This window comes from Manacus candei, unplaced genomic scaffold (assembly GCF_025592945.1).
Source record: "Manacus candei isolate 608988 ecotype Guabito, Panama unplaced genomic scaffold, ASM2559294v1 h1tg000013l, whole genome shotgun sequence".
Classification (NCBI taxonomy): domain Eukaryota; kingdom Metazoa; phylum Chordata; class Aves; order Passeriformes; family Pipridae; genus Manacus; species Manacus candei.
The window spans coordinates 5,578,771-5,650,859 of record NW_026138061.1 but is presented as its reverse complement, the minus strand read 5'-3'; the positions used below and the strand labels follow the sequence as shown (position 1 = coordinate 5,650,859).

The window sequence follows — 72,089 nt, the reverse complement described above, 5'->3', positions numbered from 1 at the left end:
ATGGCTGTGACTTTCTCCCCTAGGATCCATCTCAAGCCACCAACTCCTACAAAGAGTTTTGTCCAGGTCCTCTCTAAGTGGAAAAGCCTGCCTCGTTTTTCTTATTCATCTCTTTAAAAAAAGATAATCCACTGCCACTTCCGTATTTACACTTTTACAGTTTCAGAACAAGCCAAGTTTTTTTTATGAGTCAGAAGCTAATAAATATCCTACTTTTTATGTTCACATAAGCCTCCTCATGAGCTCTGCATGGTCAAGCTCACAACGTGCTGGTTCAAGATTGAACTGGGAAGAGAATTAAGCAAATTGGTACCTTCTCTCAAGAACCCAATGCATCAGAAAGGCGCAAATAAATAATTGTAATTTTATCTTTGCTACTAAATACAAAGGAAATTTTTGGTATTTTACATCCTTTTAATGAAGATAAGATTGTCATGGGGAATGCAAATCAGAGCTTTTAGTTCAAGATGCACAGGGTCCAAATTACAGCATAGTACCTGAATTTTTCCCCTGCTCCTTGATCTCAGGTCAAATGTGGATGGTTAGTAAAACTCTGCTTGATGCCTCAGTCTTGAACTCAGAGTAAAATTACGTTGCTTTGCAGCAAAAGTGTTCGGTAGAAGGTAAAATCTGTCTCAGGACCAGAGACTTCATGGCTCTCCTTCATGCTTCCAGGTGTGAAATCCCCTCAACTGGGTCCAAAAGGAATGGGGAAAAGGAAGAGAAGAGAAATTTCCTTTACCTTCCTTCTCATTTTTCAGGGGAACAGCTCATCTTTTGCTTTTCTAACAGCCATTATTCATCTGAAAGAATAGAAAAAGAGAGTGAAACCTTGCCTTTCCCTCACTCTCAACCTACTGCAGTTTTGTTTTCTTCCTCATGCCCAAAGAACATGGAAATATTAATTCTGAAAGTAACATAACGTATCTTCCACTTTTTCCTAAGCATTTTTTTTCTACCTTATTGTTCATTGTTTCAGGATATAAGATCAATCTCAGTAGCTGAATTATCTTGAGTCTGTGACATGTAAGCTTGAAAATTGTGATGCCATGCTGTATTTGACAAATATTTGTGTCACTGACTTTGTTTTCTGCTCTATATGTTTATTTTTTTAGTGCTTTTGTGAAGTGGCAACAGTGATTTGGGCAACTTGACTCAAGTCTCATCTGCTCTACCTTTGTGCCATCGTCTCCCATATGTTTCCTCCATCCTGGTGGTCTAAAATCCTCTGTGAAACTGTCCATCTGACAACAGAGGAAGAATGTGCTGAGAAATAATGTGCATGAATGGAACTGTAATCTGTTGGTCATACACCTCAGTCTTCCTTATTTAGTGCTTATCTTTTCTTTTTCCGAGTCACTTCTTTCATTTTTCTTACATTTCCAATTCCCATTGCTGAGTGGGCTTAAGTCTTTTAGCTTCTCTCCCTGAATAATCTGCCATTCTTATTTCCCTTATATTCTTCACTTGCCAATTCTTTCTGCGGGGGTCCTTGTGCAGAAGGTTGATACCCTCCTTTCAAATTAATTACCACACACACATGCATACATGCTCACAGCATGTATGGCCAAAGCACCTCTTCATACTTCTCTACAGTCTGTCCTCTGTGATATCTCCATTAATCTCTGTCCCTGCAAATTTTGATTCATAGTTACCATTCTATTTCTTTCTCCTCGTCTCAGACGTTTTCTGGAGGTAACTGTGTGATAGAAATGAGGTGCTTTCATTTCACCCTGCATATTTCTTAGTGAGATAGATAGAATTTATCTCTGCCTGAAGAACTCCTATTGTTGTAGCTGGATGAGACACTGTGCCCTCTGCCTCATGAGAACTTCAGACCTGGGATGCAGGAGAGCTGTGAAGAGTCAATCAGGGCTTTCCTTATAGAATCCAAGTCTCCCAGTGTGGCTTTGGCAGCTGCTATAACCTACTTGCTGTTAGGAAGTTATTCCTGCTGGGGACTGGAAGCAGGTTAGGTAGGTAGTGAATTTTCTGTTGACATCAGAGCTCTGCTATCTTTACATAATTTCAGAGCTTTCCTCCAGTGAGGAGATACTCCATGTGGGTCTTGCAATCAATTGACAGCTTCCCAAAGAAGCAGCTCCAGGTGAGAATTTCCCTTTATAATTATTCTATCCCATTTCCCAAATCTGAAATAATTAGGCTAGGTTATTAAAAATGCTTTATGCTGCACATGAGGAAATACCATGCCCCACTTCTCCTCCCCTGAAGGTATTTACCCCACTTCTGCACTCCTCTCTCGCTTTTCCCTTCTTTTTGTTTCATTGAGTCCTGAGAGATAGGAGCCCACTGCTCATTGTGCAGCATCCTGATTTTCTGCCAAAATCCTTGTTTGTGTTTTAGTTTATCCTACTTTGCTGCGGTAAGTTTTTCTTCAGCTGCAGCTTGTGAGCTATGAATCCTTCTTTGCCAAGTGCAGAGTTCATACTTTCTCTTGATTTACTGGCAGTAAAATATTGTCTGATCAGATGTCTTAGCACAATGCTATTTTCATCTAAGGATGACATTTTTACCTTTCAAAGAAAAACAGAGCTTCAATTGAAGATAAAAAGGCAGAGAGCTGAAGAATGTAAACACAGTCTAGATTCTCTTATCGCAGTTAAGGAAGAAAAAAGTACCCCAAACTATTTTAAACAGAGGCCCTATATAAGGAAGTCTGCAAAACCACTTCCCATTTCATAGGACAGGATATGCCAAAGAAATGATAGAGCTTGGCACAAATAACAAAGATAATTTCAACTTTATTTAAATACTACAAGGACATTTAAAGACATCTCAGGATATAAATCCCATTTTGATTACATTCTTCAACTTTGCTTTAATGCTCATCTTTTTTTTTTCTGGGTAGAAGGAGAAGCTAGAAGGATAGTCAAAACTTGTGGTTTGTAAAAATTATGAGCATCCTGTAAGCGAGTCTGGAAATTAAAACCTTAAATTTCTTTCCCCTGCAAGTCTGGAGAAGGAAGCCAGCATGTAATCTTCTCCCCTTTGCTTTACTGGAGTTCTTCTATTGCTCACGGCTGACCTGGAAGATGAGAGGTAATTTAAACTCTAATTGTCTCAAAAAGAGCCACGAAAAGAAAACAAAACTATATTAAAACAAACAGTCCACAGCCACTGAATCTATCCTCTGTCAGACTTATCACCCTGGGGACACTGATGGATGGGTCAGAATTCAAATATTGTAGGCAGGGATCGCTGATGAGAACAGCCCGTACTGGCTGTTGAACAGATGGGCACCCTCAAACCCTCACAGCCACACACATATCCTCAACTGATGGAGAGCAGCACTTCTCTGCAGGAGTCAATAAAGGAATATCAATGTTATACAGCTAGGAGTCTGGCCTATATGATTTTCAGTTTCGGTTAAGCTCAGGATTCACAAGTGTTGAATCCTGAACAAGGCATGAGAGGTCCCTCAGGATTTTGCAAGTAAAGTGCTAGTAAAAACTACACAAGTATCAAGTAAACCTGCATCAATGCAAACTCTCATGTCTTTCATACATGCAAGGTTCACAAGAGAAAAGATAATTTGAGAGAGCTGTAAGAATTTAATTAGGAGTGCAATCCTATAGGCATCTCATTCTTCAAGCACTTACGTTAGGGAGAAGACTGGGAACTTTGCATTGTTGGGGGAAAAAAAACATCTGTTTTCCGTTAGGGAATAGTTCTGCAATGTGCCACAAAGAACTGTTCTTGGTTTAGCTCATCCTTCTATACTGGTTTTAGTTCTACAGTATAACTCCTTAAAAATCATAGTGTTGAGAAAGTAGGAGGAAGGAGCAACAGAAAACTCAAGGGATAAAAAATGTGTACACAAATCATAGGTTCTGCATAAATCTTATGTTCCTGGTCCACACAGTGGGAAGAATAACTCAAGTCAAGGGAAAACCCCAATTAGGTCTACAACATACCCGATGAACTTTGTTTAAATAAACCAACCTTCCTCTTCATTTTTCTTCAATGCCAAAACACAAACTAAAAGTAAAGCAGAGAATCAATCTTTCATGTTCTAGAAGATGATAGCAGAAGTTTTCTTAAGCTTTGCTAGCTTCTGAAAGTCAGAGCAAGCAGCATTTATCAGATACCCAAATCAGGACAAGGGCCCTCATACAGCATGCTGATCAATTAAGTCAATCTTGGAAGTAAGAGTTGGACATTTAAAGTATTATTCCTTGTTAATATACATAGAATATAAATGCAATAAATCTCGTAAATGTCCCAAAATCTTCCAAAGTAGTCCACAGAAATATTTGGAAGGCTCAGACCCAGTGGGAGGCCTTTACTCATGCATCCCTGAAATGGTCCAGTGGCTTTCTCCCAGATGTGCAATGCAATGACTGCAAGGCCCAACACATGCACCATGGCTCAAGCAGTAGATTCTAGTGACATTTTCAAAGGTATCTAACATGTGAGTTGGAGTTGAGAATCCAGATCCTCTGGGTAAATTTGATCATCTCTCTCCAGGTGTGAGATTATTCTGGACTGTGCCCAAGGCCCCAAAGGAAGAAAGGCTCCTTGAAAAATATCTTCTCCAACCTTGTGTGAGGCTGAGCACAGTCCACTTCCAAATTATCTAAGGAAAGCAGTTCTGATCTGAGGAGAGAAAAGGGCATTTGCCAGAGAAATATTTTCAGGACATAGTTATACAATAACAACTAGAAAGGTCATCACAGGGCATCGTCTGGTGTTTGTTCCTGTGTCTTTCATGGAGCGAGCTTAAAATAAGGCTGGTTTCGTATAAATAATGACTCTACCAATTAAAAAAAAAAAAAAAAGGAAATTAAGAAGAGCCCTGTATACTGCCACCTCGTAATGTGAGAGAACTGATGCAGAGATCTTATTGCAGTTTGGCGATAGCATCTTTGCTCCTTATGAAGTGAGCCAGATAGTAGAAACAACTGCCAAAAATAAGTCCTGTCTCTTCAGGCAAGGACACAACAACCCTAAGTGGGACAATGAGGCAGGCTGAAGTGTCTGAAAAGTGAAAGGAAGAGAGAAATAATCAAAACAAGTTTGTTTTGTTCTCACTCTGGGTGTGTCCTCATTTTGGGTGAGGAAGTAACTTTGTTTAACATCCCGATCAGCTGAAAAACCTCAGCTTTACCATAACTCAAGTTCAGTTTTTCACATCCCCTTGCTCTTCCCTTGCACTCTCTTGCATTTTCATAATTGACCAACAGTCTCAATTCAGTGCTGTTCACTCTGGTTCATTTGATGACCAAGGCCACCTTTCTTGTAAAAAAAACTACCACAAAAAAGCTGTTTCTGCACGTGTACCCACATGTGTTCTCTTCCCATTACTCCTCAAACACCAAATGTGGACAAACATGAAATAGAAGCTCTCTGGGAATTCTGAGGGACAAAAGAGTCTTGTAAAGCAAGCCAGGAAAGTGTATTATTACAGAGGATAAGAAAATAAATGGCTGTAGAGTCTCCTCTCCTCATTCCCAGAGCTTTTATATCCAGCCCAAGCACCACTGCACAGGGGCCACCAGCACTTCCACAGGATGGTATGCTGACCTTTCTCCAACTACCCCTCACCTCACAGCCAACCAGCCTTCTGCTTTGAATCTACCAAAGGAGAAAGAAGTTCAGCTCTAGATACACAAGTCTTGATGGAGCCCATGATGGTGATGATTCACCAGAGTCTCTCTGGAGTAATAGGAAGGCTGAAGTACAGTGTCTTTTACGTAATTATTTCTTCTCAAGGATGTTTGGAAACTGAGTACCAGCAGGTAAAAGAAAGAGAGAAAATGTCAGCATGTAGTGGTAGTATGAAGCTTTGCTCTGTCAGTCTCAACTGAAGAACAGGAAGGGTAGACTGGAGGAAGATGTTACTTGGTTGCTATTGTAAAGAAATTATGAGAAATTATCCATGTGGAATTGATAGAGCCTCTTCTTGCCAAATGTATTTGGTATGTGAGACCCTATAGAGCCCGGCCCTTTAATCTGCAGAAAATTTGAATTAAATTAAACTGTCCAAGGGAGACTTCTGGGTATTATTTGATTGTGGGACCCTGGAGAGCTTTGTGACCAGTCAAAAAAAAATCGTTGTTTTCTTGGGGGCAATGGAATGTGTGTGGAAACTGCATCCTGCAGTTGTAGTTTTCCCCTTCTGCAGAGTCCCTTCGGCTTTCAGCTACTGACAGCTGCTAGAAGGAAGGTGGCATATTATGTTGTATGTAAAACTACAAGGCTTTTGTTCCCCTCTGCTCTCCTAGAAGGAAAATAAACCACTGTACTGAGATGTGATCTCTTGTGTGGTCCATGGCCTGAACAGGGGATGTGGAAAATGCTACTCCTGAAAACAGGACAACACCGTGCAACAGGTGTACGTGCCACACCAAGGGCTGTACCAAACCCAGAAAACCCACAGATCTGAAGCACCTGACACATAGTCACTTGAAGCTTTGCTCACTGCTAGATGCTTTTTCAGGCAATCACCAAGGTAATGCAGGTGGCAGAAATAATGGCAGGAATAGGTTAATCAGAGCTAGCTGGTTAAAAATAAAATCACTTATTTTGAGCAGGTGCTCTATCTTGAAACAGGATGTGGGGTAAGGTGCTATCATCATCAGAAAAGGCTCTTTTTTGGGTGGAGCCAAGAATATCAACACTTTAGCGACTTGTCTATTTAACCTGTGCGGTTTCCTGAACACTGTGCTTTTCTGTGACTTCTGAGAATAGTGTGCAGGTCATAGTGTGCAGGATAGTTTTGTCGATGAGCATGGGATTTTCTTCTGTTTGAACTGCACAGATAACAATCAGGGGCCAAACCACACCAAGACAGAGTCCTTCTCCGACTGCTATTTCCAGGACTCAGTAGCTTATTTTACTTGACAGTGGTGTTGATCTGAATGTTGGATATATTTCCAAATCTAGTCATCTTTTCTCTCTCAGTTAGGGTTTCAAAACTTTAGTTTCCTATTTTTTCACTGTGAATTGTGTATTAAATATAATCCTCCCCCTCCCCACAACTCAGGCACTGCAACATCTCTAATAAGATTGCAGTAATAACATAAACAAAAATCCATAACTCCCTTTATATTCACAGGATCATTTGCATTTACCAGGAATGAGCAACTCCTTAATGACAAAGTTTATTATTTTAGTTAACCAGTGGTTTTTGTTTAAAATGATTTTACTATTGTGCAGCAATCACTGCCATAAAAACACAAACCACTGAGCTTTTCATGCTTTTTGAGAGAATGAAGCCAAACATATCACCCTTGAGCTGCCTACTTTTCTGTTCTTAAACCGAGCTCAGTGGAGCAATGAAGTCCCCTCTAGAATATCTGAGCTATTCTGTCTCTGACCTGAAAGGAATACTTAATAATGATACCAACCATTATATTGTTTTTACTGAGAACAGATAGATAAGTGCGTATAAGAGGTTGTGAAAATTCATCCTTTGTCCTTTCATCCTCTCCACCTCCTTTTATACTTTCTAGATGATAGAATGAACATAACTGATACCTTAAATGTTTATCAGAATGTATCATGTGATCTTTTTCCCATTCATGTTGGCTAGACATCTCCATTTCATTGCATGCACAGATACAGGAGATACCTATTAAAGATTGTACTATTATTTCTTATCTTGTCAATGTTTTACTCTAATCCCTAGTGTGAACACACCACATAGCAAAATATGTATTTTTGGTAGCTGGATTCTCAGGTCTCTATAATTTCATAATTTTGAAGAACCGGATAACAACATGGGTTGCAAGACAAGCAGGTTTCTGCCCACGTGTGGAAAGGGTGTCGTGCTCAGCAGCTTCTGGGCCACCGATGCAGAAAAAATGCATGTCTCATTTTTGATCATCACAACCCTGTAATAATACCCACACGCAAAACCAGGAGTTTGTAAACTACTTTATAAACAACCTGGTGTTTGTAACAGCCAAGTGGGTCCCAGAGAATTGTTTCTCTTCTTGTTTGCCCTCGAGGTAAACAGTATTGCTAATAACAATGCTATGAAAATTCGATACATTGACAGAACAATTTTCACTGTGAAGTACTTTATGACCTAGAAATTTGGCTGTGGAGAGTCTGATATGTCATTATCCAGGTTTTTGCAAGGAGTGTGGGATGTGGCTGGTCAAAAGGGAAAAGTTTCTATTGGCAACTAATAAGGAGACTTCAGAGCAGCAAATTCCACATTTTGCCCGGAGACTTTCCCAGACAGCAGAAATGCCATATTCTTCTTGTAAACGTTGTTGAGGTACTATTAATGATCACAGCTGTGAAGGCCCTAGGGTTCTGTTTCACAGAAGTCATGACACCTTCAAACCAGCCCCTCTCTGTGTCCAGATGAGGCCCTGGGTCTGAGGAAGGAAGAGATGTGTTTCACTACTGACATTGCTTCCAGTGACACTTGCAAACCCTCAGCTCCCTGCTGTCACCCAGAAATGACCTCTGTCTTCTGAGTTCAAATGTAGAGCAACGTCCTGTAGCAGGGCACCAATTCAAGGAAGGGAGTGCATGATTTTCTGAATGTTTGCATGAGGAATACTTAAAGGCTGACTCACAACTTGCAGAAATTGTCTTGAAATGTTGCAAGAAATGTTGTCTGACTTCAGCAAGGCTTTTGGTGCTGTCTCCCATAACAACCTTGTAGATAAGCTCAGGAAATGCAGGTTACATGAATGGACAGTGAGATGGATCAAGAACTGTCTGAATGGCAAGGCTTAGAGGGTCATGATCAGCAAAGTAGAATCCAGCTGGAGGCCCGTAGTCAGTGACATTTTCCAGGGATCAATACTGGGTCCAACCTTATTCAACTCATGTATCAGCAAGTTTGCTGATGATATGAAGCTGGGGGCGGTGGCTGATACACCTGAAGGCTGTGCTGCCATTCAGCAGGACCTTGATAGGCTGGAGAGCTGGGCAGAGGGAAACCTAACAAGGTTCAGCAAAGGCAAATGTAAGGTCCTGCACCTGGGGAGGAATACCCCAAGTACCAGCACAGGCTGGGGGATGATCTACCAGAGAGCAAGTCTGCAGAGAAGGACCTGAGAGTCTTGGTGGATAAGTTGACCATGAGCTGGCAGTGTGCCCTTGCAGCCAGGAGAGCCAATGGTATCCTGGGGTGCATTGGGAAGAGTGTGGCCAGCAGGTCAAGGGGGTGATCCTCCCCCTCTACTCAGCCCCAGTGAGGCCACATCTGGAGTCTAATTCTTGGCTCTTCAGTACAAGAAAGACAAGGAGCTACTGGAGGGGTGTGGAGCATCTCTCTTATGAGGAGAGACTGCAGGAGCTGGGCCTTTTTAGTCTGGAGAAGAGAAGACTGAGAGGGGATCTCATTTATGCATATAAATGTCTCAAAAACAGAGGCCAAGAAGATGCTGCCAGACAGTGTTCAGTGGTGCCCAGCAACAGGACAAGGAGAAATGGCCATAGACTAAAACACAAAAAAGTTCCACCCCAGCATAAGGAAGAACCTCCTTACATTGAAGGTGGCAGAGCATTTGAACAGGCTGCTCAGGGAGGGTGTGGAATCTCTCTGGAGACACTCTAAACACACCTGGACACGTTCCTGTGTCGCCTGCTCTAGGTGACCCTGCTTTGGCAGTGGGGTTGGACTGGAGGATCTCCAGAGGTCCCTTCCAACCCTAACAATTCTGTGATTCTGTGAAATCAATGGAGATCTCTGTGAGACTGACCTGAGCCATAAGCAAGGAGAGGCCCTTCGTATTGCAGACTTTTCTTGATTCTTATTGGGTAGCACTCATTAGTTTTTGAAAGACAACACCTCTCAACACTTGACTATTTACATAGCTCTTGTATCAACAAATATTTTCCCCAAAGTGTTGCAGTAATTAACATATAAATAAACTATGTCTTTTCAAAGCTGGTGACATATGTTAACAAGTGTTTGCCAACAAAAAGCTTAGCACAGCAAATACAGAGATTCCATTTCTTCATCTTTTCAGGCAGGCTGTTGCTAAGATAGGTCATTAACAAGTTGTAGAACCTCCAATTGTGATCCATATGGCAGGAACTAACAGCTATCAGCCACATCCGTCTCACCAGCCTAACCAGGGCATTTGCAAGAATTTTCAGGAACACAACGCAGGTTAACAAAGTACAGGAAAGCAGTATAGAGATACATCCACAGCTGATGTAATTTCTCATGGTTAGAATCATAAAATCACAGAATCATAGGATAATTTAGGCTGGAAAAGACGTGTAGTATTGACAAGTCAAACTATTAATCCAGCACTGCCAAGCCCATCACTAAACCACATCCCTCAGTGCCACATCTATGTGTCTTTTAAATATCTTCAGTGATGGTGAGTCCACCACTTCCCTGGGCAGCCTGTTACAACACTTGACAACCCTTTCCACAAAGAATTTTTCTCTAATATCCAATATAAACTTCCCCTGATGCAACTTGAGACCATTTCTTCTTGTCCTATCACTTGTTCCTTGGGAGAAGAAACTGATCCCCATCTGGCTACACCATCCTTTCAGATAGTTGTAGAAAGTGATAAGGTCTCCCCTCAGCCTTCTTTCCAGATTTGGTTCTTGATATTGATTCTCTCATTCTTTCTGGTTTTACTTCAGAGGATTTAATCCTCTACGTTGTAACTGTAAAGATCTACATCTGTGTCATGCTGGATTAATGCAAATCATGTCACTGAGTCGAGAGCTAGAGGTGTCCTGTATGTCAAACTCCAAATCATTCCTGTAAAGAACTGCTCCATTGTATAAAATATTACAGACTTCAGCCCTTTGCATGTGAAAATATTTGATAAGATAAGCTAAGATAATAAAGTAGCAGCTTACACCAGATGGACAGCTCTCTGCTATCCTTCTATGGTAACAGACAAGGGCAAGCGTGCTTGATTTGCAGATTTTCCTCTGGAGCTGTGGACAAATCTATAGCAGATTTAAATAATTAATTAGTTATTGGTGGATGCCATTTTCATTGGTAGATACCCACAAGGATCATCAAGTCCAACTCTTAGTCCCACACAGGACCATCCCCAAGAGTAACACCATGTACCTCAGGGTATTGTCCAAACTTTTCTTGAACTATCAGGCTTAGTGCTGTGACTACTTCCCTGGGGAAGTGGGTAGCAGTGCCCAACCACCCTCTGGGTGAAGAACCTCTTTCTAATATCCAGCCTAAACCTTCCCTGACCCAATTTCAGGCCATTCTTTTGGGTTCTGTCACTGGTCACCACAGAGAAGAGATCAGTGCCTGCCCGTCCTCTCCCTCTCAAGAGAAAGTTATAACTGCAGTGAGGTCTCCTCTCAGTCTCCTCTTTTTGCAGGCTGAACACCCCAAGTGCCTTCAGACACTCCTAGTACAGCTTCCCCTCAAGGCTCTTCACCATCCTTATTACCCTCCTCTGGACACTCTCCAATGCCTTAACATCTTTTTTATATTGTGGTGTCCAAAACTGCCACTATATTCAAGGCGAGGCCACCCCAGTGCAGAGCAGAGAGGGACAATCCCCTCCGTCACCTGGCTGGTGATATTTTTTCTGATGCCCCTCAGGACATAGTTGGCTTTCCTGGCTGCCAGGGCACTGCTGATTCATATTCAACCTATCATTGACCAGGACCCCCAGGTCCCTTTCCATGGCACTGCTTTCCAGCATTTCATTCCCCAGTCCCTACAAACATCCAGCGTCACCACATCCCAGGTTTAGAATCCAACACTTCCCCTTGTTGAAATTCATGTGGTTGGTGATTGCTCAGTCCTTGAACTTGTTGAGATCTCTCTGCAAGGTCTCCCTGTCTTTGAGGGAGTCAACAGCTCCTCCCACTTTTGTGTCATCTGCAAACTTGCTTAGTATCCCTTCCAGTCCTGCATCCAAGTCATTTATGAAGGTGTTGAGCACAAATTGAAAACCTGGTGTGAGCAAAACACAAGCTTTGATTTTAGAACCATCTATTAAAACAAACAAACAAAAAAACAAACAAAAGCAAAACCAAAACAAAGAAACAAATGTAACCCACTCCTCCCCAGAAATAATAATAAAAAGCATATTTCATGCTTTAGCAGTTAAAAGCCCTTTAAGGAAAGTGAAATAATTCAGCTCTGTTTATAATTGTGTCTAATATCTCTTTCTACACACCATTTGAGTTGTTTTGGCAACACAGTCTGATTTTTGCCCAAGAAACACTCATATCTAAGTCACAGGGCCATCCTCTGTCATTCTCTCTTTTCTTCTGGCCTTTTGAATGTTGCCTTTTTTTTTCTACACACAGGTACTGCCACAAGTATGGTGAGTAGGAATATCCTGGTGCTTAGGACCTGACCCTAAAAATGTCAGGCTGAAGCGAGCTGAATGCTGATCTCCCTGTGCCTGAGCACCGAACAATGAAAGAGGCAGCCATGACCTCCGCCTCCCCCCTACAGAGCAGCTGCTTTTCAAAAGGGGAAAGTGAATCATTTCCTTGGTACTCAGCCTGATAACTTAGTAGTACATGTTTAGGAAACAGCTTTGGACTGTGAATCACAAAGTATCAGAGGTGGAAAGTCTGAGCTGCAGAGGTAACATTTCAGACTCAAGTGTCCTATAGAAACAATTCATTTTGGTGCCCCTGTGCCCTGTGATGGGATTTCTGCCTTTACAAACACAGATACCTCAGACTGCTGCACACAGGATGCAGGCTGGAACCATCTGAGGACCTTCTGGTCATTTTTAAAGTGAAACTGTAATGTCAGTACCAGGCACTGCAGAGGATATACATCTGTTTAGGATTCAGAAAAATGGACTCAGAAGAGCATTGTGGCACAGCCAGCTGTGAGGAGAAATAAGTGCTACTGACTGACAGACTTGTCAGACAGCCAGGTATAATAAGGTTCTAGCTCCATGTGGAAATAATGGTTCGTGAGTGTTTATTTACTTTCCATTACTTTCAATTTTGATATTCTAGGGAATATTTTGGATGACAAAATGCTTTAGAGTACAGTCTTCCCTGAATAATAGAATGGATTCAATTGACAGAACAAATAAACTTGAATACTGAGAGTGAAAGAAAACATAAATAGGCAAGACAGAAAAGTGGTGGGAGGCAGAACAGAGAGACAAGGGAGGGAAATTGCATGCCAAGGTCACAGAGCAAGACAGTAGCTAAGACAGAAATAGAATTCAAAAGACTGGCTTGCTTAGGTATTTTTTTTTTTTTTTTGTGGGGGGCTTAACAAGTTACATCCTGTTTATTAAGCTTAAACAGATTTTTTTTTATTTGTTCAGCTGACTGCAACAGCAATTGTAAATATGAATCAGGTTTCTCTTCAGATCCTAAATATTTCTCTGTGCCAGCTTATATCCTAAATTATCCAGTGGAAGCAATGCTTTTACAGTCAGAAAGTAGACAGCAAGTAGTCCCATTCAGCTGCCTCTGAGCCTCCAAAATCCCCTAGCTGCATGTATGGATCTCCATTGTCTGTACCATACAGCTTGCTGTGGGAGATGGGGCCATTGAGTCTTCCCAAACTAAGTGGGTAAAACTTGTGAAACCTTGGGCTGGGAGCAAGAGCTGCTCCAGTCTGTGTTGATCCAATTCCCTTGGAAGGCCCCAGATTGAGCCAGGGCTCCAGGAGAATTCCGAAGTGCCCTGGTCTGGGCTTCTGTAGGCCCAAGGTAGCAATGCTGGAGCCCAATGAGAAAGCAAAAGACAAACTAGCAATTAACTCAAATATAGTCAGTTTCAAACTTTTTGTTTTCAAATGGTCTGTGAAACACTTTGATCCAGCAGCCAGGTATCACTTTCACTTGAGCAGGGAACCAGAAAAGGAGGAGGAAGCTGCATTCATGCCTACGTCTGCTGAAGAGGAAGATGGAGCTCCTAAAGCCTGTTTCTTCAAAGAACAGGATTAAATCTGCCTTTGAGAAAGTTATGTCTTACACATTTAAGAAAATTTCAACATATACAAAAATAAATAGACAAAAACTGGTCAGCAATTTTCACTGAAGCTTTCAAAAATACTTCTTAGGTATTACAGATGAAGTGAGAGCAGGATCTACCCAGTTAACTTCTTCCATTATGAAATAGGAGTAAAATATGTGACTCAGTTTACTGTGGTCACCAGTGTAATTTTTGATTCTTCTTATAGTAGCTGGTTTGAGTTCATGCTTTGCCTGATAATATCTTCTGGTTCACAGGTTCAGCTTTGCCTCTATTGCTTTGGGTGTTGTATTGCTTTAGGTGTTGTGTTTCTTTTTTAAGTAGCTTCAACTGAAAAAATAAATCCAAATAGCCATGAATCATGAGCATATTTGGGTTTAGACCTGAACTTGATGCTGCAGAGGCAACTGCTGAAGATGGGCATGCAGACTAGCTTTCCTTCATCTAAAAAATCCTTGCAGTTTTCTGAGTATTATGACACCAAGGTCTAAAAGAACAATTTTTTATGTTGTTTCAGTGGAACATAGAGGTTTCTCAGTATATATGAAAAATATCATATTGCTTCCCTTTAATTGCTGAACCATGAATTTTGTGGGTCTGATTTCACATACTCCCACATTAGAAAATGCACCGTATAATCTCTCTTCATCTCAACTTCTCCATCAATCAACTGGGAATAATAGCAACTGATTTAGGAGTACTATGGACTTTAATTAATGTGTGTACAGCATGTTGAGATCTCTGAAGAATAAGAGGCTTTAGAACATCAAAGAATAAACAATGACATTCTTTGTCTTATGTCCTGGAGTCAAGATACTTTAACCTTAAGTTTCAGACCTATAAGGGATACAGAGGGAATCCCTTTGCAACACTAACTAAAATCAAAATGTGCTGCTGCCGACAATTCAGTATAAAATAAATTCACAAGTGCATATTTTCTATATTCTCAGTCTGAGAAAACATTTCTGCACGTTTTCCCACTCCTTGTCCTATCTGTAATCCTACTGTTGCTGAAATGTTTAGCTCTGGACTACAACGGGGTGATCCTTGTTAGCTCTGTGATGTTAAGGAGTGATGTTTGTGGTTCTCACATTAACATCACCAGCACAGGCAATACCCATCTGATAAATCTCAGCTGTTCTGTGGATGACCATGAGGCCTGCCCATAGTCCCTACAGAATACACCCTGACAGCATAGCCAGTGCAACCAGCTTTGGAGCTGAGTAGTCACACCGCAGTGCCTTCCCGAATTGCAAAGCAGTTTCTAGTGTTCACCTTCATTCTCACTCTGCTGGTCCTTCATCCTGCAGTGGGCTCTTTACTAGCAAAGACTAAGTTTGGCTTCTGACCCTGATGAAGGTTTGGGAAGGTATTGGAAGACCCTACGAACTTCTGATGATGGCATCCTTGCTACAAAGTGAGGGAGTAACCCTCTTGAAATGACAGGTAACCTGAACTCACTACTTCCTTCTTCTGCCCACCCATCCCCAACTCCCTAAATAGAAATGTAAGATAAAATGTCATTTAACTCTGGAGAATACTTTTTCTTTGAGAAATCAGAGGCAGGCAGAAAGCCCAAGTGAGAACCCCTATGATTTCTACAATTAAAGTAAACCCAGAGATGGGGTATCATACATACACACACAGAAACAACAACGGAGTGTGTATACATACTTACCACTGCATCCATAGATACAAAGTGCCAGAGTGTTCAAGAGCTGTGCATGTTTCCTGTACAAATTCTCAATTATAAGCAGTTAGTGATCTTTTAAGTTGAATTAAGTTAATTTTAGTCAGGTGCCGAAGACTCAGAACCTCAAAAATTTCCCTTGCATCTGCATCATTTATGAACACCATATAATGATAAATATTGTTCCTTATTCATAAACAAAGCTAAGATGGCTTATAATTTTCAATGCTTCCAGAACTTAATTCAGACCTCTTTACAACTTTTCAAATGCTTAATAGAAATCACATGTTTTATGATCACTAAAAGTGTCATTACCCTTTGAAAACTAAAGCTGAGACAGCAAGTTTCTGAATTTTTTCTTCTTACAAGCATAGGCTTGTTTAGTTTTCCCATTTTTCTGCCTCCTGTATTAAGTGTCTGCAGAGGAAGGGAAAGGCATCCACAAAGCCAAAGAGAACACTAGTGGTCACACAGTATTAGCACAGAGCATTTTTCAGCCTCAAGCTAGATTCTGGGCCGGTGCAAATCAGAAAAGTTTGACTAGCTAAGGATATGCAGTTGGAGTTTGCAAGGTAGTAAAAGTCTCCAAACAGTGCACAAAAAATACACCTGGCACTTACATGATGGTATTCTTCCAGGGAATAAATCTTGCCTGTCTGGAGATGAAATTTCTGAAGAGGGAGGGAAATGCTTTCAGGAGTAAGGCTATGTTGCACTGGGAGGTTCAGTCACTCACAAGAGACTAAAATAATGCAGAAAAACATACAGCAGGTTTGTGTTTTCCAATTTTTCACCCAAAGGAGGAATAATAAGTCTGTACCTTTCCCTTCCCTCCCTTTTTTCACTAGACCATTTCCAGTTCCAAGCTCCAAAGTGAGTCATCACTTTCCCCTGCCTCGGTTGCTGCAGTAAGAGGGGCTCTGCTTCTTCTCCATCCCTAAACTCTCTCTCTTATGGTCTCCATCAGATTTACCTTGATTCTATTGAAACATAGGAAAACATTAGAGGGAGAGGACAGCTTCTCTCTTTTTCCTGTCTATAACAATTTGGAGCGTACTGATTTCTAACACCGAGATTGCAACTAGCTGTGATCTGCACTCTGGTTGTGCCTCTGTGGGGTAAAATCTGTCTCCTGGTGACTATAGCAGAGGCCAAGGACAGGGTTTGACCTTGTGGTGAAGATGGAGGTCACTGGAGCCTGAGGGGGCCTGAGAAAAGTTTGTGGATGAAAACAGTAGTCAGATGTCATGACGGAGGGGAAGAAGGAAGGAGCAACACTCTTCTCTGGGCCACCATATACACAGGACACCAAAAATAAGTCGAGACCAATCTGTGGCTTTTACTAGCTTTAGTTCATACTGTTGTCCAAAACCTCTGAGTGCAACCAATAAGTAATAAAGGGAGCACTTGAAGATACATCCATTGCAGATAATTCTCTTTGCTTTGCTTTGTGTAGAAAAGGTTGTCTCATGTTTGAGTTATTTTGCTGAATGTGAAGCCGAGGGATAGTCTAATATTGAAGCTTTGTTGGAATAATTTTTGGGACAATTGAATAAAATAGAAGAAACCAGACTTTGGATCTTGACAGCATTCATTCACTCATTCATTCATTCATTCATAAGGCTTCAGGAATTCAGTTGTGAAATTGCTGAGCTGAGTTGCAATATGCCTCCTTTTGCATAAATAAACTTTTTTGCAAATTTATGAAAAATAGGAAATGTGACAGTCATCTTTAAAAAGGGTTCAGGGATAAATTTTGACATAATTCATAGGTAAATGGGTAGAAACTACAAGAGGAGTTGAATTAGTAGATGTGGCTAGGACAGAGACATCAAGCATGGGGGAAAGATGCTTCAGTTAAAATAATGAAGTTAATTTTAGAAAAGCTTTTCATGAGGCCCTTCAGTACACTCTTAGAAAAAAATTGTCACAGGACAGAGAAACAAATTAGTTCTGGACCCCTCAGTTCAGGAAGGATATTGAGGTGCTGGAGCAGGTCCAGAGAAGAGCAACAAGGCTGGTGAAGGGACTTGAGCACAAGTCCTATGAGGAGAGGCTGAGGGAGCTGGGGTTGTTTAGTCTGGAGAAGAGGAGGCTCAGGGGAGACCTCTTTACTCTCTACAACTCCCTGAAAGGAGGTTGTAGCCAGGTGAGGGTTGATCTTTTCTCCCAGGCAGCTATCAGCAAGACAAGAGGACATGGTCTTAAGTTCTGCCAGGGGAGGTTTAGGTTAGATACTAGGAAGAATTCTTTACAGAGAGGATAATCAGGCATTGAAATGGGCTGCCCGGGGAGATGGTGGATTCTCCATTCCTGGAGGTTTTTAAGATGAGGCTGGATGTGGCACTTAGTGCCATGGTCTAGTAACCAGGGTGGTAGTGGATCAAGGGTTGGACTTAATGATCTCAGAGGTCCTTTCCAACCTGGCTGATTCTATGATTCTATGATCACAGTCTGAATCAATTTAAAAGATGGAAAGGAAAAGTTAGCAATAATTGTTAAATTTATACAACTGAAGGAAGCTCACAGTGGAAATCCATAGATATCTATGCTCTTAAAGCCCATAAAAGACAGTAGAAAAAGGTTCAAGAGCTATGTGGCAAAGACTGCAAATGAAGGAATGTAATGACATCTGAGAAGTTATAGGAAGATATCATAAGACTGAATGATGAGGGAAAAATGGCAATTCCAATATACATGCCAAATAGTACAGATAGAAATCAAATCTGCATGGTAATGTATTCTACTTAAGGTTTACTCAGTCATGGTAAAGATCCGGGAATCGCTGAGTGCAATCCAAGAAAGCGTCCCTCCAGTGCTCAAGGGCAGTCCGAATTTAAGCAGAGAGGATACAAGCAAACATAAAGCATCTATATGCTCTATATAAATTCACAAGATATGAATTGATGAAAAGCCTTTGAACCTAGTGTCTAATCCCACTGACCCCATTCTTTTCTTATTTACAGTCATTGTGAGCAGTGGGTTATTAAGGTAAATGGACTTTTGCTTTGACCCTGAAGGGTGGCTCTTGTGTTAAGTAATATGACTAACAGCTGTTACATGTTTGTTCCACATCCATATCCCAAGAAAAATTATGGTTAAGAATAAGACAACAATTGGATATTGACAGGCATGTGTGGTGACATAAGTTTTGCAGAATGAATGATTTTTGAGTATTCACAGTAACCTGATGTTCAAAGGGTAGATTTTTCACTGGTATTGTAAATTAGACCCCCTATCAGGTCCCTCAGGCTGGATGAGCACAGACACTGATTATTTCTGAGCATTTCAGCCTCTAGATACATTATTACTGACAATACAATCTTTTAAATTGTTTTCCAGACCCCTTAATTTTAGGATATTCTGTTTTCTTCCCTATTGCTAAAATACATTTCTAATCAATTTCCAGGTTTGTTGAATTCTTTTTTCCCCCTCCCATGCTGATTTACTGGCAGCATTTAGAAAATGCAGCTCTGTTCCTCCAATGATTTACAAGTATATGGACCATTCTTAACATTTTAAAAGAGGCTTACTGGCATTTCTAAAGATGTAAGTAATTTAGTTTCTATTTTATAATAAAGAAAAGATGGTCCCAGACTCAGAGTAAACATGTTCTTGAAGGAATGCTGGATCCCAAGCATCCTGGGCACTTGGAGAGAAGCAATGCACTGCTTGACCACAGGCTGTCCGGGTGGGGAAATCAGGAGTGAGGAGGAGCATGACATGGTTACATGGGCTCTGAAAGCATCTTATCTTCCCTGTGGAGAAGCCACAGGATCCCATACAGACTGAGCTCTGCCTATTCTTAGATCTCTTCCCTCTCTCTGGCAGAAAGGTACCTGGATATAGTGAAATAATAAGTCATGGCTGAGGGCTATGAGAGATGTGATGAAGCCATGTACAGCACAGAGTGGAGCCCAAATCTCCAGGGTTTAGGTGACATGAAGGACAACTGACAGCAGAGGCAGTGCACATGCAGGGCAACAGGCTCATGTCAGAGGCAGAGAGTGCTCAGGGGCACAGACCTGCTCATGTTGTCATGGCTGCTGAACCCAGGGCTGCTCTGCTCACCTTTGGCCAGCACCAGCATAGACTCCTCAGAGGAATCTGCAGGTCACTTCAGTCAGGGAAGTATGTGTGGATGGACAGCAAGCTGAGCCTCTGGGAATCTCCCTTCCTGTTTTTCTCCAGGGGAAGCATGGCCACTGAATGCCTGTTTCATGGGAGGCAGACTAAACTCTTTAGGCTCTGCCCTCAGTTTTTTGAGAATAAAATAGTGCTGCTGTTATGGTGAGGAGAGACAGCTTGGCTTCTGTTTTTACACAGACTGCAAATAGCAATTCTGCTGTGCAGAGCACTCAGCTCAGCGCATCTTCCACTGAACACCTTTCCCCCGGGTCTCATCAGCAGGCGTCAGCTCCCTGCCTCCCCGACTGATACTTAAGACTCCCTGGCACTGTCTGGAGTGCTCTAACTGAAAGGGCAGCTCCTCTTGGCGAGGGCGATCGTGTCAGCCCCAGCCCCCTCACCTCTGGAGCTGAAATTATTTGATAAAAACGCCACTGCAGCAGCTACAGACAGACAGCCCTGCCCCTCCCTTGTCAGTCAAAGCTATCTGCAGGCTGCCTCTGTGCTTTTCATCTCCCTTGCAAGTTGGAGGAAAAGAAATAATACATAGCTCAGCTGTTTCTGTCTGTAGGCATTTAAGCTGGTAAGGCTCAGCTGTATAAATCTTCCCAGCTGTGAGAACCTCAGTGCTTTTATTCCCATGATAAAGCCTTTGGCTCTAAATGTGTTTCAAGGATATTCAAAGTGGAAATCTTTTTCTCCATCTGGGGAATTGCTTGGTGTCGACTGACAAGGAAATGGAAGGTCAGTAGCATTAAAAAAAAAAAAAAAAGAAAGAACCCTGGGTTATAGAATTAACTTTATACTAAACCTCAGTGTGTGTTTTAGGAAGAGAGGAGCAGAAAGGAGGTAGGGGGGATGGGAGGTTTGACTTGCGCAGAGCCTTTCATTGGAAAACTAATGCAGCCATCCCCAAGGCACTGTGCTGCTAAGATCTGGCATTTTCCTGCTCCAATGGAAAAGTAAGACCGATACTTTCCCTTATAGTAACCTTTGCTGATTAATCAGAGTAGTGACATTGAAGTCAGTTCCAGTGGGAAATAATTGCTGTCGCTCTCAGACACGATATGGAAATAAGATGCCATGGTGACAGCAACTGTTTTGAAGGGCTGGCAAGGAAATACAGATCAAAGATCAATGTCTGGCAGGCAAAGTGTTCACTTAAAGTCGAAGAGAAAATAGTTTAGGCATAGAGGTTTCTCTTGAAACTGACAAGGTTTGGACAGAGAATGGACAAACTCTAATAAAAACCTGAATGCGAGGAAATTTTCATGCTGAAGATTGGTTTGAAACCCAGGCTCAGACTTGCAGCTGAGTATGAGCATCTCCTAACCTGAAGGGTATTCCAAAGGTCAGCTGCTCAGATGGGTAAGACAGAATCTTGGATTCCACTCTGGGTTCTGCTTAACCTTTCCTGTTTGTGGCCATGAACATGGTTCCAGTTACTTTTTCTGCCTCAGTTTTTCACATGTAAAAAGAGCAATGGGCTCTTTCCTTTCTCCAAGGCTGCTGTCATCATCATCATGGCTGGGCTTCGTGAACAAAGATTAGGGAAGGGTCTCTACCCACATTTGACACAAGCGTGCTGGTGGCTAAAAAGGCCAATACGAGACAGGCATGTCCGGTTGCAAAAGGCACAGCAGAAAGACTCCTTAGATGGTATATTCTGCAAGACACAATTCTTTCTGTATTGTCTTTTCTCCTCGAGAGTGATCCTGCATGCTTTCTCAAAGGCATCAGCAGTGTTATTGATGGTGTGTCTCCAGACCTCCTGATTGGAGGCCAGAGCTGAGATGTTGTTTCAGGGAGTCCTTGTATCTTCTCTTTGGGGCTCCTCTCTTGCGGCAGCCGGTGGCAAGTTCACCATAAAGCAGGATCTTAGGGAGGCGGTGGTCCTTCATCCTGGAGACGTGCCCTGCCCAGAGCAGTGTTCTCAGCTACATGGTCCCAATACTTGTGACTGCTGCTTGTTCAAGAACAGATGTATTGGTTACATAATCTGACCAGTGGATGTTTAGGATTGTACAGAGGCAGCGTTGATGGAACTGTTCTAGGAGATGCAGGTGGTGGCGGTAGATGACCCATGATTCAGATCCATATAAGAGAGTAGACAGCACAATGGCTCTGTAAACACTGATCTTGGTACTTTTCTTCAAGTGTTTATTTCACCAAACTCTTTTATGAAGCTTTCCGAAAGCACTATATGCCTTTGCTAACCTGTTGTCTATCTCTCCGTCGATCTTACCGTCCGAGATGAGGCTACCTAGGTAATTAAATTGCTGGACTCATTTGAGCACTGAGTCACCAATGGTGATATGGGGATGACAGAAGACTTCCTGAGGTGCCAGTTGATAGAGAACTTCTGTTCCAAGGCTATTGTAATGATATCAAAATTCCCAATGATCAGACACTAAAGTAATGAGCTGAGATGGACTTGAGATGTTTTTTTCTGCTTAAATGTGGGTGATTAAATAAATATGTTTCATTGGTATATAAATCTCATTTTTTAAATTTTTTAAATAAGTCCCAAATGAACTCTATTTGTAGAGCCAATGTATATCAGTTTATACCTGGAAGCAATTCTGGTCCATCCAGCTAGGTTTTATTCTTGGGTTCGTGGAAACACAGTTGGAATTTCTACTTCTTCACCACCCCAGTAAGATCACCACTAAACAAATTGAATATCCTGCTGTGATCCATGTCCTCAGCAGACAGCTTATGGGAAAGCTAAAGGACTCTGTTTCAGAGACAAAAAGTGTTCAATGATATTAACCTACTGACAAATTTAATTTTAAACATGTAAGTAAGAATTTCCCAAGCATATAATATTCCAAAGGACCGGCTTCTTGAATAATAATAAATAAATAAAAAATCGCCTAACTCTAAAGAGTGATAGATTGTCAGCATTAACAATACCTTAATGATATTTCTCATCTGGGAATAAATACATGGATTTGAATAATACACAGGGCTATCAACAATGAAGAAGCATATACAGCACCTACCATTTCCCCTGACTCCCATATTTCTAGGAGGTAAATAAAAGCAAACCAAAGCAAATCACTATGATCATGAAAACATATGACATCAAAAGCAAGGAGCCGCTCCACGTGGCTTACATGGGAAACAGAATCTGACTTCCATCAGCATAATGAGAATTTGTTTCCTTGCTGTTCTGATAAAGCAGACCTCAGCCAGAAAGATAAACATGCTGGTGTCTGGGGATAAATTCAATTATTTTACATTTTCACTGAACTTATATAACCAAGGAATGCAACATCTTGCCTGCCATTAGCAGGACTTAGATGGCTCGTTGCTGCCTGCAGTAAATTAGTCTAGATAAACAAAATCCCACAGGAATCAGCTATCCCACAGGAATCAGCTGAAAGAAGGCAAAGCAAGGGCAACCTGTGGGAATCAGCATACAGTGTGTTGACAATAACAGCCAGCAACGATACCCTTGGTACTTACAAGCCCACAGTTGCACAGATACAGGAAGGATAAACTGTGAAGGGGGATAGATTTGTCTGAGTAGGAAATGGTAATTGATATCTTGACTCAGAGCCTATGCTTCACCACATTTCTAAGACATTTAGAAAGAAAATAGTCTCATGAACTTGAGAGGTGTCCTCTCACAATGTCGGTTTCATGTCACGTGCAGTGCATGGACCTTAAGTCTTGGTATAAAGTCCAGCCAGGAAGATCAGCTGGGAACCCTAAAGAGGGAATTTTACTCACCATAGGGATGACTTGAGAGTTCAGTATGGACAAGAGTGTTTCCCTCTCTCCAAAGGAAAAAATTAAAAAAATATGTAATTCTTTATTATTCTGTAACTCCTGTCTTGGTGAGCTACTGTGTTTGGACAACTTCTGCAACTCCTGTAGTAGAACTTGAAAAGCTCTTGACTCTAGTCCATGAGTTACCTCTATGAGAGACAAATCAGTCCACTTCTCAGTGCTACCCACCCAGACTTTTGCCTGCCTCGATCTTTGAGACTGGATGACCCAAAATGTCGAAGTTATTAGTACACGTTGGACCTACTGATGTGATTTTTGAAAACTGATTTTAGTGGAAAATGGCAGCTAAATTCTGATGATGATGGGAAGCCAAGTTCTTTGAGACAAAATATGACGGTATAGAACATCTGCCACCATGAGACTTTGTCGAGGATGATGTAATACTGAACGATAATCTTTTCAGTATATTTTTAATGCATAATGTCTTTTACTCAACAATTCCTGTAGCATTTCCTATGTCCACCTCTTTTTTCTCACCTGCTATGTCAGATGGAAGGTAACCATCAATCGCTATGAATCATGTGCCAGAGCATGTTTTTGCCAGTGCTGAGAAGGCTGTGCATTAAAATAGGCAGGAATAAAATTATTGACCTACCAGGCACAAATCGCAATTGCAGCATTTCAGAAGTTGTACAGAGAAAACCTAATTAAACTGACTGCCACGCACCCAGGACAAGAAACTGGGAAATATGCCAAAACAGTTCCCAAAATAGCTCCTTTTGAAAATGCAAAACACTTTTTTCTTTTCTTTCCTCACTTCCCTTCCCTTTGTAACCACCCTGACGCTTATTTCTGTATAGAATATCCAGGCAATACCTTTCCTCCATCAACTCTCCAACAAATTCTGTATTATTTCTCTGTGAAATCCATCCCATCTCACAGAAGAGCAGAGTACATCTGATCCTATTGAAGAGACACTCCTCTACCAGCATTCTGGTTGGATGGACGTCAGCTTTGTCCCACTATGGCTATCCTTATGCTCTTGTTAGAGGAATAGGCAGCAAGATGGAGTGGTGTCTGAATCAGATGAAAAAGGTGAAAGAGTAAAAATACATCTAGTGAAAACTGGCTGGAGAGAAATGACACACAAAAGAAATTACCAAGAAGAAGGACTGTCCTTGAGGTCAGGTGCCAGTGTTAGACAGAAGATCTGTGTGCAGTACCTGTCTCTGTCTCACATTACCTTTTTGTGGTACTGGAAGACTCACATGTGCTGTATGTCACTTCACCACTTATAAAATGATGTTTTCTTTTCCAATTAGGCCCTATAGCTCTTCAGTATAAGAAATCTCTCTTACTACCCATATGACTAACATCAATATGTATAGATTTTTTAGCAATATAAATTGTACAATATAAATATAAATTTAGCAATATAAATTTATATAAATATAAATTTCTAGCTATTATTTACTATTTCTTTATTTGCAGTTAGAACTGAAGTACCATGGAGAGAACTATCTTTGAAGCACACTAGACAAACAGATGCATAAACCCTTCTAAATAAGCCATAAGTGCTTTTGGTTAATTACAACTCAGAACTGGAACATGGTTATGCAGTGAATGAGAAATTCAAAAGTTATTCCTATATCCCAGCTGTCAGAGTGTACCTCGTTTCCAAGCTCATGTGGATAAGAATTCCATCTCTAAAAACATTTCAGTCCTCCAATGTGTTTATTTGTTACTCTCTGAGATTAATATGAAGTAGTAGGAAACTGCATTCCTTTGTCTTCAGCAGCCTTATACTGATTTATGCTAAAAAACCCTACAGAGAGGGAGAGATATAAAATGCATGTTAAACTGAAATCAAGATTAAAAGGAATAAAGAGACTGATGATCCTGACACTGGGGAGACACTTCATTCACCAAAGTACACCTTTCTCATAATGACACGGCACAGAATTCCCCCATGCAGGGCAAGAAGTTCCCCAACTATCATCAAACTAAACTGAAAGTGCCAGTTTGGAAGAGAGCAGCAAAGAGATATTGATCACAGAGACAGATTTTCCAATAGTAATTTTAAACCAGTTTTGCCAGAAGGCAGCTGAATTCCAGAAACTGTGACACCAGCTACTCCATCCTTCTGTTTCTTCATAGTCAGTACAAGGCAAAGAAGTACCTGGGTTCCCTGATCCCTCCCTTTTTGTAGCGGCCATGTAACTTGTGCTAGCAGAGTTGGGGGTCTTTTACTTGATGCAAGTTTCTTTATTTACCACTCAGAAGAGATGCAGCTGTTTTTTCTCTTGTTGAATCGATTTGTCAGTTCTTTTGGTTTTTATAGGGGAAAAAAACTAGTTTAAATCTGAAACTCAACTATATCAGGATGTATGTGCAGACTGACAATTAAGGTTAAACTCTGATGCTGTTCATCAGTTGTCGGATAAAATTTTCAGGAGAAACGAAGTGGTTGAAGACCCTTGTTCTCAGTCATAATTAAAATATTTAAGAATTTACCTCTCAGTGGGAGTCTCAGCCAGCCATGAGCCTAGATGACCATTGGAAAGTAATTTGATTTAGGTCTAGGGTCACCTAGGCACTTTTGAAGATACTCCACTTATTTTTTAATTGGATAAGGTCCTGAGAATAGGCTGAGGGAGGATTGAATAGTGCTCCATATATCTATTGTCTGTGCTAAATATTTTATGGTCGGGTCATTTCTCAAAAAACTTACAAATTTGTTAGACCAAGATAAACTCACCAACCACAAAAAAGTTTGCTTATGGGTGAAGAGCAGTAGCAGTTGTGAGGATAAAATCCCTAATCCTTTATGCAACAGATCCAGGGCACAGTGAACTAAACGCCATTTCTTCAGACTTTAAACATATATGCACTTAAATCAGCCTTCTGGGATATAGGAGTGTCTGCGCTGGAAGTTCGCCTGAAGTTTAACGCACTAAAATAGCATTTCAGACATAGCAGAAGTCAACTGATTCTAGAGAAATTGTGACCATAGGATTAACTATTGCTCTCCCAAATTTCCAACAGCACAGTATTCTCCTCTATTTGTCAGAGAGGGGAGTGCTGTCAGGGCCCAGGAGTGGTCAGAACTTTCTGTTCAACACAGCAATGAATCTGAGCTCTGCCCTTTTGCATCCTAGTTTTCCACATTAAAGAATAACTGCATCAGCAGTTGGTATCAGTAGGAGCCAGGGATGAAAAGGTACACCTAGTACACACCATGGCCTGCATGTTTAGAGATCTGGCATATACTTGCACTCTTGCCTCCTAAGCTGACCTCTATTTCCTTACCCTGTCCTCCTTATATGTGCTGGCTGGGGTGGCACTGGGGGAAGCCTCCTTGAAGTACAGATCGCCAGGAAGACACTGGGCTGTTGCTGACTGTGGGCTGCTAATAGCATGAGCCTAGGAAACAGTAATTATTCTGGCATACTTGCATGCTTTAATTTTTCCTCTGTTCCTGGATTGGCCCAAAATCAAGAGAGCTGCAAAGTTGCTTATAGATCAGGTCCATTTCTCTCTTGGCTGAATGTTGCTCGATGCACATACTTGCCTCCTAACTGATTAATCTTGTCAACAAGAAATTAGCAAGTATTTAGCCTCTCATTTCTCTAAATATAATAATAGATTTGTAGACATTAAGTGACTGGGCTAAGGTACTTACAGCTACCTCACATTAGTCCTAAACTGTGGCTAAAGCATCAAATTCTGATTGTGGGACACAGGATTCAGCCTCGTGACTCCAACTGCCATGCCCAACTCAGATATGTACCTCAAGGGATAAAGAAAATTAAAACAAATTCTAGTCCTAATACTGTGAAATCTTATTAGTGCAGAAAGGGCAACTCTGAGCCGATATTTGATAGTGGTGATGATCACATTTAACCCCATTAGTCATTCCTGATTTGCTTAGCATGTGCACCATGCTGGACAGAAAATATTCAAAGAGACCTAATCAATATGTTTCTTTTAACACTGGGTGTGCCCTTGGTTCTTTCAGTTCACAATGACCTCAAATGCTGACATCCATATTTGTTCCAAGTTTTTATTCTACTTTACAGAGATAAGCAGAATGGAGAACTCCTGATTCCAGCACTAAGGCAGGCACACAGTCATCCTGGCAATATAATAAAAGTTATTTTGTGCATCACAGTGTATCCAGTGGCACCATTAATTGTTCATTGATCCTTTGTACCTAAAAGGTTGCAGCAGGGTTGTTTGCCAGCATCAGTTAAGCAGAACAATGGTTGTGATTGGAAAAATATTGAACACTTTTTATGCTGATGTTATGCCTTGTCACATCTCTTTTTCAGCTGGGTTACTCTGCTCTGACCTGTCATGAAACATCTGTTCTTCAAAGAGTGTCTTTACGCGTTTTCTCTGTAAGTATCTTTTTCTCTCTCTTTCCTCCTAGTGAAATTATAGTTGTGACAGTGACTTTGGAAAGCCTCAAAACTGTTTTTCTTATTCTGAAGAAAAGTCACCCCACAGCTCACAAAAGAACCCACTTAGCTTTTCTTTACGACTCTGCCATTGTGCGGGTCCGTAAAACACCCTGCTTCTCAAAGGCTGCACAGCCAGCCACTGTTGTGCTATTTTATATGGCTCTTTGTAATTTTGGTTTTGGGTAAAACTGGATTTTTTTCTCTGGGACAATGATGCAGAGGAAGGAAGGGAGCAAAATTTAAGAACGAGAAAAGCCTTATGGTCAGTAAATAGTGAAAAACATCAATGCTACCACTGATGCAGCCGAAAAGACACCATGAATCAATGAGTCATCTGGACAAAGGCACGTTGTAGAACTAGGAGTCAGGGAAACATTTAGATAGTTGGCAACTCTAATGAGCTCAAATAAGAAATATATTTAGCAGTACTATGCGACATGAAGGATGAATCTTACAGTCAGGTTAACCCTTCAACCATGGCAGGCATAATGCCAGTCATCGAGTCACTGACAGGTACTAGGCAGGAAAAGTCCTGTCTTCTCATGGGGGGAGATTGATGCAGATAGGTGGGTAAATAGTCACTTTTCTATTCCATCCCTGTATTTGTGAGAGTGACATCCACATGAAAAGATGTAGTAAACTACTCAGTACAAGGCTATCCAAGCAGGCTCAGGGAAAAAAAGTATTTGTTCTAAGGATGATGATGTTTTTATGCCTCTCAGCAGAGCAGATGAAAGGGACTCCTTTTCTACTATCAAATGGAAAGCCCAATCCCAGACACACAAGTGTCAGTTTCATGGAAGCAGGCCAGGATCAGCAACTTTCTGTGCCACTCAAAGGTGTAGAAGGGAAAACCAGAATTGTCAAAAACAGGCTTTATCATCTCCACAAATTGCCAAGACAGTGCACTCCCAGGACAAATCTGTCTGGGAGAGTCTTGCAGCGCAGACAAAAGAGTGAACTACAGTGAGCCAGGAGTAAAGAGATTGAAATTAAATCTCCTCATAACACCATAGAGAGGTGGAATATTAAATTCAAGTGTTTTATCTGCTTTAAGAGTCTCATCTGTGCATCTTCCACGGTGAGTAAACCTGCTCTCAGGGGTTAGCTGTCAACAGGGCAGGTTCTACCCACTGACGGTGTTTTTCAGGTTGGCACTTGGTAACTAGCAGTGTCTAGGTTACAACAAGGGGCTTTTTTCAGAATTTAATTTCACTGAATAGCTTTGGTTTCCATACAGTTTCAGAAAGAATTAAGAAAATTAAACATGAGAAATTCCCTCTTTGCTTTTATCTGAAAACATTGCTCTGTTTCACCTTTGAATGATATGGCCAGTATGCCTCAAAGGTTCTCAGGGAGTCACTGAGAAAATATCTAACTAAACACTGGCTCCAGACACTCTGAGGGAGATGGCTCTCTTTCAGAGAGATTAGCACAATGCCATTTCATCACAGAAAAGAGGTTAACTCTGATATTGATACTTCTGCTAACTGCTCAATTATTTTCACCCCAGGATAGGAAAAGTCTATGACAGACACTACAGAAAGGAGAAAATAGAAAGTTTAGGAAATATAAAACTGAATGGCAGCAAAAGCTTGCTCAGTTTCACCAGTATTAATTGAAAGGATATTTCCAATAACCTTTGTTTTAGTTAAAGGAGAACACAGTTTTCCAATATTGAATGAGAATTTAGGATTAAGTCCAGCCCTTATCATGACCTTGTTGTAGTCTTGACCACTCAATCATTGTGCAGTTTGGGTCTTCTTCAGAAAAATGGGGTTCATGCTTTCTTATTGGTAGTATAGTTTCCCACAAGGCAGAAGCCCAATGGAGTTCCCTCTCTCCCCAGAAAGCCCCAAGGTGAAATCACGAAATGTTGCCACCATGTCATCTCTACTCGTGTGTAGTCTGTCATCCTCATAACCAAGATCTTAGGGCTGGTCCAAGAAACTCTGACAGTAACGTTAGTATTGCATTTGAAATATAGATTTGGTTTTGGCCACTGCATTTAGCCATCCTATAACAATCAGAAAAACACCCCACAGGTAGGTTAGTAACAAACCCACCTAAAATTTCAAACTTTTGCAGTGCATTAACTGTGAGCACTCTCTAGACTGAGAATGATGTATTTCATTAGAAAATGCATTTGCAGAGAAATTTGCACCTCACAAAGAATTGATACCTCCTGAAGAAATCATTGCAATGATTTATGCAGTTTAAGTCAAAATTGACTATGAAAGGTTGTTCGTCCCAGAGCTTGTGGAGTAATTTATAGCTGATAAAAATGGTAGCATTCAGGGAGCCAATCTCTATCAAAACCAAACAAATTTATTACAGTGTCTCAAAGCTTAATACTTCCTTCACAGAGCAAAACCACAAAATATGTGTAAGTTATGTTAGTGGCATGTGTCAATGGCTGAAAAAGAGAGGTTTTGAGATGGAAGGAATGCCATACAACACACCTTCTGTGCATTTAGTGAACATCAAAAATCAGCATATTCTAACTGCAATGTTTCTTGTAGCAGCCTTCTGGAAAGACAGTATATCCTGAAATGTCAGCACACAGAAAGAAGGAGGTAGGAGTACAGGAGTATCCAACCAGCCTCTTTTCATCTCTGTTTTATGATCCAAACAGTAAAGTAAAGCAGATTTGTGAGAGAAAACAGAAACCTTACTGTTAGTATTTGGAAGTGTCATGCTTTTGAAAGAAATGAAAATACAAGTCACAGTTGAGTTATCATTCCCTAGCCTTGCTCTGGTGATCTATCTATCTATTTTATTAAAAAACTATGAACACAAAAGTGCAAATCTTAAAGGCTTGCAAAGTCTCCAGCAGATGGGGTTTTATTTGTGCTTCACTATTGGGCCACAGTTGCTCAGCCTGACATCTATTTACTCCTCGGCCCCAAAATATTATTATGATAATTTGTATACTTAAGTGCCAGATTTTCTGATTTGTCTGAGCTGCTCTCATCACTAGAACAGGCAAAACTGGCTTTAAGCCACTTATATCTTCCCCTGGAGTCTGGAGACAGCCAGATGTCAGCCCAGCATCTTGCATAAATTAGAGCAGCCTCAGGAATGCTCTGCCTGGTTATCCACACACACAAAGGGCTACTTTGGTCCCCAAGAACAACCAAGACAACAGAGTGTTCCAGTTAAGTTTCTTTTGCCCCTGATACCTACTTTCCATTAGGGGGACACAAAAAACAATGTAGTTCTTAAAAAGTCCCTGCTTTATGTCATGAAGAGATCTAATTTTTAGTAGGAGGCAAGAGGTACCAACTTAATGATATTGTAGGGCTGGGACACAGAGACTGTAGCATGGCTGAAATTTTATTGCCAAGAATGAGATTTGTCTTTCTTCTTGGTATCAAAAAATACAGGGGAGGAAGTTCTGCTTTCTAAAATATACAGAATACTTTCTATGACATCAATGAGATATTTTTTCACCTAATGTATCTTATATCTCAGTAATTTAGGGTGCAGTCTTGCTACCTGTTCCAGGGACCTAATTTACACCAAGTAAGTGCAGATGCAAAATTATATCCATAATTCTACAGGTTTAAAAATTAGATTTTGTGTTAAAGGCAGTCTGAAAAATTGAATATAATATGTGTATATGCATGTAGATAGAAGATGTAAATTCTGACTAGTTTTCAAGGGAACATCAGTAAAACATTGCCAAAAGGAGAGAACTGTGTGGTATAATCCATCTCAAACATTACTTCATGATCAAGGTAATTTTTCTGTCCCTACGGCAATATTTTACAGAAATAATGCTAAAAAAGTGTCCTTATTTGTTTCAACAGTTTCTGAGTGTAAATCTGCATTTGAAGAGCCTCTGAAACAGAAAGTGAATGCTGAATTGAAGGGGCTGTGTCTGTGACTGTGGTTCAGGAAAGCCAATGCCTGAGTCACCAGGAAACAGCAATTACATGAACTGTATAATCACCTCCCATGTAGAGAGAATCAAGAAGTAGAAGAAACAGGTATGTGTATGTCTGTGGACAGTGATATGTGTCTTTAGAATGGAATGTATATTTTTCTTCTATCTTTTTCCATTTCTTGAAACATCTTCACCTCTCAGGTGGCTAATATTTTGTATGTCTCCCCCTTATTCCATGTCCCAATACTTTGGCCTGTATTTATTTTAGGGGTTCTTCTTTTTGCTCTATGGTCCTGAGCACACATATATTATATAATGAATATGACACAATTTTTGGCATGAAAAAATTGGTGTGTAAAGACTTCTTTAATTATTGTATCAATATGCATAACAGAGTTGAATTAAGATCACTAAGACAGGTTTAAATCTGAATTTTTATTACATGCCTTGAAATTGCACCTATATTCTCTTCATGTGTTTCCTGAGAATGCAATTTTCCAACTTTTTAAATCATCAAACGGGGTAAAAGTGTAGACTTTCTGTTGCACAGAGTAACGCTGACATCCACACAAATCATTGGGGGGTTGGAAACTTGAGATCTGTCCCTCCCACTAGGTGTAAAGGAGAAACTGATAGTGGTGGCAAATCGTCATCCTCTCTGTGAAGAGTTCTGAAGGAGAACCAGACTTTTTTTTCAGAGGGTTCAGCTGAAATTCGCTTTATAGCAGACTGTCACATAAACAAGTGCATTGAAAGAAAATATAGGCTGCTCTTGTGGGCACAACCAAAGACTGAGCATGAAACAAGTATTAAGTGCTTCTAAAATTCAAAACCTTACTCTGAACCATGAAGGGTTAGATGTTTCAAGCAACAACTTCTCTACCTTTTCCCTTTCTTTCTTTCTTTTTGTTTATTTTCTTTTTTTTCTCTTTTTTTTTTAACTTCAACAAAACCAAACCACCTTGTTTGGTTGGGGTTTTTTCCTGGCTTCATTCATGAGACTAGCTTCTCTTTAGTAAAAAAAAACCCAAAGACTTGAAACAAGCGCACAACAGGGAGTATTAAACACCAGATCATTAAAGATTACAAAAATTATTGGCAGCTGAAAAACAAACCTCTCTGATGGGATGTATCAGGCTGATGTTACCAGCTGGCTTACAGCCTCTGCCTAGTGGTTGCAGGAGTTGAAATGTTTGGAAGCCAAGACTTCAGTACAGAACTGGAAGCATAGTAACCTATTGCTTTCCTTGAAACTCAAGCGCATTGTCTGAAACATGAAAAAAAAAAACGGGACAAATATTAATAAATAGTGAGGTAAATGTTTATCAAATATTACTCTTGATCAATATACTTTCAGAAGCTTGAGATAAATTCATAACAGAGTATAATAAGGATCCTTCACCCTCTAAAGGTGTAGTTTTTCAATTGATGGGGTTCTTTGATTATTTTATTTCTTGGTTTTTCTGAAAGAAGACTCATTTGGATTTATTTTTGCATTTTTTGCCACTTGGGATTTATTAGAGCTTTCTTCTAATCATTTTAATTAGGTTTTGCAAAATTTTAAGTTTGTTTTTTTTTTTTTTAACAAGAGTAATTTTGTATTTGTAACAGTGTATTTAGAGCTCCTCTCTGCAATCAGCTTGTCAGACTTCTTTCACTCTTTTTGTGAGTATCTGAGACCAGAAAGAAAGTCGTATTAATTAGACATGTTAGTTTTCTAATTGGGGAACAGATGGCAAGATGCTCTAGCATTTTAGTGGTGACTGAGGCAGGTTTTAGTGTAATACTTTTGTTTAAGCACATGGAAATTGTATAAGCACAGCTCAGTTGCTTCTGTTACATAGCTGTCTGAGACTGCCTGGCTTTCTCAGGATGTAGTCACACATCCTCTTCCAGCTCCAGTTGTTCCAGCTGAGACATTTGCTCCCCACAGCTGTTCATCACTGCATCTGAACTGGAAATTACTATCCAACTGATCTATTGGTGGAGATGCTCCCATAAGCAGTCCCCAGCTTGCTCCAACCAGGTTACCTAACATGGCACAAGTGCTGGGTCTGTTTGTCTACAATGCCAGGGAGCAATGGAGCCTGTGGATGGGAGGGTAAGAACATTCACTGCTCAGGTTGGGAAGAGTGAATGAGGAGGGAGAAATAAAGTGACCTCTTTGGGCAGCACTGTTGGACCCAGGAGGAAAGTCCTTTGGGAATGAAAGCCTGCTGCCACTGCAGTGTGCATGCAGAATATCCAGATGCTTCTGTTTCATTCTTGCCTTGGAAAACATCCAAAATCTACCAGCTAGTCTCCAGGCTCTTGCTTTGAATGAGTTTGGAGATGTCTGTACCTCCAGCAAGTTCATCACATCTCCAGAGCACTGCGGGGCAAGATCTTCAGAATATTTTTCTTTTTGAAGCAGTCTTTTATTGCAACCACTGTGAGTGTAGAAATAATGAAAAGGTGACATTGGCAAAGAAGACTCATTCTCACTAGATGATTTGACCAGTTCCACCAGGAAAACACAGGGAGAAAGAAATTTCAAGGAAAAATACATCTCACACTAAGATGTGAGTCTTTTTTACTCTCCTCATTTTTTCCCTACCAAATTTCCCCATACAAATTGTATTCCACTTCTGTTAATTTTAGAAATAGTGAAAAGTCTCCAACACAGAGGCTTGTCCTTATTTCTTGGACATGAAAGGGTCCACATATTGTAAATGGCAACTGAGCACAGAAACCATATCTATGCCCTTGGTTATCCATGAAAGAGTCAGGAATCATACAGTAGAGAAAAAAGTAAAAAATAAAAATATGGTAGAAAAAAAATCCTATAACAGATCTTAATTTTGCAGAGTGAATTTTCAACAAACAAACAAACAACACAACATATCTACTGCTCCCAGCTGCAGTTGACTGGTACAGACAAACATATACAGCATAGTATTGCTACCTGCCCATCTTGTTTCCTGTCATCTCCTTGCTTTCTCCTCCCCTAAGGCACAGGGATGATTTGATGGCTCCTAATTTCTATGATTCTATCACGGTATCTTGCAACTTTCTAGCTAAAGTGCTTCTCAGTGTGAAGTGAAAGTGTCAGGATGAGATCTAATCTGCCTAAGCTGAAAGTATATTTCACAGAAATTTTTTTCCTCAGCTATAAAAGTAAAGAATAAAGGATGAAAAATGTGAAGAACTGAAGGTAATGAGCAGCAGCAGGACTATCTGTAGTGACAGTTCTGTGTACAGAATTATCATTGTCATTGTTAGATTTGGAGGGATCATGGAAAAGTCTGTCATTTCTGTGGTTCTCAGAGCACATTATTTAACTCTCCTTATGTCCTTAGACCTCTCGGGGTGATCTGAGCCATGAGTGTGTAGGAAAATGTGAACTTTTCTTCTTCTTGCAAGCAATCAAACTGAATACTACTCGAGTGGGCAGGAAAAGGTCTTGTCCTCAAACATTTTCACAACCTCTTTAGTAGTAGGAGACTTAAAAGCAGATTTGTTTGTACCAACTATTGCACAATATTTTCCTTCTCTTTTACAACACTCTGAAAACAATGTCAGTAGAAGGTTCACAAGTTAATACAAATCATATGCCCTTCAAGCTTATCAACATGTACTTGGATCTGTATTATTAAGGCTTCACAATCTTTGTAGTTTTCATGATAGTCAATAATGTGTATTCAAATCAGGGACTGATACAGGTGTTGTTCACATAACTTCTGACACAGTTGGATCAGTGTAACACTATACCTGCAGCAGTGATAAAAGTGTCAGTAGATGAATATGCTCTTCTGAAACTGCCCAAACAACAGCAATTCTTTTATGGCTTTTAATATATTTTTGACTGTGCTAGATTAATGTATCACTCCTCTTCCCAAAAATTCTCATCCACATTTTTGCAGATTTGTTTCCCAAGGGAATTTACTCAGTTTCTGTGGAGCAAACTGGCTGTGAAGGCTAAATCTGGTCATAACCCAGAGGACCTCTTTCCAGCCCAAGCCTATTTAGGAAGGGAACAGCAATTTGTTCTCAATGACTTCACTCACTCTTTTTGCAATGATTCCAGTAAATGCAGGCGTTGTTCTCCTCATGTGAGCTCAGCATGTCATTCCTAATGTGTTCCTGACTGAAATTTTACATTAGTTACAGAAATAAGTACTTTTCTTTATATGTTCTTTATCTCTCATGTGATTATGCTGAATCATTGTAAAATGAAAAAAATCTGATGAGCTATCCGTATAAATACCGAGCGACATTAGATCATCACGACTGGTGCTGTTAAATGTAAATACCCAATTATTAGCCAGCAGATCCAAAACACTGCCAAATAGTTTTTGGTCACTGTGTTTACACAGTGACAGATTCTCATGTTAGTCATATCCTTTTGAACAAATGTTTTGGATGGACTCTTAAATCAGTGTCCACAAGGAAATAGAACGAGGCAGCCAAACTCTCTTGAACCTGTGCCATTGACAAAGGTTAAGCATTTACAGTCACTCTCCGCCTAAGTATTCTAAGGAAACATTAAGGAGTGAAAAACAGAAGGCAAGGATGTTCTGTACTCTTGGCAACAATGCAGTAGGGGTGACAGAAGCAACTCCAAAATAGCGGGTTACTGGGCCAGGTCCTTTTCCCGTTAACGTCAATGGTAAAACTCCCTTTTGGTGTAAAGGGACTAGGATGGGGCAACTGGGCCTTCAAGTGACTAAGGAAAAAATAGTGAGGTCTTGACCCTTCTCTTTTTGTTTCTACTTCTTGTTCATGAAGAATCCCAGTTGAACTGAATAAAACTCAGTCAGGATGTAAGAATGTGCCTTAACCAGCCTGTCAGGAAGGCTAATACGACACATCCACTTACTTTCCCTGAAAAACTATACCCATTTCCCCCATTTCTTTTTTAACCATTCATAATATTTAAGGCTATTCTGTCCCAATTAGTTTCACTCTCAAAAATCATCTGGATTACAGCAATGGAAAAATTTATTTTGGGTGAAAACAATAATAGAGCCAGGATAAAATTTAAACTGAGATGAATTTTGCTATTGTGGTCCTCTCATCACCCAATCATAAGGTCAGGTGTTTGGGGATGACTTCATGGTCACTGCCCTGACATTTAAACATTACTCCTCACATAAACCTTACACGGGGCAGATGGATGTACATGTTTCACTGACACAGTGGCTCTGCTCTGGCATCTCAGTAGCATATTAAATGTACCTGCAGGTATCCCAAGCAATGCACAGTAATGGACAACTGCTGCAGGAACACAGGAGGTAGGTCATATGTCCTTCCTCACCAAGGACAATATAATGTTGAGTTTTCTTTGTTTTTCAGGTTAAAAATAAATCTGAAAGGCTGCAATACTTCTGCAGATATTAAAAAAATAAATGCAAAGTAGAGGAGGCATATATATAAAAAATTTAGACCCTCACCTTCTTTCAAAGTGTTCCACTTTTGTTATCCCTTAATAAACAAGGGATGAAGATTTGTGCATAAACTGAAAATATGAATCTTACTCCCGAAGTCAGACTGAGTCTGAATAATGAAAAATTCCTTTCCCAGACCTCTGATTTGTTGTTCTTAAAGAAAGTGTCGCTGAGAATATAAAGCTACTAAGCAGATCCAAAGATGATTTTACATTACTTTAGCCTTTTTGGGTTTGTAAAAATCATTTATCTTCTATAAATTAGGAGGTGCTCCAGCACACACTGTAGTCAATGGCAAGACCTGTGAACATCAGTGGAAGACAGATTGGACTTTTACTCTGCATGCAACGAAGCACAGGGCAGCAGAGAGCGTATCTGTGATGTGCTGCACTGTGGAAGAAGTGTGGGCAGGAACAACCCTGAAACCTACAGTGAGACAAGGATCAACTGGCATCACAGAACCAGACATCTTCTGCTCCTTCATTTCATTGTGGTCTATCAGTGGTGGCACCTTCTTTAGGAAAGAGATGATGGGATAGAGTGAATTAAACATTTCATGTCCAGGCCCTGTATTGACCCAGACGTCAATTAATTCTCATTTCATGAATGTCTATATAAAAACTGGCTGATAGGAAACTGTGTGAGACCCTCTGAGACAGAAGTCTCTTGCAGCCAGACAGACCTCCCAAAATTCATGTCTTGCACCATGAACTGGGGTCCACTTTTTCCGATTTCTGCCATGATTCTGCTCTACCAAGAAGGAGCTGCAGGTGATTCCTCTGCTTCTCACAGTACAAAAACTCATGCAAAAAGGAGTGGAAATATTTGCCTGTCCTTGGCCTTTAGCCTTTACAAAGAATTTTAAAGGTTTTCAGTGAAGCTCTGAGCAACCTGGTGTAGTGGAAGGTGTCCCTGCCCGTGGTAGGGGGCTGAAACCAAATGATCTTGAAAATCCATTCCAATCCAAGTTGTTCTGTGATTCCACAATAGGAAACTCTCCTTCACCAAGGTTGACATGTGGCACCTAAGACTTTTCTCATGTTCTGGTATAACTGTATAAAAGGATTACTCTCCTTTTTACCACCTTTCTTTACTCTCCTTTTTACCACATTTCTAAGTCCTCTTGAATCAGTAGCAACATTCATGAACAGTAGGTTTCACTGATGGGAGGCCAATTTGTCATATTTTGTTTAAAGTGTTATCCACAGTAAAGGATATGCCCATTCAGATATGTTGATGTAACCACAAAAACTTTATTCAGCTAAGGACTACTAACCAAATCCACAGCTAGCCCAAATGAGGCTGGTTTTCACTGTAAACAGTTGAGTTGTAGGAATTTGTATCTCAGCCATACAAACTATCCTGAAAACTAAATTCAAGATAATCTTCTATCACTAAATCGTAGGTGAATTAAATATATATTTTTAACGACGATATATTTGTCAGGTTACTGGTTTAAAAATTTTAGAACAAAGGAACAAAGAACTGGAAATCTTCCCGAGGAAGAGATAAGTCGATGATTCCCTATATAAATCTAACATTTCTTCATCTTTTATAAATGGAATTTTGCAGGTCATTAGTCTCTTAATGTAGTATTGCTATCAGTTGTAAGGGTTTTGTGTGTCTCTGTGTGTGCAAAAAAAAAAAAGCATTAAAATGGTTGAGATATAGAGAAAATTGACTGCTGCATAGTCACCACTTTTCATAAAGATTTTTACTACACCCTTGGTATTATGGATCTATAATATGCAAATGTGTAGCATCATTAATATGCATTTGCTGCATACACCCTCCTTAACAGAGTATGTTATGGGAATACAAATTAAAAACAATATACTCGACTCAGCTAAATTTTAATGGCCCATTGTATGAGTGATCCCCAACTGGGAGGTATCGAAGCCCTTTGTCTTCAAGACTTCCCTTCCTTCCTCCCATCTATTCTCTTTATTTTTTCTTGTTTTCACTGACACCTCCATAGCTGAATTAGTTAAATCTCGTCATAAAAACTAAAGTAGTATGCAGGTTCCTTGTTACCTTCAGTGGAGGTAGCTGGCATAAGAAAAGAAAACTGAGATCTAGAAATTAGTTTAGCCAAGAGTGCACATGGTGGAATAAGCTGTGCAGTCCAATCTGCTGGGTGAATGTATCCTGAGATTACTTTGGCTTGTATTTGCTGCTGATGAAAGTTTAGGCATTACCTAATGGAGGTGAATCACCTAAGCATATCCTCTGACACACTTCTCTCTTCGTCTTCCCTTCCTGGCTGTTTGTCCAGGGAAAAGAGCTTTCTGATACCTTCCCTTCATCCAACAAAACCTCTCCAGAGGAACAAGATCACTTCATCCAGCAAACCAGACCAAGAGCTGTCCCTGGGAACCTGAAGATATTGACTCAGGTATACCAGTGGCTTCAATTTTGACCGTGGATGCAATTTTTACCTTCTGATTCTCTACCAGAGCTGGCACTTGTGCAACAGGGATGTAACCATGAAACGTCTGTAAAAAACTGCAAATTACAGCCTATCATTTTAAAGTTGGGCTTGATCTAAGCTGAGTCTCAAAGTGAAGCCTTTCAGGAGACAGGTTTTCAGTGCACAGGCAACTCAGAGAGGGACACTGGCATTAGAGAAAGCGGATGCCACCCAAAATGAAATTACCCATCCTCATTAACCAGTGCATGCAGTCAAACCTAATAATGAGCTTACTGTTCTCATCAGTGCTCTTTGCCTTCAGGCTCTAAACTTTGTAGATCAGATGCATCTCCAAACCACACTGTGGGGACAATGTCATCTGACAGCAGTTGTGACAAGGATTGGTAGGGAAGGTAATTCTTTCCACTGCCCTAGTTAAATCTACCAAGAAATTAGGTTAAAGTCTTTAGTGGACACTAAGTGTTTAACATACTACCAGTTTATTCTCAAGTGTTTAAGGCAAACTTTACATAAACTGAAAAATTTAAAACAAACAAACAAACAAAAACCCACAAAAACCACAAACAAAACTCAAAAAAAACCAAAAAACAAACAAACAAACAAACAAAAAACCACACATGCACCTCTACAGTTTCCTTAGTATTATTTTAGTGGATGCCAATGTTATTTTCCTTTACTTGGCAATGACTGTCCCAGAGCTTAATCCTTTCAAAATGCAATGGGGAGAAAAATAACGCAGCAAGATGCACTCTGCTGTGCTAATTGGGCTTCCCAATATGGTGTGAGGACATTTGTCGCTCAGCCTGCTTATTCAGTGCTGCATATTCAAGCTGTTTCAGCAGGTCTAGCTACTCTTATGGGAAATTAAGCTGCAATCCGATTCTGCAGTCATCCAGGTCTAGACTGTGATATTGATCACAGAACAGACAAACTGAAGGAACAAGGTTGAAGTGGACACTTTGTATAGGGGCACAGTTACTTGGCAGAAAATGATCTTTTGTGGATGCAAATCTGCTATGTGAGGCATAACGAGGTTGATTCCAAAAGCTATGGAACATTTGGGAAGCCACTGCATAAGAAATATTCTGTTTATTTTAATTACATCTTTCTCATGTCAGCTTTTCTCAGTCAGCCTTGACCATGAATTTGTTACACCAAACTGTGGAGTTTGGTGCAACTCAGGATCTATTCCAGGTTTACAGCCATTAATTATCATGTCTGTCATGGAAATGTCATCACAGATGTGAATGAAACAGAAAGCATGCTGCCCTCATGCAAAGATTGCATAATCTTTGATGGAGTTGCTTCATTCCCAGATTCTTTGATAAATCCCAATTCCTGCCTACAACAGGAATCTCGAAGTTGAAAAACCCAGGAGGTCGATACAAGTTCCCATCGTGTGCCAGATTTTCAGCTGAAACTTTGTCAGTTTTAATTCCTTTATCAATACTTGATAACTACTAAACTTGGGTTGTTGAAGTTCTTCATGCTTTGAACTAATTTTATTACAACTGTACCTGAGATGTTGACTGGTAAAGCAGGAATGGGATGACATGATGGAAACAAACCTTTTCTTCTCCCAGTTTCAACTAGCTCATGATTAGATTAGAAATGTAATATTGATAATGTTCTAGGTGTTCCAGTTCAGAGTGGAAGTGGGTATGTAACGCGAACTGATCTCTATTTGTATACAAATAATACTGGCTAGGATGGGTAAAAATCTATATAAAAATAAAGATCTTGAACATTGAGGAATAAAACACAGATTTAAATTCTAGAGGGCAAATGATGACATAGATAAAGATGATAGTTGTGAACTTGTTTATTATCAGCTCACAACCATAAGTTCCTGACAAAAATTATAAAATCAATTAAGAAGTTTTTTATTCTTAACTAATATTTGGAGTGTGCATTATACAGGCAACTCAAAGAAAACTGATATAACCACAGAATTGACACAGTTGGTAAACCTAGGCTGTAAAAAGACTATAGTGAGCACTACTACAAATGAAAAGGAAAGGACTCTTAGTGAGGATAATCATAGTTGTGAATTTTAGGAAACCTCAGAAAACATAAGTGTCCAAATAACTTCTGGTGTTATCTTAAAAACTCTTCTGAGATCACAACATCCTTCACATAATGTTTACTTTTGTGAAAAGAATGACCAAATTTCACATACACGTATCAAATAAGCTCTGTTTGAAACTATGATTTCTTTTGATTTCTTATTGTTGATAAACCTCAGAGAGTTAACAGAATTACTGATTAATTTCAAAGAGATTCAAAGGGATTTTAAGTGCATTTAACTACTACTTAACCTTGTCTTAGAAATATCTGATTCGTTACTGCCTTCTCTGTGAAGAAAATCCTTGGTTAACTCTTCAATAAAAACTGGAAACTGCTGAGAAGATATTCCCCTTTTCACATCTCCACGGTGGCTGGCAGCAATAAGCACTCTGTTTTCTTCATAGCAGAAGCTGCTAAAGGAGAGTCCCAGGATGACAGAGACCTTCTTCACAGAACTCTCACTCTGGTGGGCTACAACAAGGGTTACTGACAGCAACTTCTAACGTTTGAATGACTTTCTAGCTTACAACAAAAAGACTTTGTGCCAAAATTCTTTCTAGGGCCTATCTGATGCCAAAAATTTTTCCCTCAAAATTTAATTCCCTCCAGCAATTAGTGAATGCTCTAGCAGAGCCTGTAAGAGAGGCAAAATGGCTTGCATGCCTGAGAACCATCAGTTTCCACCCTGTGTCTGAACAAAAGTTTAAAAATTCACATGAACATCATCACACTTGTCAGAATAAAAGAAGCAAAATGAGCAGTATCTAATAGAAAACTTAAGAGAACAAGAAATTCACTGCAATAACCACCAGAATGTCAGTGCAACCCCTACAACTTACAGCAATATAGACCTTCATGAGAGAGATATTTCCCTTATAGAGCTAAAAAAACACCAAGTCCAAGCTGAAGGAGACTGGTTCACAGCAAATAATTGAAAATCCCCATGCTCCAATCTGGAGTCAATTCACCTTATTGCTGTAAAATAAAATAAATCAGCAGTTGATAAGATTAATCATTCAGTCTTCCACCCATAAGAGGAAAATGGCAGGTCACAGTGCTCCTGGCTGAAGGCAGAAATAACTTCTTCAGTGAAATTTCTGTGTTTCCATGTAGACTTTTTGTTCAAAAGATATAAAAGATCATGTGAAAACAGTGCACAGTGAGACTCAGTCTGGTCTGGCTGAATTGGCTTTGAAGCACTGGTTTCTGAACACTTGCTACAATTAACACGTCCCTTTCCTCATTAATTTTGGACCCAGCTGGTTCAAGTCCTGTAAGGATAGCTCATCTGGCACCCTGATGAGATCAGTGAAGGAATATTAATACAACAGAAGCCGCTGCCATCAAACTAAGCTGCTTCTTCAGCATAAGAAAATAACTAATTTACATCAAAAAAGTGATATTTCCGTTTCTTATTCTATGTCCATTAAAATCAGCTGGGTATTTTCTCAATATTCAGAAAAAAAAAAAAAAGCCAGTCAATAGGGCACAGCACTAGTGAGGATCAAAATAGGACAGGAGGAAAGCTAGTTCAAGCTCAAACTTAATTTTATTTTTTTTTCAACTGGTGTGTTCTTGATTTTATTTCTTGATGTTAAGATGCAAATATATTGAGCCAGAAAATATACAGGCCCAAAATTTCATAAATTATAGACTCAGTATGTACAGACACTCTTTTCCATCCAAAGACCTTTAGATGTTTTAGAAAAATTGATTATATTCCAGTGCATCTGAGAATGTTATCCTACTCATCTGACAGAAAAAATAAAATTATATCAATTGTTACTGGCAGAAAACAAGTCAGTATCATAGCCTGGGCCAAACCCCAGAAGTCCTGGCTTCTACTTGTAAGGAGGTGTTACCTCCACTCCAATGACTCTGGAGGTTATAAAGACCTTGTTTTCATATCCTAAGCCATATACACACATATCTATTAAAAAAAAAAAGTAAATCAGCTCTTGTCTTTTTCAGGAAGCAAATGTTTTGACCACTTTAAACAATTCCTTATTAAAAGATTTGAAATAGGTTTGTTTTATCAATTTACTTCTTTTTGAAACAGAAACAGAGACTAGAGAGACACTTTTTCATTAAGCTGACAGCCACTGCAACCCTTGTGCCTTGAAAACAGCCAAGTCTTCCATTTCTATAAATCATTTCACACAGACCTGTTAAGTAATGACTGTATTGACGAGTTTATAATACTTGTACTTCCCGTGGATATTGATGCCTCTCCTTGACAAGCATCCCTGCATGGAGCTTCTCTGTCAGCAGCTGGAGCCCAGGGAGAATGGCACACTGCCGCAATCGTGAGAACGCAAGGACTTCCAAAACTGTTCAAAACATTTGTTATGGGAAGAAAAATTGTTATGCTGAGTGAAATCTTACATGTTGAAAAAGTCCAAATCTTGAGAAGCCTGTGTTCAGCCAACTTGACAGGCTGTGAGGGCATTTGTCCTGGGCAAATGATCACACTGTCTGCCCAAGGGAGCCTTGCTCTCCTGAAATTTATCTGGAATACCACAGCAGATGAATCACTCTTCTGGTAAAAATGTCCCTGTGTGTACTATTAAGAAAGAAAACGGGACTCTGAGTGAATTTAGCAGATCTGTAACTGGAGTTGAGTAATGTGGCCAAACCCCAGATTTCAGCAACACAGACTACTCTGCCCTCACACTACTCGTAAACAACTTCTTTCCTTGCTGCTTTCCAGCCAGTTCACTTCCCTTTCTAATCCCAGGAAGTCACTGCCCACCCTTAAATGCTGAAAGATACATTTTAATCAAGTGGAGGACTGAACAGTAGCATAATTTTACTTAAAGCACACAGCAAGCCACACTTTAGAGCTATTTGGGGAAGAAACTAACCGCAGCCAGGCAGCCCCCCCTTGCACAGTTCAGGCTGGGTGGTCATTTGAGCTGGGGACAACACAGTCAATTCAGACAGATGGCCACTAAGTCAGCCCAGCGTGTTTGGGGAATATCCAGGATGTCAAAACGGAGATGTACATCTTCAACTCCCTGCAGCTTGAGTAGCCTAGACCTGCAGGAAGAAATTTATCTTTTTTTCCTCTTCAGTAGCTCATGTGAGGAAAAAGTGCATCAGGAAAAATGCAGTTCAGGTTGATAGACTTTCTTTCTGCCAAAACATGTGTATGTGTTAAGACTGACAAAGCAAAATATTTTAAATTTAAAAATTCTCTCTGTTTTTTTTTTTTCACCCAATATAATTTGGTGAATGCAATGTATATTTCTAAGAAGCTTAAGAACTCCTTTCTATTGTGACTTTGCCTTTCTTCATTACCCCCTCTACTTCCTCTGCTCCTTAGTCCATGTTTTTTCAGATTTCACACATTCTCTAGGTTCTGTGTGCCGTGGTCCTTGGTATGTTAATTGCTGCCTGATCGGAAGGAGCTGGGTCACACTCCCCCTATGCTCCTCAACAGCCATTTCAGAACACGGAAAATGGGGAAAATTGTCTTTGATTCATTTAAGGCATAGTGAGACACTCAGAATATTTGGTGAAGAGGGCAATCACTACACGCTGATGAAGACCCATAATTGAATGACAGATGGACTCCCACACTCTCAGAAGGCAAGGAGTAAATAAGGGACAGGAAGAAACGCTTTAGTGAATGGTGAGAGCTAACATTTATCGTTAATACTACATCTAACTTTAATGCTGTGCTCCCAAGTATTTTAAGAATTGCAAGTAAACCTTTCACCCTGATTCAGGAGAACATGAAGACATCAGAAAGCACATTGCTTACTTCTTTTCATGTCATCTTCTTTCTTTCTTTCTTCTTCCTCTTTTTCTTCCTCTTGTGTAACTGACCAGCTATGTTATCCTCTACTCCATCAGTGTCCTCCAGATGATGTCCATCCTCAGAGCAGGGGAAGGAAATGCCACATCTAAAAGTCTCAGATGTACATCACAGCTACTGTCCAACCAAGACACAGAGAGATGTGACGAAGACCCCATCATACTTTGTCCTTTCATTCATGTCATCTCAAGGTCAGTAACTCCCACTACTTGCTAGCTGAAGCCACTGAAATTCAAATTAGTAGGCTTTTGGGTCCCTTTAAATATCACTGAGGGAGGCCCAAACCTCTTTCACCATAAAGATAACATCTGCCTCAAAAATGGAAAACCAGAGAAAAAAAAAAACAGACAAAACCAGTTGCCTGAAACATGTAAACATTGGGCTACTCATTAAATGCAAAAGACATTTATGTAAGAGAAAAGCCTGTAAGAGAAATTTTAAAAGACCTTAAAATACAGTATTTTTTTATATCTACATTCTCTGTATCTTATATTTTTACAAATATGTTAAAAAATAGTTATCTCTAACATATCTAGAAATGTCACAGATTTATCAGGGTCAGTTGGAAAGTTAGCAAAAAGAGGTCACGCTTCCAATCACATTAATATACTAACGTGCCCAGCAGTAGATTATGTTAATTTTTACAGTAATTTTTAAGATTTGTAATGCAACACATTACTCTATAGGATTTCTAAGCCTTCTCAGAGCTTATTAGTCTGCCTTTATAAACCAAATGTCAGCTTTATCAAAGTCAGACATTAATTATTGGCGATGAGCGAACCTCAAAAGGTTCAGAGGTTTGGTCTAGTTTGACTAGACAGGCATAAGACCAGCTGCTTGTGCAGATCATTTCGATGGCAGATTGGACTCCTGATTCTGTAAATGTTACACACTTACTGAAATGTGAGCATGCAGACAGAGCCTGCTGCGCTCGAGGAGAATACTGAAATGCATTGAGCTCAGCAAACACAGGGCTTCCTGACTCATCAGTGTCAGACTGCGACATCCAAAATTTCCCACATTGCATGCTGCAGTGGAGGTGACAGAGTAGTGCAGTGTAATGAAACATCCACAGGGAGCTGGGAATATAACTGTAAAAAGGAGAGGAGAGGGAGGGGGGAGGGAAAGGGAGAAGGAAGGGAAGGAGATATCTATTATATGCCGGGGTATTACACTAATCAGGAGACAGAGAAGCCATACAAATATCCCAGGACAGACTTGTATAGATTTGTATAACTAAATGACACATTAGGAGCTATAAACCCAGGAGCCTGAACCCAAATCAATATATTTGCAAGTGCTGTGCTTGAGCTGAGGAGTTCAGCCTCTTCTCAGGGCTTATTGGTTCAACCAGAGTGACTTAGTGCTCCAGCAGAGCATGCCAACATGGCTATATGGCTTTTGGGTTGAAGCCTGCAATAAAGAATACTGGGTGTGCCAGCATAAGTCAGTGAATACAGGTGTGAGGGGCACGTGCAAGGGGCTGAGCTTTTGGCCTGGAAGTGTGATTACTTACAAGAAAATGAGAACGTTCAATTTGTTTCTGTACTTCTGTGAGTAAGCAGGGGAGTTTACTACATGGCAGAGATTTACTGGGAAAACCTGTGAACACATTGAATAACCAAAAATAGGATTTCACCAGATAATTCTCTTCCATGTCTTGCAAAAATAGTCTTTCTACAGAGCAGAGCTACAGTGCTAGTTCTTTTTCTGTTTCTATTTTTTTATTTTTTTTTAACCTCAAGATGTTGTTCTACTTAAATATCTCCATTGCTACTTGTGGGAGCCATAGCAGATGAAAAACACCTCAGCTCAGACTTCTTCTTCACTGCTTATGAGTGGTCCATCTCTCTTTTCCCTCCTCTGTATTGAATTTTTGAGCACTGTATGCAGAGCTTGTAGAAGAGAACATTCCCCACATACAACCACCTCTTTAATGATTTTGCAGCAACCTTCTGGTGGAGGAGGCATTATTTCAAACTCACAGCCCAAACCCACTGAATCCTCATCCTTCTGTTACTTGTTTTCAGTGCTGCCATTGCACGCAGGGGGGAACGTGAGAACTTGCTACTACACGTCAGCTGTGGTTTAGGAAACAGGACTGGGCCCACTTTCATTTTGAAAAGAAACAAGCACACCCCTCTCGGGGATGGTTTCAGACTATGAATCTTACACCAACGGAGGTACCCATGTCATTTCCATTTCCTGTGAAGCCTTTTCTCAGTGGTGTAACTTTTGAGAAAATTCCTGTAAAATTCCTGAAAATTCTTGTAACTTTCCTCATCCATTGCATGGGGAACTTTAGGACAAGGACACTTAGGGGTTTTTTATGGTGAAAACAAACCACTGGAAAACTGGCAAGTGTAACTTGAAGTGTAAAACTCCACAACAGATCTATGCCTAAATAATCTTTTTGAACTTAGTTGGTGAATTGGTTGTGAAGCAGAAATCTGAACCCCGTTCACCCAAATCCCAGCTAACACTATAGTTGCTGCACCAACTGCAGGAGCAGGCAAAGATCATCAGCAATCTTCCCACATCTGCCTATCACAGAGTGCCTACGATAGGGTCCCCGTTAGTGTGTGGAGATGGCCAGCGGTAGAGAAAACAGGTTTAGGTGAATCTTAAGTTCACATCAGCCCAGCTACACCTGTGTCCTCAAGTACACACAGAGGCAGATGTTTTAAGCAACTGTGCCAAAATTCAAGTCAGATGTTAGTGTCATTATAGCAGAAACAACAGCAGAATGTGAGAGGGTGGATGACATTACAGCCATAATGAAAGCAGCAGTCAGTGGTGGAGCAGATGTGATTTCAATCATATCAGAAACAGAGACAGGCAGTGCAGAGGCATATGGGCCTCTGAGCAAGGGCAGCAAGCTGCAAGACAGAAGATGCTGCTACAAAGCTGGTGAGGCAGATGGTACTGTGATGGGAGAGGTCTGCAGCAAGACCTGCAGCAGCAACAGATGCTGCAGCTACCTCAGAGCAGCTAGGTGGCCAGTGTTTAAGATGCAGCTGTTGGTGTTCTTTGCTTCTGAACTCCTAGTGGTCACCACTTGCTGACTAGGGGCAAGTGCTTTTACCTTTACACAATAATTTCCACAAATTACTGTGTACAGAGCAATGTCATAGCACTGACACCAGGATTACATTTCTCAGTGATGGACAGCCATTTCTCCCTTTCATGACAACCTTAACAGGCCATTCAATGAGGGGGAAAAGACAATAAAGAGTTTCTGTTAAAAATCCTACCTATACCACTTATACTATTCTGTGACTATTTTACACCCCAGACATCCCTGTGAATGTAGGCTCTTCTCAGCTAAAGGGGAAAGTCACTGTGACTCTTGCTGAAACCATCTCCACAGACTGGGTTGCTCCAAGGTTTTCACCCACTGAATGACTCTGTCCCCATCCTGGGTCCTCTTTCAGCCTTGTGACAATCCTCTGCTATGTTCAGAGAAAGACTATTTCATCAGGTAAGTAGTAGAAATTATGCAAGTCTTTCCCAAGCATGGCACCACATTCTCATAATTTGGGACTATCGAGTAAAAAAAAGACAATATTCAAAGCACAAAATTTTATCATGCAGTAGTCTGTGTTGTTCAATGTCCTTGCTCAGAAGCCATGGATTTGATATGAGTATCTGGACTTGACCAGTTAAAATGGATGGAAGACAAGCTTGAACACTGAAATCCAAAGATTTGTGAAATTGGAAGGTAAACAGAAAAATAATACTTTCCATGGTCCTTGAGATGTTGGAGAAGGAAGAGTGGATACTACTACAATCATGGCCAATTACAAAGACAGGCTTGTGAGTTTAGGGCTTGTTCATTTATGAATGACAGTCTCAGATCTCTTGGAAGAAAAGTGATATTTCTGTTCACTAACTATTAGAAATATTTGAACATTTCTTAAAATCATTTATAAGTCATTCTAGACAAACATTTCCAAACTGTGTGTACACATGATAAAGACTGGATGTTAGCACTTGAGAAGTAACTTGAGTCCTCTTAGTTACACTGTAATAATTGATACGACAAGCTCCAAATTTCTTCTTTTCCCTCTTCCTCCCCCCCTTCACTTCTAACTGTAATTTCTATTCAAATGAAATCTTAAATATTCTGCCCTGACCTTTGCTGGAAGGAATTTAATTACCTGTGGAGTTTACATAAATTATATGGCCTGTTTGTTTAAGATTAATACTACACAGAGATCAATAGAGCTTCTTCCAAATGCCACCAAAGGTCACAAAAATCTTTCCGGAAAAAGAGGGCAAGAGACATGGTGTGACACATTCCTGTTGTCAGCCCAGTGTATGTCACTGCCACTACCTCTGCAGCCACTCAGGGATGATTTATCAGCTGTTAGAGGACACTTGGTACAAACACACTATAAAAACCAGCTGAGTAAAATTAATTGAATGCGGTGATGACTACAATTCATCATTCTCAAAAAATGGGTCAAAAATGTGAGAAGGATGATACATTGACCATAGCACAGATAAACTGGCTTTTCATATTACTCTTTGGAAACAACCTCTTGCTGCCACAAATGAAATGCCAGTTTCCCTGTGGAAAAGACAACTCTCACTCTTGGACTGTGAAATGGAGAGGACACACAGAGTATGCATAGTCAGAAGACTCATTAGAAATGACATGCTTGTAACTTGGTAGAGCTGTTTTCTGTGTGCCCTAGGTATGTTTACCAGCAAATTTGATTTAATTCTCTCATATTAGATTGACAGAATTAATGCAGTGAAAATGCAACACAGTCAACTCTTCCTGACTTATGAAGGCTAGATGGAATGCCAAGAAAAGTTTTCCCTGTGTTAAAAAGAAACTGGTTTGAGACAATGGAGAAAAGAAACAGTATCCTACCTGCTAGAGCACTGATGTGAAAAACCACCAAAGACTGCACTACAACTGACTCAAACCTTAGATTTCAACAGCAGTTTTCCACTGAGAAAACCTCTGATTTTGACAGTAAATAGCCATATTCAGACCCTCACCAGAGCTAAGCACCATATGCAAAATCTTTTGATAATATTGTTGATGTGAGAGCAGATTTTCACAAGTACTCACAAACTAGCATCTCCCACTGTGACAGATTTTGAAAGAGACCAGTAGTCAGTGTAGATAGTTCTTATAACTTCTAACCAATTAGCTCTGTGCCAAAATAGGAACTGAGCTTTTATAAAAGTCAGATCCTCAGTGGGGTAATTAGCAGATTTTTATTTTTTTTTAATCTGCAAGAGGTGGGCAAAATGATTTTAACTTGATTTTGAGAGCTGCAGCTTGTCTTTCCTGTCTCTGAAAGAGGGAGAAAGCAAAGTGGTACCCTAGTTTGTAGAATGTGATGCAGTTCTCTGGTGAGAACCATATGCTGGGTCACAGAGTGACTTTCTTGCTCAGCTCTAGTTGGGATAAACTTCTATTGGGAAGTGAGATTTACCAGTTTTATCTCCGGGGTATGAATTATTGGGGCTGTAATAAACACAGATTATAAACTAACTAGAAAAGTTGTTTTTATTGCATTTCTGCATGATATAGCAAAAAAGCACTTGACCAAGGACTTCTGCTCTACAAAGAAGTACAGTATACAATTTCACACATAGGAAGAGGACTTGAAGCTATACAATCTGGAGCTTCATTCAGAGTATGGTTGGATTTAGGCCTTTGGTTTGATCCGCTGTAGAGGGGAGGCTCAGAAGCTGAATTTGAAGTGGGATAAAACTTGGATGTTTAAATGGCCCCAAAAGCCCAGTAGAGTTTTGATGTGGAATTATGCTTTGAACAGCATTAGTAATATTAGCAATCTTTTAATTACTGTGTGAGCCTCTTTCAGCAAGCCTGGAGTCAGAACACCATGCTGAGGGAGCATTCAAACAAAAATGATACATTCAGGGTAATAAAGCTCCCATTGTTTCTATGCCCTGTAATAAAGCCTGGAAACCACAGTTGTGATCAAGACCATATTTTGCAAGGCAGTGTACATACAAGCAGGGTGAGACAGGATTTCCTCTGCTCACGGACCGAGAGAGAGGGAGGGAGAAGGGTGAGGATGAGGAAAAGGGGCTTCTCTCGATGGCCCAGCTTGGCAGGAGCAGAGCCCAACTCTGCCTTCTTGCTCACAGCCCCACAGAGTGGGCAGTACTGCCCACAAGTACCAACCACAGCTCAGATGGATGCTTCAGGATCCAGTTATAACAGGAAGCCTTAATGGCCCTCTTTGCTGGCTTGGAGCCTAGAGGTGCCAGAAGAAGTCTGCCCAGCCCCATGAGCAGATGTGCACACTTGGAATGTGATTTTGATTGTACCAACCAGTATGGGGCTGCACCTGGTACCTTGTACAGGGACAACTGGAAATGGTCTAATAAGTGTCTGTCAAGCAAGAGGGGACACTGATTGCTGGTGTACAACTGCAGATCATATAATTAACTAATGAGAGCCTCCTTGAGTTTTTCACCTATTTCCCATTTGGTGTTGTTGATGGTGTAGGTTAAGCTGAACGCGAAAACATTTATGTACCCTCTGTGCTGCTGCCAAGCTTTTACTGGTATCACCAGCTCTGAGGCAGGCTGCTAACACCTGGGCTTCACAGTGGATCTCTGTGGATGTCTACCTTTTTTGTTCTATACTAAGAAATGACAACTGTACTAATACCAGCCCATTTGAACACAACTGGAGGCAAAATATCCTAGAAGTCTGAAGACAAAGTGCCATTTAGTGAGTGATTTGTGTTAGAGCATCCCTCTCACTGGCCAGGGAACCTCAGGCATGTCTATACCTTCAGTCTCATTTCTGAAGGCCTCATGGCCACCTTGGAAGTGCTTTTTTCCACTGAATCTTTAGAGAGTCTTTGGTCGGTTTTGTTCTCTTAGGGGATGGGGGGTATAGGATAAGAAATATCATCTTGGCTGTAACAGCAGAGTGTTGTTAACTCGGTCCTGAGCTTCTGCATTTTTTTATTTTATTTTTTCTTTTGCTACCTAACTCAAGGCCACACAGGGTAACAAAATGTCCTATCAATAGATTGTAGTGGTCATGACACAGGATTTTAATTCAATAGCATGTATCTACATCCCTTTGGTCCCCTTAGGGATTAAGTTGTGGGCTTTATAATGTGAAAGACCCAGAAAAGGCCCACAGAACTATTTTAAACACTGTTTCCAGTACAACTTTATATTAAAAAGTTTGATTATGAAGTTACATGATGATCTATAAGAGAGGGGTAAGAGAGGGTTATTGCTTCATTTCTCACCACCACCAGAGATCTTAAAGCAGTTTATAGGTTGTAAGATTTATTCTACAGAGGAAGACACACACTTGAAAAGAGGATTAAAATAATAATAATGCAAACAGGGTTACAGCAGGTTTTTATCTGTGCATGTTACACCAGTGCAAAAAAACCCTGGCTCAGCTTGGCCCCTTTAGGCATTTCTAAATATTTTTGATTAATAAATAATAATTAGAAATCTTAAATACTTTAAAAAGTATTACAGACTTTATCATTCTTGGCACAGTAAAAATTAAAACTGGCATTGAACATAAAATATATTTTACCACATCTAACCTTAGTTATGATCACAAATTCTCATCATTCCTTCACCAACAATTTTAAGTATTAACCCAAGGCAAAACCTTTTTGGCATTCTCTTTATATTAACCATCCCAGTACATGTAAGTTTTAGTATGTAGGTCCTTTCATGTGCCCTTTCTTGAGGTGAAATCCTTAGCTATGAAGGAGCTGTAGCACTTCACCCTGCTTTCCGATGTTCTTCATGCAATCCCAGCCTGTAACCAAGCAGAGCAAATGTTTATGCACAGAGCCGAAACAAATCAGCACTGGTGCCACCACTGAGAACTGAGTGACCTTTGGCAGAGGAACCCAGCTTCCAAGGTCCAGCAGGCAATGAGGATTAATTTTATGGTCTGGACAGAGTCCTGAATTCCAAGCATAGAAATTGGATGTTTGTAATAAGCTATTTACAGTTGCAGTTCTATTATTTTTATTGGTCCTCAAGGACCCACAGACAATGCTCCACATTTTGGTCACCATCTCCTAACGCATTGTGTATTCACTGCCTCTATAAATAGATGTTGCTTGTTGGACAGCATCCTCCATATCTCTCTCTCAAAGCAAGGAGCCATTGGGCTAAGGATTGCAAAGGCTGGGAGTGAAAGAAGAGACACAGTTTTCTCAGTTCCCACATGGCATGGATATAACTGTGTCACCAGAGGAAAAAGGAAACCTGGGAACTGCAGGAACAGTCCACAGCATTTTTAGTGAGACTTAACATATTCGCAGAATGTCCAAAAGGGGAAAGTCCTGTCAGAACTTAGAGGATAAAACATCCTGATGAAATCTTCTCATGCTGTTGTTATCAAAGCCTTTCCTCACTGCTTTCTGGTACCTGAATACCACAGGCAGGACATTCAGCACATTTTATCTTTGCTTGCAATTTTCATCTCATGTAGGGACCCAGTCAAAGCTCTATGGGCAAATCATTCTAGATATATAAGGTACGTTGGTGTATGAGGTATGAGTCATTTTTCCTGCATGTCCAGCCTAAGAGCTGCAGAGTAAGGGCCTACAGAGCCACAAACTGTTTCGGAGTCTTGGCTGAAGTTGTAAACCTGAACAGGCACCATTTTCTGATCATTCAGTTTTTCTTTCTCCATGAATCTGTATAATCTTACAAGTGCTCAGTACAGGTAGTACAGATTTATCAAGCATGAAGCTGGGAAACTTCATATACAAAGAATGTCTTGGGTCCACTGCAGTTCGAGCAGTAAATTTGGTCCATATTCTGCTCTTTGACACCTTTCCATGAACTAGCCTCACAAAGTGAATGATAGATCTATTTTACTGTAATAAATGTTAACTAGGGGTTAAAGCAAAAATGGACAGGGACTACAGCAAACGCCGGCACAGAAATCACAGATTAAATTACAAAGTTAATTCAAAATATTTTTTTTCACACTTTCCAATTAAATCCCTGGGGACACTAAGCAAGAACTGAGAGGGGTAGAGGAGCTGTTACATACTTCAGTCCAAATTTGTGTCATAGTTATACTGATAGTATCAGTATTATATCTTCTCAAAAGCTTACAGGAATGAAAGGAAAGAAACAAGATGAGAAGAGCCCAGACCCTCAGTCAGTAGTGTTTGAGGGGAACAGACACAGAATCCCATAGTCAATTATTAACCAAGGTCAATATTTATGGCACAGAGAATCATTTTAAGTGTACATTATTTATGTAGTGACTTGTAATGAGCACTTCATGCTCGAATAGAGATTGTATATACTGGGATAATTTTAATAAGAAAGCTGCCTGTCATAGGAAATAGGATACATCTCCTCGGAAGTGGTCTATGTGTCTGTCTGTCTCTCAGTCTTGCTCTCATTGAATCAGTCAATATTTTCCACCATTATAATTCATGATCAGAAATATCCTTCAGCTGAAAGTTGGCAAGAATGGAACAAGATGTTTGAGACTTTGGTTTTGAAGCTCTTATTTACGTAAACTGAATCCAGACTGTGGATTTTCTTGAAAAATGGTAATGTAACCTAAATTATGTGAGGAACTCCAGCTATCCATTCCACATACCCAAATAGACAGAGGCCACTGCTGGGAGCATTTTTATTCCTCAACTTGATGAAGTTTCTGAATCACGCTTCCACTTGCTTCATGAATCCTTCCTCCTCCCAGAGTGTGCAACAAGGATAAGGATGTGATAAAAACTCTTGAACCAGGAAATGACAGCTTTGCTGTGACAACTGCTGAAGAAGCAAGTGACTGGGTTATATGACTGTAACATATGAACCCTTGCATTTGGAATTTGGCTTGTGTTCCACACATTCATGTAGCATCAGTCATTCACTTGAGAGCCTGCTCTTTATGCCGTTGATCTCACACACACAGAAGAGTATCACAGTATGCTGAGTCAGGTTTTAAAGGAATTTAGGCATATAAAGATGCTGAATGGCTTCTAATAGGATTTCCAAATATGCCTAAGCACAAAGCTTCTGAAGGGCACCTCTGAAACCCCCATAAAGCAGCTATGTGCACCTTAGAGTGCTTGAAAATCTTATAACTGAAAGCAAGCAAATTTCTTGCACTTTTTAGCTGTGAGTTTCAACAGGGTCTGGAGAGCTTTAAGTGTTCTGGACTCTTCAGTTGTTGTGTCCTTTGAAAATCTCAACCTAAGACCTTATCCATTGCCAACAGTATCAAAGAGAGGAAGCTCAGCAAAGTGATTTAGAAGTTGGTACTAACAAGCACTCTAAATCAATCAAAAACATGTCTCATGCTGGGTGATATCTGCTATTGATCAAAAGGACAGGACAAGTCAAGTCCAGGAAACATGATTGGGAAAATAATAAAACAGCACCAATGAATGTTTCAAGGTTTTTCTTAGCTTGAACGACAGCACTAAAGTGCACTGCTGGCTGAGAGGTGATCATCTGTGGGATACTCCCTAGACAAAGAGGAGACGCTGTACATTAGAGGGACAGTAAAAATGAATTTCCCTCCTCATGACCTTCTGTTTATTTATGTTCTTAACATTAAGGCCATACACAAGTAACTCCTTTCTGACAAATAATACTCTTTTTGCTTACCTAGCACAGTAGATTGGTACTTTTTAAGGATCTGGCAAAGCAGTCAGTGTGTCTGTGAAAAAGCTGTGGGAGATACTGTCAGCTCACAGACCTGCTGATGGAATTAGATAGCCTGGGAAATGTAGAGAAGTTGGGAGACATGCTTTCTGTACAGGGCTCTACTCAAAAAGATCCATCTATAGGGCATTTATATTACCCAGAGGAAGCTTTTACCCTTGGGTTACTGAAGACACTTTCTGTCCCAAAAGAAGGTAAATTATTGGGTTTTGCATGCTGGGTAGAGTTGGTCTGTTTCTTCTTTTTCTGTCAGAACTGAAAATCTGGTTGAGAAGCGCCTTTCTGGCGCGATTTCCAAAGGCCACCCACACATCCCTGTAACTTAAATCTCTATACTTAACGTAGGGGTAACATGTCTCCCCAGGGAAGAGGAGGGAGGGATTATGTTGCAGAGTTACAAACATCTGCAGGGAGGGAAGCACATCAAGCATTTATGTTTCACAGAAGGAACTCAGGAGAGGGGGAGAGAAAAGCTCTTTGTTGTCTGATAGGAAGGATGTTCATGCTTCAGGGACAGATGAGGAAGGGGATGTGAGGTCGTGACTGAAAGAGGTGAGGTGAAAAAGGGCTGAAAGTCACCTGATATGAACTGGCAAAGGAAGGGAGGGGGCCCTGTGATAGTAGGGTTGCTTATTAAAAATGTGATCTGACTGTAGGCTGTCCTGGAGATACCACCCCTCATATATGGGCTGTGGGCTGAACCACACTATCATGCATCAAAAACTGGACTGGGAGACACCGTGAACCAGCAGCCCCCCTTCCTCATGTCAGTGTCTTCTCCTTAGATGTGGATTTTAACCAAACAGATCAGTTTGCACACTTGCTTTTTTTTTTTTAACATAATGTAGTTAATTAATTTTAAAAGAACAACCTTAAAGCTGATCCAAGCTACTCCATTGCAGCTGTACGAAAAACTACACTGGTCCAGCTGGGCTGCTGCAGAATAACTCAAGACAGCTGGAAACATGGTTAAAGAAACCTAGTCCTCCACAGCTGGGATCCCTAATGAAAAAGTATCATGTGACGATCTCAGAGAATTGCTACTACAGAGGAGAGAAACCCTGGAGACAAGGGAAAGATAGTCTTTGGGAGGTGCAAAATTCTTATAGTCAGCCAGAGAAAGTAGTTGTGTGTGCAGAAGAGCCAGCTCAGCCTGGCTTCCTATGGATTTGTGCCTGTGGTGGGATTCGTGGCTGTCGGATCTGAAAGAGATGCCAAGTGAAGCTTTTATCAAAGCCAGGGAATTAAAAATATCTCTCTCTCAGAAGGATTCTCTTCTGAGTCTTTCCCCAGTGAATGGATTAATAGTCTCCATCTCTCTACTACCTGCTTGCCTGAGACTTGTGGGAATTTGCTGCTGCTTTGTGTGACTGAAATAAAAAGAGCCAGTGGGTAAAAAATGCATCAGATTGAGGAAGAATATACACACAAATAGAATGTGATCCACTTGTTTAGGAAAATCACTGAAAATACAGCTGACATGAAACATGCTAATGCCACAACATATAACTTCTTTAGCCCCTGAACTGTCTTCCTGGTCTGGAGGTTTTTTTGTTATATAAGGAGTGGGAGAGGAATGACAGATCTGTGCAATAAGGGCACTGGGGGCTTAAAGCTGGCAAAAACAAACCTGTTATTTTCAGCTATTCTAAAGAGCTCTGGATAAGTGCAATCCTGCAAGCTGCCTGCCTACCCTAAGTAACAGGAGTTTCACTGGCTTGCATCAGCCAGCCTCTGGCTCTTCTTATGCTAACCAGGCCAGCATTATTATATTACATTTAATGGAGCTCCTTATGTCATTTCAGCCTTACTTCCTTTTTCTGATCCATGTGCTTTCCCTCCCTCCCATCACCTCTCCCTCACGTCAGCTGGAGTATGCATACGTGCTCCTCTTTCCCCTGTACCAGACATCACTGCAGTGCAGTGCTTATGATTACAAATCATCTCATTAAAGCCAGACAGCCACTCAGCTGGATGCAAATTACTGACCTCCTCAATTTATGAATGTCAGATTTTTCAGGGTGGGAAGGGAAGGGGGAGCAGGGTGGAAAGCGTTCCATTAAATGGTATCCATCAACCCTATCACATTTATAAGCTAATAAAAAGGCTAAAATGAAGTTCATTGGGACTGTCTGGATCTAGTAGTACCAGCTGGTTCTATGAAATATTAATAGAAACAAGGCATGTTTCTGTGTTGGAGCCTGCTAGGTGAAGGGATGATACTATTATTGATAAGTTACTGTCCTGTCCATTCTTCTCTGTGACATGTTCAATTTGCCTTCTAGTAGTGTTAATCCTCCTCTGCATGTGACAAGACAAGGCTAAAACATTGGAGATCCTACTACTGAAGAATAAAGACACATATTATACAGGAGATCAAAAAGGTAGACTCAACTTGCAGGTGATATTATTTTCCTTCATCTGTGAACTTTGCTGTCCACATGTAATTCAAACACAGAGCTTTGGCTTTAACTGGGAGAGGGAGATGTGTCAGGAAAGGTCTTGAACCTGAACCCTGAGAAAAAAAATGCAAACTGTAATGCAGAGTTCAGACCATGGAAACACTGCTTAGCAGCATGGCAGAAGAGCTTGATTCAGGCAGCCTGGACAATGAAGGTTTTCCCATTTTGGTGGCTGCTCAGTTCAGCAGGTTCTTAGACTTACTTTGAATTAGGAATAAATGTATGCTAAAAAATCTGCTGCCTGCTGAGAAACCTAGGCAACCCTGACATTCACATATCAAGGCAATTAGCTCAGTAGATCTAGACAGATAGGAAACCAACAGAAAAGCCAAATAATAAACAGGCCTGCACTAATCTCAAAGATCTACAGATGGTCCTTTCAGGTTGCATGAGCGCTATAGCATTAGAGGGAAGGAAAATGTACCAAACGACGTCTGTCCTATGGCTGAGCAGACCATTTTCCATCCATGTTAATATCAATTAAGCATTTCTCACCAACGCTGAGAAACATTCTCCTCTAGCCTGGGCCAACCAGCTGGGCTGCTGGGGGTCTGCAATTACTGGGAAGTACAGACTGTAAAAGAGAACGAAAAAAACTAATAGAGAAAGTCTCTTTGAGACACTGCAGACAAGAGTTTCACAAAGACAGAAATACACACCATAAAATTTTTGTTCTTCTACGAGTTTCTCCTCCCAAGATAATGGCCAGTCACAAGCTTTTAGAGACAGAATAAATGCACTAGAACATATCCCTTGGCAGAGCCAGGCAGATGCAGTGATAAATTAGCTGGCGGGTAGAAGACTACCTACTGTGCAAAGAACAGGTTGTCAAACAGATTCATTTATGGCTGTAAGAGTGATCAGTTGGGTTCTGAACGGTTAGTGGAAATAATTATATCACATATAAACAGCTTGTTTCTTACAAAGAACAGATATGCCATTGACTAGATAGCAGAAGCACAACTTGTCATTGAGCAAACATAGGAACAATAAATTTGAAGCTTAAAATCAAATCCTTTAGAATTTCCCAAAAGCGTTAAGTTCAGAGGAAAGCCCAAGTATAATGTCAGTCAAAAAGGTAGCAGCAGCAGCAGCAATGAAAGGCTGGAGAGCAGTTTATAGCAATATATTTATATTTTTATTTCACCCAGAGGGGACAAGAGCCAAATGAGTCTTCAAAAAAACAGTAGTTATTGCACATGCAGACATCTATTCGCCAAGTGTCATGCTGCATAACTGCTTACAGCCAAAAAATATCCATTACTACAGTGAACAGATGTGAGCAAGAATAACAGGAAAGGAGAGCTGCTAAGAGAAGTTCTGCAGTGATATTCAGGATAATTCAAAGTACAGTAATACAGTCAGAGAATCTCTCCAGGCAACAGTAAACCAGCCGTATCCTCACAAAGCATTTATATTAGTCCCACATTTTTTTGTGAACTGCTGGCATTTTAGACCAGCTTTCAGGAGCAGATTGATGGAGTTGGTACCCATGCAAAGATGAACATGGACAGATCAGGAGATAAACATCCTTTGAGCTGTATGAAGGGCAGACAGCAGATAACATGGCAATCTGCACTGCCTTATGGTTCTGGCCTGGCTTGGTGTGTTGGCCTCAAGGCAAACAGCTGGTTGTAATGTTTTTTTCTGTCAGAAGTCAACTGGATTTGTTAAAGGTGATTGGGAAATACTTGAGTGAAATACTTGTCTTCCATGGATCAGCATCTTCTCCTGCTTCAAAGAGGTGAACTACAGCAGAAAAGAAATGGGTGGAGCAAGAAAGTCAACAAGCACCAGGGCTCATCATCTTCACTTTAGCTCTGTGGCAGCAGTCTGCTCAGGGGCAGCAGACTTTCAGAGTGCCACAAGCAGATTTCTTTGCCAAAATTCATGTGCAGGACGGACATCCCAGTTTGGCAAGAAGCAACAAATGAATAAGGAAACAAAACTGGAAGATCATAAACATTCCAGTGTTTGGTACTGATTGGACACCTGACTTTGAGGTTTTGGAGAAGAGAGAGGATCTATTTGTCTGTGTTGAGCACAGGAATCCTACAACCCTCTTTGGTCCTCAAAATCTCTTACCTAAGAAAAAATGGTTATGAAATACTGTGAAAATTAAACGTGTGTAACAAAATTTATGTGAAGAACTGCTGGCTTGAGACAGCCTGTGGAAGAGATTGAAGAGTTTTTCTCCTCTTCAGACTTAGCAAGCTAATTTCCAGAACAGAAAATTAAGGCTAAAAAGTAATGCCAATAGTCACAGGAATAAAAACCTGCAGTCTAGCAAGTGTTCATTCTCTGTTTTATTTGCTCTCCAAGGACAGCCAAAAGAAGTCAGACTCTACCTACTCTGCTATCTGGCCCCATCAGCAGAGTATGTGTGCTATATCTAGTGACTGTGTCAAGGAAAATCTATTAAACTGACAGTGACAAATACCCAACTCTCCCCCTTCCAAGGAGACTATAGTCAGCCTTGCTTTTGTTCTCTTTTGTCCCAGGAATTCTTGAGTCCTCTGCTACAGCTGCACAGCTTCAGCAAGAGCTCTGGAGGATAGCCCAAATCCATCTTGGCAACTGGATAATTAACAGCATTTCCCCAGTCAGAGGAGGGACTTCGAACCTGGACCACTGACAACCTGGGTGAATGCTTCAGCCACTGACTACTGTGCAAAATGTGGTTGGGAAAGAAGGTTGTGGACTGACAATAAGAAATTGGTCACCATTTCAGAGGAAATAAGTGAGACTTTTTGGGTTCCTATAAAAGCAGATTGTAAGCATGTACCTTAGGGAGTACATTTACGTGCATGTAAGTGTCTCAAGCGAGCAGTACTTCACATAAGTTTTGTTATTACACATGCAAGCATGTACACTTTGGGGTAGTGTCTCAGCTTTGGATTGGGAGTGAGGATCCTGTAGACATGCATCTTGCCCCCACTCACCCAGGCCCTGCAGTTCTCTTTCTCCTGGCTATCTCAGCTACATCCTGCAGTTCCCCGCTTTGCCTACAACCTGCCTTGAATCCCACTCTAAGCACGTAATCTCCCTGTAAGCTGTGTACTGAGCTGCAGTATTTGCTTAATAGTACAACACTGGGCAGATAAAATATGTAACTTGTCCTGGTAACTGGACCTTACCAGGCTGATAAAAGTGGTCTCCAATGTGAAAGCAAATTAAGCTGTCCCACATAGGTCAAGAACTCGAACCACTGACTACATGTGCACATGCATGCATACTTTTTATGAGACAAAAACTTTCTGAAGCCAGTGAATTAGAAAAGAACATGCTCTCCATAAGCATCTAGACTATATTTAGCCAAAGATAGAAAAAATAAAAGAGAGGAAAATCTACATTTTTTTCCAAATTATTTGAATGAACATACCCCCCAAAAGGCTGGGATAGATGCACTTATGTGGATACTGATCCACCAGGCCTATCCAGACTGTATTGATTGCCAGCATTTTGAGCCAGCAGAGGAGAAACACATTGATCTGCTGAACAGTGGCTGGAGCCAGTGTATCATGCTGAATATCTGCACATGGAATTGCAGTCTAATTTGGGTCTGAGTCCAGATCCAGGATGCTTTTCAAGTGCATTTTATCCAAGGAGGACTTTTACAAACACTCACCTGCTAGGGTACTCTATTTTCGTCTCTGCCTTTGCTTAGCTGAACAGGACGTGCTTGGCTGATGCAAAAACTCTGCCCAGAGTAATGTTCCTGCAGCAGACTTTTCCCTTTCTATCTTTGATTTATGTATCCTTTCTGCTTTTTATTTGGACTGTGACCATTCCCCCCTTTCTCCTCAGTGAGGTAATGTTTACCTGAATTTGTTTATACTTTGGTATCAGATGCTGACCCTCTCTCCTTCACACCATCAGCTGACTCTGCCCATGATGCCAAGTGACACAACGGGTGACAGCAGAGCAGTTACCAGTAGTTGCATCAGAAAAGGCATGTGACACCTGCTCTCAGTAATGAAAAAGAAGAGTGAGCTCACACCGAAGGTGACTCAGCAGTGCTTCTTTGCTGCTTGTTGCAAAACAGGCAGGCACACTTTTATCAGTCCTACAGCCCTTTACTGTAAGAGGATTTAAAGAATCTTTACGTGAGCCAAATGGTAGGAGCAACCTCAGCTTATATAGACTCGGGGTATTTCTGTCCGCACATGTTTTTATTACCCTATGCTTGATGAGTCTTGCAGTTTCACTCCCAGATGAGAAAGTATCTGAAAGTGCCTGAAACAGCTGAATCATTATTCATCTTCCCAGTTAAACAATATCCAGAACAGGTGGGAAGGAGGAGACTACTGAAGGCCAGCTACACTTTCCAAATCCAAACAGCACATTATTATACAGTTGCTTGAGATTTGAGATTTAAACACAGGCAGTAGATAATTTATTTTTCTTTTTTTATCTTGATACAACAAAATGAAGAAATCACTTCAGTGATTGCTCCATAAACAGCATATACATTTCTGCAATTCATAAAGTATGCATAAATGAAAATATGAGCTGACACTGTCCTTTATCCTATCTAGACCCTTATATTATATACATTGAGCCCTGAAGAGAAGAACTCAGGGATACTGGTGGATAAAAAATTGGACAGGAGCCAGCAATGTGCACTTGCAGCCCAGAAAGACAACCCTATCCTGCATCCCCATCAACATGGGCTGCAGGTGGAGGGTGGTGATTCTGCCCCTCTACTCTGCTCTGGTGAGACTCTGCAGTACCACATCCAGCTCTAGGGCCCCCGGGATGAGAAGGGCATGGACCTGCTGGAACGAGTCAGAGAAGGATCATGAAGATGATCAGGGTGCTGGAGCACCTCTCCGATGTAGACAGGCTGAGAGAGTTGGGAGTTGTTCAGCTCGGAGGAGATTCCAGGGAGACCTTATAGCACCTTCCAGTACTTAAAGGGGGCTTAAAGGCTTACAAGAAAGATGAGGGCAGATATTTTAGTGAGGCCTGTAGTGACAGGGCAAGGTGCATCAGTTTTAAACTGAGAGAGTATTTTGAGATTGTACATAAGGAAGAAATTTTTTACAATGTGGGTGGTCAGGCACTAGAACAGGTTACCAAGAGAAGCAGTGGATGCCCCATTCCTGAAAATGTGCAAGGTCATATTGGACAGGGCTTTGAGCAGCCTGGTATAGCAGAAGGAGTCCCTGTCCACGGCAAGAGAATCAGACTAGATGATCTTTCAAGATCTGTTCCAACACAAGCCATTTTATGATTCAATGATTCTATGATTATGTTATTCTTTGTATTAATCCTTTATCTGAGCTCGCTGGGGACTGTTCTACCACTGGTGCAACAGTGTCCAGACTAAAGTATCTTCTGATCACAGAGCTTGTTACCCTCACTCCCAGCTTTCACTGGATGGGGAAGGCCACAGCATGTTGTTTAATCACGATACCCCTAATTGGGTGAGATGTCAGAAGTCATATCTGCCTCATACACTGTCTCCAAGTCCTATCTACCTTCATATGGATGAGATAGCACTAATATTACCTCATCTTAGTCTTCATGCACAAGAAATGTTACCCTCCTAGCTTATTCTTTACTATGACTCGCTGCTTTCTGCTTCATTGTCCGAATTAGTAAAACAAGGATGAATTAGAGTTAATTGAAGTCTCAACTTCTGCAATTGTAACTTAGTATTATAGGTTAATAATAGCTGATCTCTCAGAAAAGCCCAGCTTCTAGGATACCCACACCCTTACACAAAATTGGACCGACAAGATAAGACAAAAAATTTCCAAGCCTCCTGATGTCTCTATGACTAATGTTACTGCTGTTGTTGAAAGATCGGGGGAAAGTGAGTAAAAAATATAAATTATATTTATGCATTTTATCCACATCTTGTTTGTTTTCTCTTTAATGTGCATTGTATTAATGAGGAGGATAATCGTTATTTAATGTCCTCTTCCAAAAAAGGCACTCAAGCAAGGCACACGAGGGCTTGAAATAATTAGGACGATATAATTGGGTACATTACAGAGGGCATGAAATTAACTGTAGTTAAATTAACTCTTCTTTCTCATATGAGCATAAAGGAGAAATTGCCGAGAACACAACTTTTTCATACTAATTAGAAGCAGAGTCATGCAGTATTTTATCTGTCTGAGTTTTAACTCTGAATCACAGTTGTGCTTGTACATTTTTTCGTTGTGCACCACCTCTAATTGTGGTCAGCCTTTGTTTCAATCTGCTGGACTCTCTTCTGCCTTTAGGCAGTACTGAAATTAAAGCTTGTTGTGTGGTACTATAATCCCATTTAGGTCAACAACTGGATAGGAGTCTTCCAAGAACATTTAAATATGTCACTGATTCATTAGACCAGGACTAGATCAATGTCCCTGGTTCATGAGAGGGAATGTCAGTGACCTTTATTCGCAGTAGCAACACCGATCTTTGATCTTCTGTAAGTTCACTGCTTTCCCACCACGGACCTGCCCAGCCATCCTGGGATGTGTCTGACCCTGGTTCCCCTCAACGGACCTGATTCTGACCCCAACATCAGGTTGATGTTCTGGTGTGACCTCAGCCTATCTCCATTCCCATGGAGATGCCCAATGCCTGGGGCTGCCTCTGGCTGCCCCCTTGCCTGCCCTGCTCCCTGGTCAAGGGCAGTGGGGTGGGCCCTGGCTTTGAGACCCTTGTGCTGCCAGTCCACGCCAGGATCCCCATGGCTCCCAAGGAGGACTCAACCCTTACTGCACCTTGACAGCTTCTGTCTGCCAAAGCAGGAGTTTTCATTGAAGGGTAAATACAAGCACACTCAAAACAGTTCTGCTCCTTCCAGAAGCCACAGTTCAATATTGTTGAGGCTTGTTCCATCCAAAAAATGTAGATGCAGCTGATGGAAAAAATCACAAATTTGAACTGTTTTCAGCCACAAAAGAAAATAGAAAACCACTGAAAATAGTCAAAGGCTTCTGTCAAATTTTCAGAATGAAATTTACTTCTTTATTTCAGAGCCATTTCTTACTAAAAATTTTTCTTATTTCTATGATTATTTTTTATTTTTAAAACTTTTCATTTCAAACTTTGACTTATGGATGTCTCTTCCCCCTAAAAGTAATAGCAATAGTTCTCACAAATGCCTGTGCCCAGATGCATGGGGAGTTGTAGCACAATTTCTTTTCTGGACAAGAAAGCAGAGCTATGCTGAGCCCAAAACAGTCCCTCGGAGGCCTGAAAGATCTCTAGGAGTTTGGGAAAGCCCCTCTTGTGGAACTAATGCTCACAAGATGACGACTTCAACCAGTATTTTGCATTTTTCTACCTTGTGGAATTTCAAACCAGTGAAACGTTATTTTTATTAATGTAAAGGAATACAGCTGGTCTAAACACAGGGTTACATCAAAAGTAACAATTTAAAATTTAAAAGTGAAGGCTAATTTGCTGTGCAGATAGGGAGCTGGAAGCAGCTGTTTTGTATGAAAGCACTTTTTGCCTCATTTGTAATTAGTCTCATTGAGAACAACAGGCTGTGGTTGTCCAGGAAAGCTCAAAACATAAGCCAGAGCAAACTCCTGAAATCCAGTTGTGCTAGACTTGTCCCTAACTCAAGAGGAATTTAACATTAAGAGATGTGGTGGTTTGTAAATAGGCAGAACTGCCTTCAGTGAGGAAACAATCAACATGATGGAAGTCCAGAATATTCCACCTTGATGTGATGCGTGTGAGGATGTGAAACAGGGAACCTAGTCTTGTGCTCTGGGTCTACCACAAACCTGCTTCATCATCCCAGATGTTTTCCCACAGTTCAGAAAAGAAGAGTAAAGATGCTGTTGACTCTTTCTACCCCCGTACATCCTGGGAAGCATTCGCATTCTACAAGATATGGGGATGAGCAGATTTTCTCCCTCTCCCTTTCTCATTTAAAGTTGAATTGTTTTCTCATTCTCTGAACTTTTCTTCCTCATGTTTCTTCTTATTGGACATCCTTAAAAACAGCTGTACTGAATGGAGGAAGAAGGGAGAAAGGAGGAAAGGAAATGAACAATTTGTTGGCTTCAGTTTGCTTTTCAAAATTGTAATTGTGCAAAGCTGTCTTAGTATCCAGTACTGCAAAGGGATGGCAACAGATTATGTTCGACCGATCTACCACGATTTTCCCTGGCTTTTAAGAAGATACACTGTATACTACTTCATGCAAATGACATGAAAAGTATTTCCTTTTTGTGTTATTTTTTTTTAAAGGTAAGTTGAGAGGGAAGGGGGGTGTATTATTATAACTCAGATGCTGAGAAAGATGATATCAAGCATACCTCCCCCCATCACTTGCATTGTGAATGTTATAAATATTTCAGGCCTCCTGCCTTCTGGAATGAAGCTCTGACTCCTTCACATCTTGAAGGTGCTCCCTGTTTCCTTTTTCTAAGCCAAAGACATCAACATGCATGGAAGTGGCTGGCAGTGGTAGAACTGAGAAATACATGGCAGCATTACAGTTTTCAGTCAACTGGGGACACTGAAACCAAAATAAAATTTCAGTCCCTCCCAGAAGTAAGACTGGGGATATATTAGGCAGCTGAAAATAACTGACCTCATCACACATACACGCACAAATCTGTTTTACAATATCTGAGCACAAAATCACTTGAAAGCTTTTAACCTCTGCAACAAGACTATACAATGTTTGATTTGAGGATCCATAGGCTATCTGAATATAATCATCTCTTCTAAAATTCAGAAATGTACAATATACAAACAGAAAGATGCAGAGTGTCTCCAACAATAAGAATGGTGTCATGCTGACTCTCGTTTTTGCAGAACGCTGGCCTGCTTATGAGGATTATCACCTCTCATGATTCACTTTGCATTCACTGGATTTAGGAAAGAGCCCATGAAAAATCAAAAGGTATTTCAATCTGGAGAGCAAAATGTTTTTCTCTTTCACATATTTGAACTTTTTCTTAGGATAATTTTTATCATACTCACAGATGGTATGAATGTTTTCTTCTTTATCCTGCACTGCGATCATTTAGAGTGAATCTAAATGGAAGACAAAATGATGAATTGCAATGTGAAGAGGTAAGTAATCCCAGTATATGCTCCCTGCCTTAATATGTTTAGTTTGCCTGTAGGGAGACTACCCACTACTCCTAGTAGATCCAAATTCTTCCACAGAAGTCAGAACTAAACTGCCCACTGTCTCCTTTTCATATTTAAATCTTGGAATACGTTACAGCCTTGTTATTGCTGTTTTCCAGGAAGAGAACATAAAGCATGGGGCTATGAAAGGAGAAATGTAAAGTTATCTGGAGAAGACAAAAGCACTGAAAAAGGGGTCTTTGAATCTTGGTTCAGCATCGGTACAGGATCCACAGGGGAAGGGAGAGTGAGAGAGTGGAGCACAATCTGGAGTGGTTTCGGTGAGAACAGTAAATTGGAGAACACCATTCCTAAATCACGACACATGTAAAGTTATCTGAACTTTTTGTTCAGTCTGTGGGCTGAACTCTGCCAGTCTGGAAAAACAGGGTCAGTTCTCAAGACTAGAAACCACACAATGCACATGATCCACTACCTAGGCAACAAGTCAACAAGAACTACCAAAACACAAATCAATACATAATAATTATAATCCTGGAGATAACCTCAACTGATTTATATTAATCCTATTAAGTTCACTATTAACTAACTAGATAAGACTTTATAGGACATACACATCTGAAGCATTTGAAGCATCACTGAAATGGGTCAACTAATTTTTCAGACCCCCACCACAGACATTAAGACACCCCAAACTCAAAGTCCAAATAGAAAATACAGCAAAGAAAGTAACTCAAATAATTTTATTTTTATCTTTATTAGAGATTCCCAGGCTTCATGACATTGCAAAAGAAATTCACATTTGCCTAGACTTAAAAGCATCCATGGACATCTTTCCACAGAGGCCGGTGGACTGATGCGTTACACATGCATTTATTTTTCATGGAAGTTGAAAGCACATTCATCTAAGTCATTTCTGTTATATTCCCTGACAGCTTTTGAAAACTGCCAGGCTAGGTTTTTGCGTTTGATCTTTCAGCATTATTGAAGGTTGTATAAACAGGAAGCAATGAAAAGCTTCAGCATCAATTAAGATAATTCTAAACAAACACACTGTCACAGTGCTGTCAGGTCCGTGTGGTGGGCATGTTCATGGACATGTACTAAGATCACATTGCAAATCCACTTCCAGTGAAAATGGCAGTCCTGGTGTTCCTCCACTCATCTGCAGCTTTGGCTGGGTTAGAAACCCAAACACATCCATACCATGGACTTTAATGCTGCATGGGGTGGTCCAAACAGCTTAGTAGTTCTTACATGATCTGGGATGGTGGGGAGAGGAGTTTAGCTGTGTGGATGCTGTTCTGCCTACCCTTAGGGACAGAGAACATGTCTTGACCCCCTTTATAGGAGCCTATGGCTCCTGGTCTGCTCTCAATCACCACAGGTTATACCACCCAAAGCAGATGCGCAGAGGCCAAACCATGCTGATCTTCAGGAGTTCTCTGGCCCTTCTTGGGTTAATCAGTGTGTGTTAAATAATGAACAGGAAAGGAAAATCAGGTTGGGGTGGAAATTGGTGGTCATTAGTCCAATGTTATAAGGTGGCATAAGGAATGCATTTTTGAACTCCCTTGAAGAAGTAAGTTGCGCAGACTACTGTGATGGATATCCCAAATAAAAATGGATAAATTGAGTATCAAAAGACACGGGGAGGCAGCCTCCATTACATTTCCGTGCAGAGGCTACAAACCCTTCTGTAGTCGTTACTTTCTTTCCTTATTTCAGGCTAAAAATATGTTCAGTATTTCAACTCTGAAGCTGGCAGGAAGTTTGCCACTGCATTCAATGAGCTTTCGATTAGACTATTCTTTTAGCTGTTCAGGTCCTGTACAATTAGTATGGCTGCAAGTGTGTAATATTGGCTTCTTACATATCTCTGAAGGAGAAACTTTTCTTTCCTGACATTAATCCTAAATGTCATACTAAGGCTCCCTATACCCATCCCCACTAGGACTTGACAAATTTGTTGAATATGAATATATTAATAATTTCCATGGCATAGTGCTCAACAACATTAAGCAGGGGGACTTCATAAATTATTGCTTTCCAAGAAAACCAAGAGGCCTTCCAATCTAGAGAGCTCCACTTACACTGGGTAATCTTTGGGTGCTTCCCTAAAGATTTGGGTGGAGAGGGAGAGACAGAGTATGTTTTCTCCCAGTCATAAATCCTTTGCAGACTGGATTCTTCTTTCATGCCTCTTGCAATGAGCAGTCTGGAAAGGCACAAAGGACTGCAGAGATCTCGTTGCCCAGGTTTGCCCTCACACCTCCTCTGGGATCAGGGGCAATTCACTGAAGGTGTAGAGATGTCACATTGTACACAGCACTGCACACAGGCTGCTTTTCTCCAGTGAGGCAAAGATGATACTTCAGCCTACCATAGTATAGAAACTCAAAATCAGAGAGATTTTTCTAAGCAGTTTCTACTGTCTGTTTTCCCTTCTTCTCAACCTACTGAGTCAAGCTCCAAGTACAAGAGAGGAACATGGTGTGTAACCAGGTCACAGTGACAGAGCTTGAAAACATTGTCCAGAAGGAAATATTTGATTTTCATTTCCTTCTTAGAAATAACTTTATAGCTATAGATTCATGGTACCTAATGATTAAAAATTATGCAACACATAATATGGGGATATGTCTGCATAGTGTATTACTCAAGAGACACACAAAAATTATGCCCACACTCTGAGCCAACCAGAAGCCATACAAACCTGGTTATCCCAGCATTGGACCTTACTTAATGCATTCCACCTTTCTGGAGAACAGACTAGCCCAGGTTCGGCACTGAGATAATCATGTGCATCCAGCTTCTGGTTGCTCTAATTAGAGCACAGGCAAAACTAGTTTACCTCTACCCACTTTCTACCATGTGTACCTGCCCACAAGAGTTATTGAAGTGTTACTGAATATATTCAGTGTTATTGAATATAACAAATGATGGGACTGTGGTAAGGGATGTTTTTCATTAAAGGCGATATGAAAAAGATTGTTTCATAATCTAGATGATTTTTCCTAGCAGTGACACATTCTTCAGGAAAATTATAGGGTGAAAAAAACCCTCCATTTTTTTTTCTCTTCTGTGTTCCTTACACCGTAAAGCGTGTCACTAATTGAAAATGGAAATTAAAAAGTGATTAAATTTCTAATGTCTTTAACCTAGTTTTGGGAACAGTCAGGATTTCAAGAGCAATTGCTTTGAAGATTTCCCTTACAGTGTGGTTTAAGACTTTCCTATAAGTGTGTGTGGGCATGCATGAGCAGTTTTCTGAGTAACTGTTTAGCAGGATGTAGAATACAGATAGGTTGGGAGTTAATTTGGCAAGTAGGAACTGTATGCTAAGTGTCCCAACGGGTAAAGAGTGGAATAAAAAGTTAACACTCCATTGCAGTCTCATATACTCATAAAAGCCATGCACATCATTTAGAAAGAGTTTTTATGCACCTGTGGTCAAACCTGAACTTGTTGCAGCTTGAAACTCATGTAGACTTCAGAATTTATCTGTTCGGTCTAATTTCCCATCACTAATTCTTTCTTAAGAGTTTCATGATAATTTCATAGTAAAAGTATGTATTACTGAGTTTGAAGACTGCTTCAGTAAAAATACAGCTTTCATTCAAATTTGATGTTTCTGCTTATTTTTTAGCTGCTTGAAAACAGCATCAAAATATAGAACTGTTAGCAACTGAAGAAAAAAGGCTCTGGTACGAATGGCCTAGATATGAAATGATAGATTGACAAGTCCAGTCTGGGATGAGAGAAGTCACCTCCCTTTAAAGAACTGGACTAAGTATCAGACAATCTGTGTTTGGTTTTTCCTGGCTCCCAGTAAAAACGTAAGCAGCAGTCACTTGAATCTAGAACTTACCAACACAAGCGTGCTTGCATGCATACTTACATGATTACTATCTTTGAATTCAATAGACAGTCATGGGAATTAACTGCTTGCTGGATCAGCACCTTCCCTGCTATGGTTTACACCTTACTCATGTTTCACTAACACTGTAGAAACAAAGGCAGCAGCCATCTGAGGTGCCATATTGCCCTACAGATACCAAACAAAAATACATCATTTATGCCAAAGACATTAGCTACAGTCTATGCTTAATTTGCTGATTTGCTAGTTTCTACCATTTAAATTAACATGCAGTTTCCCCAAATTTTCTCCCTGATTATATGCTATCTGTGTTCTTCTCTGCATGAAGAACAGAAACCCACACTGTTTACCCTGTGCAGCTTGTTCATGAACACATGGTCTTGGTTTTGTAGGCAGTATCACAGAAGTTCCCAAGGGAATGTTTGTATACATAATAGTTTTTATCTA

At 40.5% G+C, this 72,089-nt stretch overlaps 1 long non-coding RNA gene across 1 annotated transcript; it reads right to left on the bottom strand.

The window, feature by feature from the left end:
- Nucleotides 1–34,178: 34,178 nt before the first annotated feature.
- Nucleotides 34,179–44,133, bottom strand: LOC127467055 (uncharacterized). Its single transcript, XR_007902949.1, has 3 exons — nucleotides 43,894–44,133; nucleotides 41,980–42,029; nucleotides 34,179–34,233 (listed from the first exon to the last, which is right to left on the bottom strand). It is a non-coding gene; the product is annotated as an uncharacterized LOC127467055 (long non-coding RNA).
- Between the last annotated feature and the right edge of the window lie 27,956 nt (nucleotides 44,134–72,089).